This window comes from Malus domestica, chromosome 07, assembly GCF_042453785.1.
Source record: "Malus domestica chromosome 07, GDT2T_hap1".
NCBI classification, from domain to species: Eukaryota; Viridiplantae; Streptophyta; class Magnoliopsida; order Rosales; family Rosaceae; genus Malus; species Malus domestica.
In genome coordinates this window covers 26192924-26265012 of record NC_091667.1, presented here as the reverse complement: position 1 = coordinate 26265012, position 72089 = coordinate 26192924, and the positions used below count along the sequence as shown (strand labels likewise).

Genomic DNA, 72089 nt, shown 5'->3' with positions numbered 1-72089 from the left:
TTCCTTCATAGTGACTCATCCACGCTTGGCAGCTTCAGTGTAAAGAGCCAATATCTGATCAACAGTCATGAGGTATTTGCCGGTGGAATTCGTGACCTTGACAGCAGTTGAGGATGAGTACTCGAGAGCAATGCTAAGTAAGCAACCAGGCAAAGGCTCCAGGCAGTCAGTTCCAAATTGGAGGTTTGATTTCAGGTTCCGACTGACTGCTCTCTTTCTCCTTGTCCTGCAGGTGTGGACAAGGACAAAGACAAAGATAGGGAGAAAGCATGATATGGGATACTCTTGCTTTCGACCCTGATGATATGAGATACTCTTGTTCTTGGTGTGGCTTATTTGCTGAGGTATTATCGGGGGGAAATAAAGCTGAGTATTTCGAGAGGTTATGTTGAGGGTGCCTTTTCGAATGCGAGAAAGGGTTAAGCATTTTTGCAGGTTTGCCTGTCCGTTGAGGAGGGAGGTCAATGTATATAGGGATTTCCCAATAACAAGTAGTAATGATATTCCTTTACCCTTCTTGGTCACAGCAATGTAGTGGGAGCTGCCAGCTTCACGTGTTTTAATTTTGTCAGAGCACTTTGAAAAAGTGGTATGTGGTATCTGGAAAGCTGATGTTACGTGTGAAGATTACAGACAAGCTTTATCTAAGGAAATCTGGCTCTCGAAGTTCTGAGAGTTGTGCCTCTTCGGTTTTCGAACAAGCAATCCCGTCGAGGATCTGACTCTCGAGATTCGGAAAGCGGTGCTACTCCGGTTTTTGAGAAAGTAATTATGTTAGGAGTCTTTTCTCGAATGTGAGTAAAGGTTGGACGTTCTTGCCAACCTGTCTTGCCGCAAAACACGGAGGTCGACACACATAGGGACTTTCCAGTTGTCAAGCAGTGGTGCTGTTCCTTTACCCTTATGGGTAATAGTAGGGTAGCTGGAACTTCGAAATTCTCGTGCCTAAACTTTGTCAGAGATCTTTGATAAAGTTATATGTGGTACCCGAGGAGTTGATGGTGCATATGGAGAGCGGTGATTGAACAGTAAGATTCACGTGCTTTCTACTTTACCAGAAATCTTCGACAGATTGCCCGTAATTTCCGCAAAGCTGAGTGTGCATGTGACAGGTGCTGACGAGGCTGAAAAAGCAGGTGCTTCTTCGATTTCTGAGATCGGCCCTCGTGGTCTCTGAGCAGCCCAGCTTTTGAGAAAGCAAACGCCTCTTCGATTTCTGAAGCTCCGTCGAGTGCAGATTTTTATAGAGGCTGGCATTAAGTTCCACAGCACACTTGAATCTCTGATCGGATCATATTTATATATATTTTTACTTCAAATTCACTCCTCTTTTCTTAGTTAGTTCCTTATATTTTTGAGCTATTTACGTTATTTTTATGTTTATAGGATTTGTTTATGCAAAGAAAATAAAAATAGAACAAGTGAAGTTTTATGTAATAAATTCGTCAAAAGCAAATTTAAATTACAATATTGATGACCCATTGTGACGCTAAATGATAAACCAATATTTAAACTATTTATTTCATCTTTTTTTTATTTCTTTTCTTGTCTAATTTAGTTGGAAGCTTTAAGTATTTATGATACTTTTGATATATTGTGTTTGTAGGAGTAACATGATCGAATATAGTGAAAAAGTATGCAAAGATGGAATTTTTCAGTGATTCCTTTCTAAGGACATCTCACTGTTGATTAATGGCCAACTTGCTAGATGGAAATCATTGATTGCATACATCGTGTCTCATCTTAAATTAGTTTCTCAACTTTGTGGTACCAAAAGGACTTATTTTTCTGCTAAGTGGGGCGACAAAAGGGAGCAGAAAATAAAAGAAAAGACTGAATAAAAACAGCAGGATAGAAAGAGAGAGAGACGGCAGACTGTAAAGAAAAAGTGAGGAGCAAAAGGAAGTGGGGGTGGTGCGCAGAAACGGAAATAATAAAAAAAAAAGGAGGATCAGATTAATAAAAAGCGGGGAGCACAGCGCCAGGCAAGTCAGAGGGCATGTTATGTAGGAGCACGGGGAGAGAAGTGGGAGACAGCTACGGGAGGACACGGATTGGAAGGAATACAAAATTAAAAGCTGTCTGAGTAGTTGGAGGGAGTTAGGCGGGATAGAAGGGAAATAAGAGGGGGAATTGGTGGAAGGCAGAGGGCTGCCCTTTGGGCAGCGTGAAGCTGCGGAGAGAAGGGAAGGGGGAAGCTGCCCTTTGGCAGCGAGGTCAGACAGCACAGGAAAACAGAAAGAAGGAGGGCAGCTCGCAGACGTAGAGAGGACAGGAGGTCAGCATGAAAATGCAGTTCAGAGTCCAAGCAGCAGATCCTTTCTTTCGGTTTAATCTTTCCAAACTCCTATTTTATTTTTGTTTTAATAATGTGTAATTAATTTTATTTTGGCTAGAGGTTAATTCGAAACCATGAATATATTTGTAATATGAATTGATTACCTTCGGTTGTGATTTCATAAGTTGTGATTTCAATTTACTTATCCGTTCGTATAAAAACTGATTTGTGTATGTTGGTTGAGAGTGCACGCTTAATTTACATGCATGAATTTGATGCTAGAATATAAGTGAATTTCACCTAATCGTTATGAACTTATTTTCACAAGTAGTAAATGTTGCTAGTCACAATCACGTTAAGTAAATTCTTGGCAAGAGTATCATGCTTTTCATAGTTACGAATGCCTCGTCAATGCTTATAGTTTTCACAAAGTTTAATGATCTTTGATTGTATCGCTATTGTGCTTTTCACGTAGGGGACTTTTGAAGAATGTTTTGAATTGTTGTATGCGTTTTTCCGTCCAATTCAATAACTTAAGGAAAACTTGAAGATTAAAAAAGTGCTGTTCACGGTTAATCTGGAGTATTGAGATTCACAATTTATTGAAAGAACAACTGAAAATCAATTTAGGTTGCATATGTGTCATGTGTGGAGAAGAACCCTCTAGCTAGTCCGTCATTTATCCTTTCACCTTAATTTCATGTTTTTGTCAATTCTGTAATTTAATTAAGTTTAATTTACTTTTCATCAAAACCAAACACCCATCCATTATTAAATTATATTATTTAGTTAGTTTTCTTTGTTGTTAGTCTTTTAATTCAATTTCCGTCCATTTCAGTTCCTAGTGTCTATTTTGATTATTTTCATTATTTTGAGTTATCCTAAGTGTATTTCGAGTTATTAGAGTTTTTAGCCTAGTTTTGTGTCCTTGAGTCTTATTTAATATTTTTAAATTAATTTAGAATAGATTAGCAATCCCTCCTAATCCCCGGCCTAGAACGATACCCTACTTACATCCATACTACAATTGTCAAAAAGAGGGTTTAATTTGTGTGTCAAGTAATTCTCGCATCAATCTCTACCAGTAGAAGCTCATTTCTTGCACTTCTAAGATCTTGATTTGTCTGCCCTCTTCCCTCTTCAACACATTTGAAAATGTCTGGACCCTCCGACCGTCGTTTTGACCTGAACCTTGGAGAAGAGACAGCCACGCCTTCTCCAGACAACATATGGCGCCCATCCTTCATATCCCCTACTGGTCCTCTTACCGTTGGGGATTCTGTGATGAAGAATGATATGACCGCTGCAGTGGTGGCCAGGAACCTTCTCACTCCCAAAGATAACAAACTACTTTCCAAACGGTCTGATGAGTTGGCTGTTAAGGACTCTCTGGCTCTTAGTGTTCAGTGTGCAGGTTCTGTGTCTAATATGGCCCAACGCCTATTTGCTAGAACCCGCCAAGTTGAATCATTGGCTGCTGAAGTGATGAGTCTCAAACAGGAGATTAGAGGGCTCAAGCATGAGAATAAGCAGTTGCACCGGCTCGCCCATGACTATGCTACAAACATGAAGAGGAAGCTTGACCAGATGAAGGAATCTGATGGTAAGGTTTTACTTGATCATCAGCGGTTTGTGGGTTTGTTCCAAAGGCATTTATTGCCTTCGTCCTCTGGGGCTGTACCTGGTAATGAAGCTTCAAATGATGAACCTCCAATGCCTCCTCCTTTTGGGGTTTTGTCAAGTACTGAGGCTCCGGATAACCACCCTCCGGTGCTTTCTCTTTCTGGGGCTCTACCGACTGCTGAGACTTCCCCTAAGCAACCTTTGTGAAGGCTCCCTTTTGTTTGTTTATTTTGACTCATGTATATGTACATATTTGTGGCTTATCGAAAATATTAATAAATAAGCTTTGCTTCATTTCAATATATTGTGTTAAATACACCAAAGCCTTCTTCATAAAGTTCTTTGAATTTTTGCTTTTGTTGAAACCTGTATTGTTGAAGCTTTGTGAGTGAAGCATGTAGTTTGAGGTAGTGTTCCCTTAATTTCCCGAGTGAGGAAAACTTCTCGGTTGGAGACTTGAAAAATCCAAGTCACTGAGTGGTTGTGAGACTGCCGAGTATTAAGGTGCAGTAGCATATGGTGGGAGTCCCCCAAGTCTTCAGGCGAAGAGAGTTGCCGAATGAGGTGTCTCGCTTGTTACTAATTTGTCAAAGTAACGAATCCTTGTTTCGATGTCACACATTCGCATATGCCTTGTCTAAAAATATTTCCAACTTTTGTGTGTTTGATGCTGCATGCTATTGACTAGACAAGATCAAGTGCAATTAGTAGCTTTTCTCTCTTTTTCATCTTTTCTTTGGTGGAATTGCTTTTCGTTTCCACTAATCAGCCTGAGTGGATGCAAGATAACACCATTCTCTATAGCTCAGATCGCAAAGTCGTCTTCATGAAAGTTGTTCCTTATCTTGTGAACTACAACATCTCCAAATTTGAGATCCATCGGAGTAGTACAACTCCAGAAATTCAGGTATGATGAGTAACTGTTCATCAATTTTCTGTTAACCCGTCAGACTTGTTGTGAGCTTCTAAACTCCATTTTTTCTTGTTTATCTCAACATACTTTCTTCATCGAAGTTGTTCCTTAACTTGTGAACTACAACATATCCAAATTTGAGGTCCCTCGGAGCAGTATAACTCCAGAAATCCAGGTATGATGAGTGACTGTTTATCATTTGTCTGTCAACCCGTCAGATTTGTTGTGAGCTTTGAAACTCTATTTTCTCTTGCTCAGATCAGCATGCTTTCTTCATTGAAGTTGTTCCTCAGCTTGTGAACTACAACATATCCAAATTTGAGATCCCTCGGAGCTGTATAACTCAAGAAATTTAGGTATGATGAATGACTGGTTATTATTTTTCTGTCAACCCGTCAGATTTGTTGTGAGCTTCGAAACTCCATTTTCTATTGTTCAGATCAGCATGCTTTCTTCATTGAAGTTGTGCCTCATCGTCTCTTTCATAACATATCAAAAATTCAGAATGAACTAATGGTTAAATATTTCCAGATCTTCGAAACATCATAGCAGCTTCGAAATCTGCAAGAATCCGACTGTCATGTTTGGAGCTTCAACACTTTAATTTCCGTCGCTCAAACAGAAATGGTTCCTTCTTGAAAGTTGTTCATATGCTCAAAAACTATAGGGTGTCCAAAATTCAGCTCCATTAGAGAAGAGCAGATGTTGCAGAAATTTGATAGATGAAAGGAGGCGGAAGAGGGAGAGAGAGAAAAAGTCTCTTGGGTTGGATTTCTATTTTGGGGCAGATTCCAAGTTTTGTAGCACCTTCATTATTGATGAATTGCTTGTACTTTTGTCCATTATGAAACTTGGGACTTTGGCTTCTTGTTGGATCTATTATAATATGTTTGGGAACATATATAAGTGAATAAATAAGAAGGAAAATTTTGGGCCCTTGTGGGTGTAAAACAAAAAATGTTTATGTTTACCCAAGTGTTTTTGTACAAGTTCAAGGGCATCTTGGGTTTTGTGAACAAAATTTGTTTATTTGGAGCAAGGTTTTGTGTTGAAGCTTTGTAGGTGAAGCTTTGGAGGTGAAGCTTTGATGGTGAAGCTTTGTAGATGAAGCTTTCTGGGTGAAGCTATGTAGGTGAAGCTTTCTAGGTGAAGCTTTTTTAGGTGAAGCTTTGTAGGTGAAGCTTTTTTAAGTGAAGCTTTTCGGGTGAAGTTTTTTGGGTGAAGCTTTGTGGGTGAAGCTTTTTAGGTGAAGCTTTGTGGGTGAAGCTTTTTTAGGTGAAGCTGTTTGGGTGAAGCTTTTTGGAGGTGAAGTTTTTTTTTTTTGGGTGAAGCTTTTTTAGGTGAAGCTTTTTGGGTGAAGCTTTGATGGTGAAGCTTTGTAGATAAAGCTTTGTAGATAAAGCTTTCGAGGTGAAGCTTTGATGGTGAAGCTTTGTAGGTGAAAGTATGTAGAGGGAGCTTTCTAGGTGAAGCTTTTTTAGGTGAAGCTATGTAGGTGAAGCTTTTTTTAAGTGAAGCTTTTCGGGTGAAGTTTTTTGGGTGAAGCTTTGTGGGTGAAGCTTTTTAGGTGAAGCTTTGTGGGTGAAGCTTTTTTAGGTGAAGCTGTTTGGGTGAAGCTTTTTGGAGGTGAAGTTTTTTTTTTTTTTTTTTTTTTTTTTTTTTTTTTTTGGGTGAAGCTTTTTTAGGTGAAGCTTTTTGGGTGAAACTTTTTGGATGAAGCTTTTTGGGTGAAGTTTTGGAGGTGAAGCTTTTTGGGTGAAGCTTTGTGGGTGAAGCTTTTTGGGTGAAGCTTTGTGGGTGAAGCTTTTTTAGGTGAAGCTGTTTGGGTGAAGCTTTTTGGAGGTGAAGTTTTTTTTTGGGTGAAGCTTTTTTAGGTGAAGCTTTTTGGGTGAAACTTTTTGGATGAAGCTTTTTGGGTGAAGTTTTGGAGGTGAAGCTTTTCGGGTGAAGCTTTTTGGATGAAGCTGTTTTTTTTTTTTTTTTTTTTTTTTTGGCGCTTGACACGGTCTTCATTTGCTTGTTTTGTAGTGACTGTGGAAGACGGATTGCTTTCTGATTGAGAAGGGTTCCGGCATCGCTTTGCACCATCTTCATGTGGGTAATATAGGAACTTCCTTATGTTTTGATCATGCATGTAGTGATAGAATTTGTTTCTTCTTATTGTAGATGTCAGAGCTTGGAAGTTCTAGTGATGAGGGCTCTTCTAGCTTTAGCTCTAAGTCTGAGTCTGCAATGTCGGAGTCTTCAGGGTCTTTGTTAGAGTCATGTACTAGAGAAACATTGGATGATCTTCCCAACCGTCAAACTTTAGCTATTGCTAGTTCTTCCTCCATGGCGTTGGGTGAGGGGGTTTCTCCTGATATGTCTTTGCCTCGGCGGAGGCATGGTTATAAGCCTGCGCCATCACCTCAGAGTAAGTCTTCCAAGTATTGGCATTGATCATGTATTTAAAGAAACAATCACGTAGGCCTGCCGTGAAGGCTTTGAGGGCAGTCTTGTCGTCTACCTTGGCACACCGGGAGTATTCATGGCTGAAGCGGCCAGCATACATACGTAATGACTCGTCTGGCCTCTGGCGGATAGTGTACAGGTCATCTGCAGAGTGCAAGCGATCGGTTTGGAAAATGTGTTGGGAAACAAATAGTTTCCTCAATTCCTCAAATGAGTCTACCGTCTCAGGTGTAAGACGACAATACCAATTTAGAGCTCCGCCAGAGAGGGTGGAGGGGAAGAGAAGACATCGCTCTTCGTCGGTGTGCATCCGGTATGCCATGGTGGACTCAAAGAGGTTAAGGTGCTCAATCGGGTCCTCTTTTCCAGTATAAAGTTGCAAGCCAAGCTTTTGCTTTGTCTTTGCTTGAATGGGGGTGTTGAGGATCCTCCTTGTAAGAGGGCTAGGCCTGGGTTGGTTCCAGTCAGGTATTTCAGCCTGACGTTCAGCCTTCAACTTGTTTACTTCCTCAAGAAGTTGTAGGACAAGGGGGTCTTGAGCGGAGTTATGTGTCACTGAAGCTTTCTTTCGTAAATCTCCATCTCCTCTTGGAATTAGGAAGGTTTGATCAAGGGCATGTGATTTTTCCCTGGACTCGCTGTACTGGCTTCCAGGGTATGTCTGTCGGAACACCTCTGAGTCCCCTGTACCCTCATGTCTCTCTAGGACTTGTTGCACCTTCCCCAAGTTGGTGGCCGGCTCGGGCCGTGGCAGGGGACCGAGTCTCTCAGAAATCCTTGGGTCATTGATCTTTGAGCTTATATGGATGGAATTCTCTCGACGTTGCTTCAGGAAATCCCGACAATCGCGAAAGACGGCTTTCGATCCTTCTGCCCCTTCAGCAAAGAGGTGTCTCCCTCCGCTTCTCATGGTTTGGGTCGAAGCAACTGGGTTAAGAGAAGCCTCATGTTGATTATCAAATCGAGGGGTAATTTGTTCCCTATCAGGGATATCTATGTCGAATGCATGTGACCCTCCATGTTGGAGGGCACCCAGTTGATGGTTGACTTCCACGGGGGCAACAAGCTCGCGTGTCTGAGCTTGCCTAGCTTCGTGAAGTGTCTCGAAGAGCTTCTCATATTGCTCCTGGAGGACCTCATTCCTCATTGCTATCTTGTTGTTCTGAGCTTCCAACTCATCGATTTTAGCTTGAAGAAGAACTTGTTTTCCTTCCTTCTTTCGTTGTTTCGCACTATGTGCAGGGGGGTGTCATTCTGTGTGCTGTGGCTTCCTTCGCTTCCCATGTTGGAGAGGGATGCCTGATCAAAAGAAAGTGTACGAATGATAGAAACCAGCTTGACACAGCTGAAGAGAGTAGGAAAAAGTGTCGTTTCCCACAGACGGCGCCAAATGTTGATGCACAAAATCAGCGAAGACTTTGGTACAACAGAAAGTGTCAGGTTTTGTGACCTTCGCTTGGTTGCTTCGGTCACTAGTGAGGATAAGTACGTAAATGAATAGAGACAGAGAAGCAAACACAGGATGTACGTGGTTCACCCAGATTGGCTACGTCCACGGAGTAGAGGAGTTCTTATTAGTAGTGAAGGGCTTACACAAGTACAAGGGATCAAGCTCTCAATTTAGTGAGTTCTTGTGAATGATTTAACACAAATGGCATTAGCCAATATTGTGGGGGAATGACCCCTATTTATAGAAAAACTTGTAGCTTTGTCACATTGACATGTGTCATGTTATGATTGGTTCTTGATGTCGACACGTGCTGCGCTCTGATTGGCTTCTAATCTTGACACGTGTCGAGTAGTGATTGGCCTCCTGGTCGGAGGGGAACTCTTCTGGGTCCTTGACAGTATAGCGTTGGCCGGTGCTCGGTAGTTTCGGGATTGGTCAAGTATGGTACAAACATAGTATATTCTTAAACTCATCATAAATTTATTACAGCTCTCATACTAAAATAATTTAGGGTTTGATCATTCTCTAATTAACTTAGGGTTTGATCATTCTCTAACCATGTACATGCCTGCAACTTGGATTGCTGGTACTAAGACCGCATCACCATTTTCCTTGACCCTGTAGAGTGGCTCCCCAACTTTAAAATTAGCAGTAATTCTCGCTTCGTATTTAGGCGACGATTTGACAACGAAAACCTTGTCGTGCTTGGTGACATGCAAATGTTTATGTCGTGCTTGCGTCAACGTTGGTGAACATACGACGAGAATCGCTAGCAGCAATGCCAGGAACTTGGTAGACATGTTCTTGATCATCAGGCCTCCATTGGAAGCTAGTTGAAGAAATTGTTATTAATTTTCGAAAGGATGTTAATGTGACTTAAAATAGGGTGGTTATTTATATAGAGTGTGGTTAGGTCATAGTAATGGTCAACTGGCTTAAACAGATGGTAGAAACGGAAGTAGAATGGTAATTTAGGGTTATTTTTCTGCTGGATGACGTAGTTCCTAAAAACGGTGGGCTGCCCTCTAGTCAACGCCTGGAGTTGGTTCATTAGAAAAATCTATCCCAGTTAGAAATTGGTTGGATTTATTTATTTCTATGTTCACTAGTTTTAGTGATGAAACGAACTTTGTTTTGAGGCTATCTAGTATCTAGATCCCAAATTTGGTTAGTAACCCTCTCTTTTCGTTAATGAGTGACCACAATGTCCTAACTAATTGGTTTAATTGTGTATATAGGTATAGCAAATCTCACCTTCCGAGTAGGATGGTATCATGTGTTAAAATAATACTAGCCTAAAACCACACACTTTGTGCGTGAGAGCAATTTTTTTGCTTCTTGTTTTTTTTTTTTTTTTGGTAATGGGTTTGTCAATAGAGATATAGGCGGGTGAGATAATTTAATGACATGTGCGTGAGGGACAAGAAAAAAAGCAGTACAATAATTTTTTGCAAAATTACCTTAATGCCCGTGATTTATCTTTTATGATATTTTTATTAAATTGTGAATGATGGTCAAATCGTCTTTCTAATATCTTTTGATTGATAAAGCGGGTTTGCTAATAGAGAGTATATATGATAAATGAGATTAATAGTTATGAGATTAAACTTGTTTAACAGTTAAGCAATAATTTTAGGCTTGTTCAGTAATCATTTGATTTTTTTTGTCTTTACCTTTTGTTTGAGATGTGGGAAAAGTATATTGGAGAAGGGAGGTGGGACAAACAAGAGTTGTTGAAAGAGAGAGAGAGAAGAAAATAAAGATGAATGAATGAAAACAAAATCTTAAAAGTTAAAATAACTTGAAATAGTTTTTTGTTTTTAGTTTTAAGTTGTTGAGAATGAATCACAAACTGATGGAGGAGGAACCTTATACGGGTTTATAAGTAAGTTGAATTACTCTTCATATTATCAATTGATTTTATGGTGGATCTCAACCTACTTCAGCGTAACAGTAAGGTTGTTCCACATGTGAAGCCCAACGACCCTATGTGCTTCATGTTACCGAATTGTGTTATTTACGTGTTAGACATGAAAATTCGCCATACATGAAGGGGCATATTGAGAATGAATCCCATATTAATGGGATGATGGACCTTACATGGTCTTATAAGTAAGTTGATTTACTCCCTATATTTACAATTAGTTTAATAGTGAAACCTTGTATGACCATTTAGTACTACAGTCTAGTAGTATTCTTCTTCACTTGTAAGTGAAAAAGTCTTAGGTTCGATTCTCGTCAAATGCGAAGTTGAAACACATTATTGTTAGCTTATTATGAGGCTAAGCTCATCCTTCATCCTCATTCCCCTTAGTGTAATAATATCATTTGTTAAAAAAAAAATGTGAAACCTCAACTTCCTTTATGGTACCATAGTTAGGCTGTCCTACGTGTGAAGCCCAATGGCCACACGTTCTTCATGTCATTCCATTTATGTTGTCCATATGCTAGGCATGAAAATATGCTACATATGAGGGGCCTGTTGAGAATGAAACCCACATTGATGGAATGATGAACCTCGTATGAGCTTATAAGTAAATTGAACTATTCATATTGTTAATTAATTTTATGATGGAACCTTAACTTCTTTCATTATCATGTATTCATTTTCCTTATACATTTTTTCAAGGGTTTTTATCACAAATGGTTCCTGAAATTGACCCACCACATCAAGATGGTCCATGGAATTGAAAATCAATCAATGTAGTCCTTGAAAATTAGTGTCGCAAATCAATGTGGTCCTTCCGTTACAATTCTGTCAAAATTTCTGTTATGTGCTGATGTGACACATAACTGGTCCCACAAGTCTAATTAAATATTACTATATGAATTAAAATGTTTAAATAATAAATTTTTTTAAGTTTTATATGATTAAAAATGAAAAAAAAAAAAACAAGAAGATGAACAGTTCTTCTTCTTCTTCGCCTCCCACAGGAGCAACTACCCCAGTCCCTACCTCGGTTCCAGCTTGACTAGACCTGCACCTACAAGGGAACGTTTAATGTGCGACAGGGTGGGGTGGGCTGTCGAGGTTGCTCGGGTGGGAGCCTGGGATGGGAAGAAGATGATGAACAGTACATCTTCTTCTTCTTCTTTTTTCCTTTTTTTTTTTTTAAGTTTCTAATTATATAAAACTAAAAATTGTTTTTTATTCTTTAAACATTTATAATCCAACGAAATGGGCAAAGGAACAATAAGTTTCTGAAAGAGGAGGAACAAGACCCACACTCTTTGTGTGCGGTGCGGCTGTCGCAGCTTCCATCTCCAAAAGAGCCGTTGCTCCGCCTGCGCCTACCCTGCTACCTGTCCTAGAAAATATAATTGGAGTGAGAAGGCGCTGCGCCGAAAGACTACCGAAATTGGGCGGATGAGGTACCTGAGGAATGTGTTGAGGAGGTACCTGGGGTGGTTGCTCCGGTGGGAGGCGAAGAAGAAGATGAACGGTTCATCTTCTTGTTTTTTTTTTTTTCATTTTTAATTACATAAAACTTAAAAAAATTATTATTTAAACATTTTAATTCATATAGTAATATTTGATTAGACTTGTGGGACCAGTTATGTGCTACATCAGCACATAACTAAAATTTTGACGGAATTGTAATGGAATGACCACATTGATTTGCGACACTAATTTTCAAGGACTACATTGATTGATTTTTAATTTCATAGACCATCTTGATGTGGTGGGTCAATTTCAAGGACCATTTGTGATAAAAAAAAAAAAAAAAAAAAAAAAAAAACCCTTTTTTCAATATGTCTAGGATCATAATTGCTCTGTTATTCAATAAAAACAAAAAACAAAAAAATAAAAAACCAAATGCATAGCAAACGGGCCCTTAACTCCTGCTTTTACCCTTAATAGGTTATTGGACTTAAAAGGAAGAGATACTAATGGCCCAAAGAATACCGAAATGCTTGGTAGTATTTCTGCTGAAATGAACACTGAGCTATCTGATGTTGTTTTGTCTAGTTTTTGGGTCTTTGGATACATGATAAGTTGCCTCACCATGCCATTATTTGTTGGTTTCAAGGTTCTTGCTTCTCATTCCGTTGTTCACATGCATCCAGCTAGATGTCTTTGGGTATTTAATGTTTTTCCTGTTTTAATTTTGGAAAAAAATTCTGAATATTGCTGTTGTTAACTAATTGGATTTTTTTCGCCCAAAAAAGAAAACTAGTAGAGTGTTGAGTGTATCACGCAGATCTTGACTGGGGAAGTAAGTTGGTAACACTTTTCAGCTAGTATGTAAGGATGATAGGTTTGGCAGTAATTGAATTCTCATAGAGAAAAAGTGAAGTTACTTTTAAACGGGCAGTATGTCTGAGCGGGCATGCACACCTGCAAGCTTTACCTGTTCATTTTGTAGAGCATAAAATACATTTTTATGCAATACTCCATCAAAGGTACAAAGACTTCTCCCCAACTCTCCTTCAAGGTCTTTTGAAAGTCTTCTTTCCAGGGAAGTCTGGGGATGACTTAGAAGCAGACAAGAACCTGAGGGCCATGAAGAAGCGAAGCACTTTGAAACTCCTTTCGGAACTTTTCTTTGTTGGAGTTATAGAAGATGGTGGTATTTTCGTGAATATCATTAGGGATCTTGCCAGTGGAGAACACTTAAAGGATCGGGATACTACTCAGACAAATTTGACTCTTCTTGCTAGTTTTGCTCGTCAGGGAAGAATGTTTCTTGGCCTTCCTCTCGCTGGGCCAGAAATTCATGAAGAAAGTGTCTCATCATACGAGAAGCTGCGGAAATGGAGCATGAAAATGCTAAAATCCTTAATGCTAAAGGAGAGCTCAGTGATGAAAGTGTCTCATCATACGAGAAGCTGAGAAATCTTATGAACATTTGTACCGCAATGTCTCATCGTAAGTTGCTTTACTATTTCACTGCAATTATTTGTGATATCTCATATCTGTTATCATGCCCATGACCAGGTCTGTTGGGTCTGGCAATGTTGTGATTTAAGTCTTCTTCCACTTTCTAGTCGTCTATGTTACATTGGATCCAGGATCCTTCTTTTAAACCTTGCATAGCTTAATTGCTCAAACTACTCTATTGAACATGTAATGATTGTTGTTATCCCAATTTTCATAGGATTGTCATTTAGAATACATCTCAGACTAATAATGCAATTCCAAATGTTGTAACGTTCCTACATAACATTGTATTATTGATCCATAATGTCATGGCGGTGTAGGTAAGCCTCTCTTCCTATGAAAGTGCAGGCTCAGCTTCCAAAGCATCCTCCTTTCTTTATTCCCAGTATTTTCACCACCGATGCTGCTGCAGCTTTTGCTTTTGAGCCCAACGTTCTGAAAATCTTGGCTTTAATCTGACCTCTTGGCGGAGGCAGCCTCATCACTGGCCTCTCTCGGCGGCAATCAGCTTCCATGGATTTGAATTGTACTGGAGCAACTGAAGCCATAAAAAAAATACAGAGCTAAAAACCAGAGAAGGATGATAAAGTTCAAATTTTCAGAGAAAGGGAAGAATTTGATGGAGGAGGAAACTTGGTGGGCTGCATATATTTATACACATTGGGAATTCTTGGGTGGGAATCATGGGATGGCTTGGAATCGTCAGAGGGGTTCACATAGTGTGAACGTGATTTTTAAATGCAGAAAATAATGAGTAGAAAATTTGTGATGTGGGTTGGTGAAGTGTGTGTACGAGGAGAGACCCACACCAGACAGCTTGGTTTTATTTTTATTTTTAATGTAAAGTCTATGTGTTATTATCTTAACATGTGTGGGATAATGATTTGAAAGACTATATGGACTTGGTACAAGTAACAATTAACAAGCAAACAAAGGCCATTCAAAAGAGTCGCCAAGAATTCACTTGATTTGGTGGATAAAATTTTCAGACTGCTGGAAACCTATGGTCTAAACACTAAATGTCACAATACAATTGGTTAGACATTTATTTTTTCAAGTTTCTGATTAATTATATTATTACATTTAATGTATGAGACTGTGTCATTGGCACACTAAAAAAACTCTTCATTTGGTGAAGTAACATTGCATCTTAATATGATAATGTTAAGCAAATCAAAATTTTAAACCAAATGTGCAAACTAAATGAGGTGTCATCAATAGTAAATAAGAAGTTAATCGACATTTAATTAATAATTCAATTATCAACAACACATCATTTGATTTAAAATTTAATCTCCTTAGCATTACTCTTCTTAAGATGTAAACAGTTATTTCTCGTTTTCTGCCAATTTGAGTTTAATACATGTGCAAAAATAACTTATTCATATGAAATTGATTTTAGCATAATTTGTTTCTTCCGTTACATATGTTTATTTGTGATTTTTGGATTGAATAAATCAAATAAACAAAAATAACGAACGGTGCGCAAAATATGAAAATAATGTGTGGAAATCATTTTGATATAATTTAAATAAATAAATATATTTACATATGTGTCAAATTGTAATTTATCTATAGTAAAATGAAACTTATCCAACTTCATTTATATAACATACCCATAATTACGAAGGGACACCATGTAACATTTTTCTTCTTTTTTTTTTGGTCAAATAATAGATTTGTTAGATTAAATGTTTAAATTAGGAAGCCGACGGAGTTCGAACCATCCTGTGATGCAAAGATGCACTTCTCTCCACCACTGTGGTAATAGATCATTTGGTAACCCTTTTCTGGAAGAGTTTAATATTTTTCGAAGTAATATAAAAAGGGATGCTAGTACAAGTCTCTCTAGAAGATAAGGTCTACTTGTTCATGCTTAAGAGCCTTCTTCTGAAAGCTTAGATGGTCCAACTTCATGCATAGTACAAACTGAATTCTTTGCCATGTCATAATCCCAACCACTCCGTGTCCAATACCCCACAAGATATGAAAGCTTTCTGTTTAATTGGGGAAAAGAATTTGAATGGTCTTTGGTCCTCAGAGAGACAAATGTTGGGACCGGATGGCATTTTAGTCTTCTGATTAAGTCGCTTGATAGTGCTAGAGAAAATTTAGGAAAAATTAGTATCCGGTCCCTAATTCTTACTGTTTATTGACTAAGACCTTATTAGTTCTCACATTTTGATTCAAGTCCCTAGCATTAATGTGATAATAAATTTACATGTTTATTATATAAATTTTTAATATAAAAATTAGTAATTAATTTAGGGTTTAATACTCACACCTCTATTAAACTTCTAATTAATTTTCAATTCAAACATTTCCAAAATAATAAAAAATTAAATTAAATTAAGTTTGTACCTATTAGTTTTTTTTATATATATAAAAAGATTCTCAAATTTTTAATCTTAAATGTACCCATTCATATAATTTTTCAATTTTTTTAATCTTAAATGTACCTATTCTCAAATATATCAATTTGTTATATGTAAAATGTACCCTTTTTTTAATATAAAATCCTTTCAAATTTTTTAATCCATGTTTAAACTTATATGGGTACATTCTTTTTCGTTGATTTGAGAATGTATCCATGTTTTGGTACAATAACTTTTTTTGTTAATTTTGGTTAATGTACCCATACATATATGTACACACACACACACACACAATATAATAGAGAGTATAATTTATATTTTATTATTTTTAATCCCATAAATTATGGGTTTTATTTAAAATCTCATTAATATAAACAATTACAAATTTCAATTTTTAATTTTCAATTTAAAGAATATAGTAACTTACATTATTACATTAAGGTCAGGGACCTCAATCAAAAACTAAAAACTAACAAGGTTTCAATCAAAGAATATTGATAGCTAGGGACCGCATCCTAAGTGTCCCGGAAATTTATAACAACGGAAATTAAAATGCCATAACTTCTCACGTTGATTCTTAACAATAAAAACTGATAGAAGTGATCATTGAATTTGTCAGCCGTTAATCATTTTGATCATTCCATGAAAATTTTATCCCAATATTGTTGACCCTAAAAACTACCAAGCCTACGTGGCACGCAGGCCGAGTAATCTATAAGCTAACTACGTCCTTCGGTGAATGCGGGGCATGCCAACTCGTCGGCCGAGCTCGGCCGAGGAGTAAAATTTGTTGATGTTGCGTTGGGTGCGCGGCTGACTTCTGTGTCTTACGATTGCGACCGAGGAAGGAACACGTCTCGGTCACTTGGGTCCTCGAACCTGAAGACAAGGCTACTATCCTTACGAAGTTCACGAATCAGCGTCGTTGGATTCGGTCACAGTGATGGTATTCGTCAGAGTAAACTCACGCCGAATCGACACCAAAGTGTAAGGGCACAGATACTCAAAGCGGATATAAGTCTTAATAGTGAACGTGGTTCGGGCGTCTGAATGTCGAACTCTAAATCTCACCAGAGAGTATCCAATCATAAAACAACTCGGCGTGCAAAGCGTCGAGCTCTGTAAGCTGTAACACCTTACTTCGCCGAGAAGGCTAATGAGATGACCTCGACCAATAAAGATTCGGAAATCCTTCTCGACCGAGACTTGGATAGGTAACCAACCGTCATCGCCGCAGTGCTGTTGATGCCAACGGAAGATGCTGCGAGATCGGCTGATTCTACGGTGACAGAGCTATCTATGCCAACTGAAGATATCACCGGTTGCTTTCACAGTGCTGTTGATGCCAAAGGAAGATGTGTCAGGGAAAAGAGAAAATAAAAATCTCAAGTTGTTGAGAGAGTTTGCGCAGGGCAGTTGTGTGTTGAATTGCAGAAGTTTCTCGGATATTGCATATGACTTTGTATTTATAGTGGCTGTAAACCCATTGAATGATGTGTTTTTTCCCAACCAAAACTCCATCTCCCGAGTTATATGCGCAGATACATCCACACAATTCTGTAAAGAGTTTCAATTTAATTATAATTCTTTCCTCAACCCATCATCTGGTTGTTCATCTCTTCCAACGTATACGTCTTTATCTATTTCATGATGAGGCCATGTACTTGATGAGATGTATTTTATCTCAAACGGAACTCTAGGTTGATAACAAGAAGCCACGTGTGTGGAGCCAAAAATATTCACTAGGCGACACATGGACTTTTGGACAAAAGAGGACAAAAATACCCTCGAGGCATACCGGGTTTCTACACGCGAGCAGTAGAGAATCATTTTTTCAACCAAGTCAAAAGTGCCCAAAATAGGTATCAACTTAAAACCTAATTTATTCATATATTTCCCATTTCATTATTTAGCTAATCAATTAGCTAAATAATATACTTATTCCTTTCATATTTCATAAAATCATAATAATTGACTAATTAAGGGATTAATTACCTAATCAATCCCTTAATTGTCAATTTGAAATATCCACTCAAACCTAAAAACACAAGAGGGCCGGCTATCCCATTGAAAAACCTAATCCATTACCTTTTTTTCTACCTTTTCCCACCATTTCTTCCTTTTTATTAGCCAATTATACAAAAAACCACCAAAACATTCATTTTATGTTTAATAGCCAAATAAATTGGCTAATTAAACCTAAAAACCCTAGCCACCTCCTATCCCTATAAATATACTCCCATTCTCACCAAAAAGCTAATTCCAACACTTTGGCAAAAATCCCAAAATTCTCTAAACACTCTTTCTCTCTAAATTCTAACTTTGGCATCGGAGGTTCTTCGGCCAAAGCCCCCCCCATTCATCGTGGGCGCGTGAGGCTCTTGGCCTTAACCTAAGGTGTTAATTGTTTTGTAGGTGCAAAATCGTCCAAGATCGAGGAGGAAGAAATTTGCATCCACAAATTGGTGCTTTCATTGAGAGTTGAAATCCATACTCGTAGAAGACTCTCGCACAAAAAAGGTTTTTTCTTTATTTTCTAGTCCATTTGAATATTTTTCATACGTTCTTATTATTAGAATTTTTTACTTGCAAAGGTTCTTTGATAAAACGTATAAGCAAAATATAATGGCTAGAAATTTAGAAAATTCCACAAGTGAAAATTCTAATGTTCAAGAAATGGGATTGCGGAGATCCATGAGGCTAAATGCGACAATAAGGGGAGCGGCATCATCATCACGAGCTTCCACCATGGGAACCACCGTGGTGGCTACTTCGGTAGCTACCCGCGGCGAGGTCCATGGTGCCTTCACCACGGCCACCATGGGAACCACCGCGGTGGCTACTTCGGTAGCCACTCGTGGCGAGGTCCATAGAGCCTTCACCACGACCCGGAGATCCGTAAGGCAAAATGCGACAATAAGGGGAGCGGCATCATCACCACGAGCTTCCACCATGGGAACCACCGTGGTGGCTACCTCGGTAGCCACCCACGGCGAGGTCCATGATGCCTTCACAACGGCCACCATGGGAACCACCACGATGGCTACTTCGGTAGCCACTCGTGGCGAGGTCCATGGAGCCTTCACCACGGCCCGAGCCGTGCCATCCAAGGCTCACGGTACCAAGACCACGATCCAAGCCGTGCCATCCAAGTTCACGTGGACCAAAGCCCAAGCCTCGCATTCACATGCACCGCGCATTGAGCAGCCTGCTCCTGTGATCCAGCCTGCTCCCGTCGAGCAACCCACTCCCGTGGCCCAGCCTGCTCCTGCCAAGCAGCCCACTCCCGTGGCCCAGCCTGCTCCTGCCAAGCAGCCTACTTCCGTGGCCCAGCTTGCTCCCGCCAAGCAACCTGCTCCTGCCAAGCAGCCCACTCCCGTGGCCCAGCCTGCTCCTGCCAAGCAGCCTGCTCTCGTGACCCAGCCTGCTCCCGACGAGCAACCCACTCCCGTGGTCCAGCCTGCTTCTTTTGAGCAGCCCACTCTCACGGCCCAGCCTGCTCCCGTGGCTTTCCAAGCAGCCCAAGTCGGCCCAAGACTATCTCAACCATCCGGACCTACCATCGAGCCGGGGGCATTCTCACCACATTTTTTCGCGGATTTGACATTTCCCAACTCAAATCTCGCGCCCGGAGTCTACCACCTTTCCACTGCCCAAGGAGGCGCATTCATTCCAAGCTCTTCCAATCCAAATGGCAAACAACACTTGTCTCGACAAGTCATAGAGTTGACGAGCGCCCTTACACAACAGACAACTTTGGTGAATCAACTTTTGCAACGCATCGGGATCCAACGTGCCCCGGACGAGGTATCCCGAAGTAGGACAAGGGCAGACGAACCTTTCCAGCAGCGTCCCGGTAAGTAGCCATTCGACCAGCCACGAGCCGAACGTTCAGGCAGTGTACATTCCCGATTGGGCCCCCGAGATAGCATATACTCCCGTCTTAGCGCGTGGAGGAGCGTGTACTCTCGACTAGGCCCACAGATGAGCATACATTCATGGTTGGGGTCACACTCCGATAGTCAACATGAGCAACCTTCCGGACAAAGTGTTCATTCGCGGCTAAGCCCACAAGGAGCATCATCCACCTCACATCAGAGTAGGCAGCACGACGGACGGAGAGAAGCAGTCACTCAATCCAGCTCAAGTTCAACCAGCAGCCTGCGAAGAACTCGCTCGCCTGCTAGAAACGCACCACATGCACTGCATCTGCGGCGTAGACGAGCCAAACACATGGAAGAGCAGCTTAGACCAGCAAGTCATGGCTGGGGGCAGCCGAGAGCTCCGCTACCCCAACAAAGGCAAATTCAGGAAGAAGTAGAGAGACTCTTGACCAAGCGATTGCATGATTTCCAACGCAACGAGGTCACCGACGAGGCATTACGACGGAACATGACCAACATAAGCAGGTCACCCTTCACGGACGAGATCGAGCAGGCAGAGCCTCCACGAGAGTTCAGCATGCCACATTTCACATATTTCAAAGGGGATGAAGACCCGGAGAGACACTTAAAGCGCTACCGAAGCGCAATGATCCTTTATCGAAACAACGATGAGCTTATGTGCAAGATATTCGCCACCACTCTACAAGGCGAGGCGCAAGATTGGTTCTACACCCTGCCGCCACAATCCATCCGGAATTTCTACGAACTTTCTTTGGTTTTCACCAAAGAATATTCATCTTATCGCTCAATCAAAAAGAAATCTGATCATTTGTTCAACGTCAAGAAGAACCCAAAGGAGTCACTTCGCGACTATGTGAGGAGGTTCAAAGTAGAGAAGGCAAAAATAGTCGGATGCAACGACTCGATAGCTAGAGCAGCCTTCCAAAAAGGACTTCCAGCAGACCACCCGCTATTCGGAAAATTGATCATGAAAGAAAATCTAACTCTGGCAGACTCTTTTGCTTTGGCAGAGAAGTATGCACTTTGGGATGAGGCTCGCCAATGCACATTCAAGGACTTGAAGAAGTACCCGACATCACCTCCCTAGAAGCAGCGGATGACTTATTCACATGTTTGACGTTATCTAAAGTAGCAATAAGCTCTACCATCATGCGAGAAGAGATGGGGGCCCGACTACCTGTATTCCACAGTTACCTGTATTCTACAGTTCAAAAGCTCTCATCGATGTTATTAAAAATTCAAAAGCTAACTTTGGCGATAGTTGTTGCAACCCAGAAGCACATGTTTTACTTTCAAACGCATGCAATCATCCTAATGACGTACTATTCTGCCCAATCCAGACGCGCGACGATAAAGGCGTAGACCATGGCGGATGTAAAGTTTTCTGACGAACGCAACACTGGAAGGACACACTCGAAAGCAAGTTTTGTCCACGTCACCCTAAAAGATTCTACATAGGAGCAACATGTACCGTCAGTTGAGTACCATTTCTTGTTGCGCATCACACGGCCCTAGCCGACCCTTGCTCAATGATTCAACTCTAGAGTGGCCCAATACCGGCAGTTGAGCATCTCCTGTTGCGTATGACATGGCCCCATCTCCACAGCTCCCTACTGCGTCTTCACGCTGAGCCTAGGTGACGCAACAGAGCGGCCCAACGATGCCTCAAAAGTAGCCGAGCACACTCTAGCTGCGCCTACTCCACCCGATGGAGACTTCTGGCATTTGCATGTCGACGACGCAGAAAAGCCTTCATCACTGCCGGCAGAGAAGGCTCCAAAAAGATGGATCCCATCTGGGAAGGTCCGTACAAGATCAGCAGAGTAGGGGGCAAGAGTAATTACACCCTCACCACCATGAAGCGGCAAAAAGATTGAAAAGAAATGGATGGCCTACAATCTGAAGAAGTACCATGTGTGACCTCCCGCTACATCAAAACCCGAAGACTCAATAAGCTCAACGGGCACCACCTCACAAGCTGAGGACTATCCAGTTGTTATGCAGTTCCTACTTTATAGCTAAAGTTCTCGTTCGTTTCACTCGTTTTTCAATGAGGAATTTAGAAGTAATCACAACTTGGCTTGGCTGCATGCTTACAACAACTAATCACTCCTGCACTTCAAAAGAAGACTGCGCCCTTCTTAGGGACTCATCGCAGGAATTGCGCCCCCCGAGGGACCAACCATGCTCTCCAGTGCGAGAGGGTAAACCAATTCTCCGACACCCATATGGGTCAGCTCTTCAAGACGGGAGGATAAACTTTACACTTCGAATATCCAGACGTGGATGAGCCTGGCTGCCCTAGTATAACTAGATGCACGATGGCTTGCGCCGGGATTCCTAGAAATAGCCGCAATGGTCTTTTTCAAGGCTTAGCTAACTGAAGGATTTTGGGTCTCTTGGCCTAATCCGTGGGGAACCGGGCCCTAGAGACGGAGAGGGCACATTACGCAGTACATCCAATGGACGGCTGCCCTGGAATCCTAAAGCTGCTACCGAGTGCACTAAGGTAGCCTACGGATTCCAGAAGACTGCCTACGGCTTGCCCTTCGAGCAGTGAAGCCGCACTAGACTTATACAACCGCACATTCTTGTGAAAGGTTAAACAAGCTAGCGCGCATATACGAAGTTTTATCCACTGCCGACATGCTACGTAGTCGATAAGCTTCACCTCTGCCAAGCGCGGAACAACCTACACCAAGTCCTAAAGTGTTGTGATACTTGCTACGCAACCTACGGAATTGAAGAAAGTCAAGGTTAACAGCCTAGTGGTTACGCGGACTTGTCTGCTTCTGTAAGTAAGGCATCCGGCTGCCAACCCTATGGCTAACAACTTTGCAAAGTTCTACACCAACACCTACGGTTGCATAAGCTACGCGAGTTTGTCTGCTTATAAAAAAGTAGCATGCCTGCCACTGGTCTATCAAGTCTAAAGGTTAGGGCATGAACAAAAGAAGTGAAGATGAAGAAAAACGAAGGAAAACATGTTTATAAACAACTAGCAAAGGCCGAATGAGTTCAAGCAAAACAAAAGCTACAAGGAAAAACAAAGAAAATCCTAAAGGCTACCTAAAATACTACACTACAGCAGCTTGGACATCCTACGACTACTTGGTCGCCACACCTTCAACAGCCGTAACGCTCTTAGCAGCGGCATCATCCGACGCTTCACCCCTGGCTGCCCCAGTCTGGGCACTAACTTCTCCAACTACTTCACCAATGGAAGCCTTAAAAGTAAAAGCAAGCAAGTCTTCCGGAGAAATAGAGAAGGCTCTTAAAACCTCAAGCACATCCTTCTCACCCTTCAGTTGCTTATTCTTCTTAAGCAGACTAACACGGACGCGCTGCAGCTTATCCACTCTCTTCTTAGCATAAGTAGCGAAACGAAGCTCAGAAATTGCAAGCTTAAGATCTTGAATCTGAGGCAAATCAATCTCAGCAGCAAAGGGAGCAGGCTTTGGCGCCATTTTAGCAGCAGAGTCCACCTTACCACTCTTCATAATAGAAAGTCTCTAAATGTGAACCGGACTTGGCTCCCAAAGAACGTCCTGGTACAGACTTCGGCACTGGGGGCATGATAAAACCTTTACGCTGAGTAATCTTATCCACAATTGTACTAGCCATTCTCAACATGGAAGACGCCACATGCTCAGATCTAGCAGCCTTACATTTCTTCCCATTGGAAAATCATGTCAATCACATACCTCTCGGTAGCAAGCGGACCCTCATGAGCAGCAGAAGAAGTCTTCAGTTTTTTCTTAACTGGCATCTCATGAGCAGGCGGGGAAGATCTCTTCTTTCCATCTTCATTCATAGTAAGCTCCACAACAGCGATCAGACGAGCCAATGCATCCGCCTTGATCTTCTTTACCTCCTCTTTCTGGAGCAGCCCACATTTCTTTCGGCAAAGAGGACTAAGCAGCCAACGACATTCATGGTACTCAGCAGGGGAGCTCAACCCAGCATTCCAACAGGCAGGAGGCCTGCATGCCCAACATTCCAGCAGCCCATGAGACCCGCAATCTCCTTATTTCTCTCAATCACCAGCCTGGCCCGAGTCAGGTCCAAGAGCCCAAAGGACATGAGCCATGCGGCTCGCCTAGCACTACGCCCCAGCGCCACAATCCGCGACCCTAGTTGCACAAGCTGCCTTTTGGCTCAAGCCAAGCCAAGCTGCCCAAGCAGTGGTCCCTGCCACAACATCTCCTCGGCCCATGCCGAGCCAACTCCTGGCCCCTGCCAGCCGATGTGCCGCACCACCCCGACGGCTGCCCCGCAATAGCACTATCCAAGAATAAGGCAAGAAAAATTAAATTTTTCTTATATCGGTGCGGCACGAAGAAGACGAAGAAAGCAACGAAAGACGGTCCTTTGCACGGGCAAGATGTAGAAGATTGCTAGAGGAGGGGGAACAAATATCCTCTAAGCTATCTCTCTCTTGTAGGGTAGAATAAATCGCTCTCCAAAGTTGATTTAATAACCCACTTAAGGTGGACTTAAATAGGCTTTGAGAGAAATTTATTTCCCTTTCCTAGAAGGATCTAATTTCCTATTAAAGAGAGAATCAACATCAAAATAGGAAGCAGTCTTAAGTTTCCTAAAGCAAGAAGATCTCTACACCTGCTGCCCTTTTTTGCGAGCAGCCCAACAGGTGTGGGGGCATTTGTGGAGCCAAAAATATTCACTAGGCGACACGTGGACTTTTGGACAAAAGAGGACAAAAATACCCTCGAGGCATACCGGGTTTCCTACACGCGAGCAGTAGAGAATCATTTTTTCAACCAAGTCAAAAGTGCCCAAAATAGGTATCAACTTAAAACCTAATTTATTCATATATTTCCCATTTCATTATTTAGCTAATCAATTAGCTAAATAATATACTTATTCCTTTCATATTTCATAAAATCATAATAATTGACTAATTAAGGGATTAATTACCTAATCAATCCCTTAATTGTCAATTTGAAATATCCACTCAAACCTAAAAACACAAGAGGGCCGGCTATCCCATTGAAAAACCTAATCCATTACCTTTTTTTCTACCTTTTCCCACCATTTCTTCCTTTTTATTAGCCAATTATACAAAAAACCACCAAAACATTCATTTTATGTTTAATAGCCAAATAAATTGGCTAATTAAACCTAAAAACCCTAGCCACCTCCTATCCCTATAAATATACTCCCATTCTCACCAAAAAGCTAATTCCAACACTTTGGCAAAAATCCCAAAATTCTCTAAACACTCTTTCTCTCTAAATTCTAACTTTGGCATCGGAGGTTCTTCGGCCAAAGCCCCCCCCATTCATCGTGGGCGCGTGAGGCTCTTGGCCTTAACCTAAGGTGTTAATTGTTTTGTAGGTGCAAAATCGTCCAAGATCGAGGAGGAAGAAATTTGCATCCACAACGTGGGCTTGTCACTTCCTCAGATGTTGCATGCATGCCTAACTCCATCAATTCAAATGGAAAATCACAAACCAACTTAGTTTGACTGTGAATCAATCAAGTCATCACATGCTGCATGCTTTTTAAATCAAATGTGATTAATTCAATCCTTTATCCAAGCAAAAAGGCATGACTTCATAGGCTTTCACAATTCTCACACCGTATTAATCCCATTTAATCTATCCTGATCTCCTCAGACTCAAAAGATCTCTCTCAAGATAATTACCATGATTAAAATTAATAGTAATATCAAGAAAAATCTGTTTAGTCTTGGAGTCATCTAATGGTTTCAACGCAACAAGCCGATAGTGTAAAATCGGGTCCACGCAATTTTGTACAAGAAAATCAAGACGATTTAGAACCATGCGGCCTTGATTGGACGGGCCGATGGTGTAAATTTGAGCCCAAACAAATATTCTTGTTAAATTATCATGTGAACGACCACGTGATCACCTTTTTAAGGTATTTTTGTCAAACCAACCCCTCAACTTAATGATGATATTGACAAATTTTTCATATAATGAAATATGAGAAGTTTATGCCAATCTCATGAACCATTTTTATCGATTTTCATTATCAAGAACCAAAATAAAGAGTTATGTCAACTTCATATACTATTTTGGCTAAAAATCCATTTAGAAAACAAATCTCTCCCGCGTATAAACTAATGTACTACTCACTTTTCTACCTTCCCAAAACTAAGGGCTGGTTTGATATTGATGTGCTTTGAAAAAAAAAAGTTGCTTCTGCTATACTGTGAGAATAAGCAGCAGAGTGTTTAGTAAACTTTTTTGTAAAAGTGCTTTTGGAAAAAAAAAAAACAATATGATAGTTTTTGGTAAAATTTTATGTAAAACAGTTGTAACTGTATGAAATAATCAAAAAGAGTATAATATTATATTATTATTATGATATTTTATTTAATATTACTATTTTTATGTGAGGATTTTGTGTGGCCGTGGGGTCCACACCCCATTTCCCTTATCCCCGTGTCTTCCTTTCCCTCCCCCAATTCTATTCTTCCCCTCCTTGCACTGAGTTTGATACTCATCTTCCCCATTCCCAAATTTCCTTTTTCATTCTTGCCCATCTCTTTTCTCCGTATGTTTCTCATCTCTCTCTCTGACCACATAGCAACCATAGCAGTGGATCCACCACCACGCAACTTCAATTCCAAGTGCCGGAGTGTCGTTTTAATGTCAGATGTAGCACCGAATGGGTTTTAGATATGGTGTTCGCCAACAACAACCCATTCTTCAACAACTCCAGTTTCAAACCCATTATGGCACAAAATCATCTCGAACCATGTAACTTGAAGCCAGTTATCGCTGATGGATGATGTGCAAGCGAGGAAAACCCAGATGCCCACACCACACCACAGAAGGCAAGAATCAGGACAAAATCAGTCCTTTCCCTTCTGCCCATTTCCCCCCTCTCTCAGATTTCCCAGTCCCCAAATACCAAAACAAACCCACCTCTTGGATCTCATCGCCCCTCCCTCCTCTACATATCCGGCGAAATAAGAATATCAACTATGCAGATTCGATTTTCAACCCAGCAAGAAGGAGAAACGGAGGAGGGTATTTTTGAGAATGTGAAAGTTTCATTAAATTATACTGTTCACCGCCTCTTGAAAGAAAGAAAAACCTGGTTTTGAGAAGCAGCATTTTGCCACTTTTCAACTTAAAATGACAGTGACTTTGAAAATAAACAGAGTTACCAAATACAAATTTTACTTCAGCTTTTTTTCATCCCAATTTTTTTTTAATCACCTCAATGACAAACCAGACCTAAATATCAAAAAGTTTTAACTTCCATTGAAACTTTTAAGGTCAACATTTAACTATGAAGGGTTTCTCGACGAAAACTTGCCTTATCTAAAATATGGGCGGTTTGGAAGTTTGCTTAAGGTATTAAAGTGCTTTATTTGTTCATTTCTATTAATTGTCATGCGCATATTGTCTCACCACTAGAAACAATGCAACAAAAGTTGGGCAAAGTCGACCATTTCTAGGAGTATAAGAGTGAATTTTTAGTGTGTATGAAACATTAGAAGAGGGGAGTACGCCATATATTTATACAATTGGAGAATTTTTTTTTTTTCAAGTGTTCCTCCATTTGTGTAATAACATGTAGCATTATATCTTGTGTTCCAGCCATACTAAAAAATATCTCCATTACTAAACAATGCAGATAAGTGAATTTTTTTTAATAATTTGGTTCGGAGGCTTAAGTTTACTTGATTATTTAAACTTGTGATTAAATCTTACATCATAATTTTATACTTTTACCGTACAAAATTACACATGTGAGTCGTGACATATTATACACACAAAAGAAGATACGAGCGCTAAGTCATAAACATATCAATGTCTTGAAACAATAAAACAATTCTGTCAACTTTATTATGATAATTGTAGTATATTCTTAAACTCATCATAAATTTATTACAGCTCTCATACTAAAATAATTTAGGGTTGGATCATTCTCTAATCCGGTACATGCCTACGACTTGGATTGCAGGTACTAAGACCTCATCACCATTTTCCTTGGCCCTGTAGGGTGGCTCCCCAACTTTAAAATTAGCAGTAATTCTCGCTTCGTATTTAGGCGGCGATTTGACAACGAAAACCTTGTCATGCTTGGTGACATGCAAATGTTTATGTCGTGCCTGCGTCAACGTTGGCGAACATACGACGAGAATTGCTAGCAGCAATGCCAGGAACTTGGTCGACATGTTCTTGATCATCAAGGCCTCCATTGGAAGCTAGTTGGAGAAATTGTTGTTAATTTTCGAAAGGATGTTAATGTGACTTAAAATTGGGTGGTTATTTATATAGGGTATGGTTAGGTCATAGTAACGGTCAACTGGCTTAAATGGACGGTAGAAATGGAAGTAGATTGGTAATTTAGGGTTATTTTTCTGTTGGAGGACGTAATTCCTAAAAACGGTGGGCTGCCCTCTAGTCAACGCCTGGAGTTGGTTAATTAGAAGAATCGATCCCAGTTAGAAATTGGTTGGATTTATTTATTTCTATGTTCACTAGTTTTAGTGATGAAACCAACTTTGTTTAGAGGCTATCCAGTATCTAGATCCCAAATTTGGTTTGTAATCCTCTCTTTTCATTAATGAGTGACCACATTGTCTTAACTAATTGGTTTAATTGTGTATATAAGTATAGCAAATCTCACCTCCAGAGTAGGATGGTATCATGTGTTAAAATAATACTAGCCTAAAACCACACACTTTGTGTGTGAGAGCAGTTTTTTTTGCTTTTTTTTTCTTTTTCGGTAGGGGGTTTGTCGATAGAGATATAGGCGGGTGAGATATTTTAATGACATGTGCTTGAGGGACGGAAAAAAAGCAGTACAATAATTTTTTGTAAAATTACCTTAATGCTCGTGATTGATCTTTTATGATATTTTTATTAAGGGGTGTGATATCCACACACCCCTTTTTACTTCTCCCACATCTTTTTGGTTTTCAGCCGTCGGATCGGATGAATTGAAGAAGATCAGCGGACAGAAATTAACAAGGGTGTGTGAGAAATAAAAAAATGATGTGTGGATAGCACACCCCTTTATTAAATTGTGAATGATAGTCAAATCGTCTTTTCAATATCTTTTGATTGAGAAAACTGGTTTGCTAATAGACAGTATATATGACAATGAGATTAATAATTATGAGATTAAACTTTTTAACAGTTAAATAATAATTTTAGGCATGTTCAGTAATCATTTCTTTTTCTTTTTTTTTTGTTTTTACCTTTTGTTTGAGATGTGGGAAAAGTAGATTGGAGAAGGGAGGTGGGACAAAGAAGAGTTGTTGAAAGAAAGAGAAGAAAATAAAGAAGAATGAATGCAAACAAAATCTTAAAAGTTAAAATAACTTGAAATAGTTTTTTGTTTTTAGTTTTAAGTTGTTGAGAATGAATCACAAACTGATGGAGGAGGAATTTTATATGAGTTTATAAGTAAATTGGGTTACTCTTCATGTTGCCAATTGATTTTATGGTGGATCTCAACCTACTTCAGCTTAACAGTAAGGTTGTCCCACATGTGAAGCTCAATGACCATCTGTGCTCCATGTTACCGAATTGTGTTATTTACGTGTTTGGCATGAAAATTCGCCATACATGAGGGGGGCGTATTGAGAATGAATCCCATATTAATAGGAGGATGGACCTTGTGTGGTCTTATAAGTAAGTTGATTTACACCCTATATTTACAATCGGTTTAATGGTGAAACCTTATATGACTATTTAGTCCTATGGTCTAGTAGTATTCTTCTTCACTTGTAAGTGAAAAGATCTTAGGTTCGATTCTCGCCAAATGTGAAGTTGAACCACATTATTGCTAGCTCATTATGAGGTTAAGCCCATCCCCCATCCCCATTTTCCTTAATGTAATAATATCGTTTGTTAAAAAAAAGAAAGTGAAACCTCAACTTTCTTTATGATATCATAGTCAGGTTGTCCTACGTGTGAAGCCCATTAGCCACACGTTCTTCATGTCATTCCATTTATGTTGTCCATGTGCTAGGTATGAAAATACGCTAAGTATGAGGGGCCTGTTAAGAATGAAACCCACATTGATGGGAGGATGAACCTTGCACGAGCTTATAAGTAAATTGAACTGTTCATATTGTTAATTCATTTTATGATGGAATCTCAACTTCTTTCATTATCATGTATTCATTTTCCTTATACATTTTTTCAACATGTCTAGGATCATAATTGCTCTGTTATTCAATAAAAACGAAAGACAAAAAATAAAAAACCAAATGAATAACAAACGGGCCCTTAACTCTTGCTTTTACCCTAAGGGGGTGTTTGTTTTCCCTCACTAAAGTTCACTGGACTGGACTGGACTAAGGGTTAGTCCAATCCCGTGTTTGTTTCCCATAGGGCTTAGAGTTAATGAGACTAGCTCTCACTCGTCCCGACTAAAACAGGGCCTAGTCGGTCTTTGCTAAGCCCCCCAAAAACCATGGGATTGCTAATCCCGTCTCCAGAACTTGCATAGGACGATCGCATGCAGCAAGTCTTGTGAACTACAAATCTGCAAGAATGCTTCTGGGCGACTCCGTTTGTCAACCCATGTCTAGATCTAAAACACAGCCCTACCTACTGCCTAAATCTCAACACCAAAATTCAAAAACATATATGCAAAACGATAACAACAACAATCCCAATAGCAAAATTCTTCCTTATTCCCGAATATTCCCAGAAAATTTCCAAATTTTTTTCCTTTGCCCCAGAAAAATTCAGAAAGAATGGATAGAGAAGGGGAGAGAGTAGCTTTGGGACAAAGAGAAATGGAGAGACAGAGAGGGAGGGGAGAGTAGCACGGGGGACGATTTGCAAGAAAAATGATTTGAAGGATGTTGTCTTGCAGGAAAGAAGAAGGAGAAAAGAAGTGATGGGGAACGAAACTAAAGAGGAAGAAAATGGAAGAACTCTCCAGAGAGAGCAGTGGAGTGTCTGGCTGTGTACTTTGGAAATAAAAAAGAAAAAGCTTGATTTAGTAATAAAATATTATTGAATTAATAATAAAATATTATTAGATGTGTATTATATAATATAATATTATAGTTATTAATTATCCTGTTTTTTAGTCCGACGCTACACCAAACGCTTCACTAAGCTAGTCCAGCTTAGTCTAGTCTAAGTCAGTCCAGCTTAGTCCCTGAAGTTAGTCCAGTCCGAGACAATCCGGTGCAACAAACGCACCCTAATAGGTTATTGGACTGAAAAGGAAGAGATACCAATGGCGCAAAGAATAGCACCTTGGATGGGTTATTTAAGTGGGCTGCCTGTCTAACCGCAAGGTCCACAACCCATTTTTCTCAAGCGGGTCTAAAACGGGCAAAATCCGTGCTCCGAGTCCGACCCTAGAAACCCACCTTTACCAGTCGGTTATTTCCAATTGGATCATCGTCTCGTTTCGTCGCAACTCACAGCTCCATTGCTCTCTAACCATTGGGCTCGGCCCTCTCTCTCTCTCTCTCCCCTCCCCTCTGAACTCACTGTAATTCCTTTCTTTCTCTGCAATCTTCATCACGTCGGGCGTAATCTCGATCAGGTAACCCTATTCCTCTCTCTCTCTCCCTCGCCCACGCACACACAGAGATATACGTGTGTATGCATATGGTGGTTTTTTCGCAAGTGAGATCTCGGTAGGGAATGCAGTCGCCGTAAACGACGTCGTAGACTTAAGTAATCTTCGCCTGTGAATCAAATTCGTGTTACTTTGATAGGGTTCGTGATCATTTGGGTTAGAATTTTTGGAATCAAAGCTAAAAGTTTATTTGAATTTAATTGGAGCTTATATTAGATGATAATGCTTTGCCCTAAATCAAATAGTAAGTTATTATTTGATGATTTTTTGGGGTGTTTGTAGTTTCTTCTTCTTTTGCATGCCAATTGGACTTTTTTTTTTTTTTTTTTGGTCAATAGTGGTATCTTGTTACTAAGTTTCTAAGAGGACCGTCAGGGTAAACACCCCATTAGTTTCGTTTCGTTTCGTTTCGTTTTCGGGTTTTAAGGGAAAGGGAGGTTGTGGGTGCATTCACCAGTCTAAATTGTGTAATTGCAAGTCGCATAATTAGAAAAGAAGTTACGTTGTTGATATGAAAGTTTTGCACGCATGGGGTTAGTATGCTTGGAAGTTTAATATATCAATTCTGTGATGTGGCTTTGTTTGATTATGTTAGTTTTTTCGAGGTTTGTGTTTTTCAGTTTTACATCGTCTTTTGTTTGTGTGGATTGGGTGTTAATTTAAGCCTGAAATGCCTTGTAACTCTTGTTATATAGGTTTCTGTGAGTCGAGACGAGTACGGAGATGGATCACCATGAGGAGGAATGCCGTGCTGGCAATGAACCTCATGGGAAGCAAGATGATGAGGTAAGTCGCTGCATCTGTCACTTTTAGAGATCGTTAGTTTCATTGCCCCTTTTTAATATTCTTTCTTTATTCCTGAGTCTTGGAACATGTAGTGAGATGGAACTTTTTGGGAACTAATTAGTCACAAGCTTTGGATATAAGCTTTGAAACCACTATATTTAATTTGTTATATTTATTCCTCATTGAGCTAAGGATGGACAATTTTTACAATAATATTGTAGAGGAAAATTTGAAAATTAAATTAATAGTTGTGTTACTTGTGTTGTAAATTGGATGTCTTTCAGAAGTGATTTTGGTAAGGTAGTTATTGATTCTTTTTTGCAGGAAGCTGCTGCTCGGCTTGAGGAAATCAGGAAGTCTATTGAGGGAAAGATGGCTCTTCGTCAAAGCAATCTGAACCCCGAGCGGCCTGGTAAGACTACAAGTGAATGATGAAATAATTATTAAGTTCTTATAATGAGTGAAAATGTATGAGGGAAGAAGACTCATGTAATCTTGCAAAGTTGCCATTCCTAATGAAATAAATTGCAAACAAAGGGATGATGGCTGGCACTTTTTGTAAGGTTGTTCTATGCTGCTACTATTATACTAAAAAGATTTAATCCTATTCTTTTTTTTTCAAATACTTGAGGTCCTCCACATGAGTGCTGCTTAGTTCAGTATGAAGTCATACCACATTAGATGTCTAATAATCTATAATTTACTTGTAATTTCTCAAAACTAGTGTGTTGGTGTAATATTATAATGCTGATACACTTTCATCTACCTTATAATTCCTGACACTTTGTTGACGCTTCCATGTTACATTTTGGCATTTTGGGGAAGCTTCTTGCTTCATTTAAGGTTATTAGTGTTTTTTGTTAAAAAGGCTAATGAACATTAAACTGAAGGGGATTGAGGATCATTTCGCCCTTTAAAGGTGTGTTTTTTTTTTTTTTTTTTTTTTTTGCCCCTGCCTGTTTTGGGTAGGTTTGCTTTTGACTGTTATACAACAACAACAACAACAACAAAGCCTTTTCCCACTTAGTGGGGTCGGCTATATGAATCCTAGAACGCCATTGCGCTCGGTTTTGTGTCATGTCCTCCGTTAGATCCAAGTACTCTAAGTCTTTTCTTAGTCTCTTCCAAAGTTTTCCTAGGTCTTCCTCTACCCCTTCGGCCCTGAACCTCTGTCCCGTAGTCACATCTTCGAACCGGAGCGTCAGTCGGCCTTCTTTGCACATGTCCAAATCACCGGAGCCGATTTTCTCTCATCTTTCCTACAATTTCGGCTACTCCTACTTTACCTCGGATATCCTCATTCCCAATCTTATCCTTTCTCGTGTGCCCACACATCCCACAAAGCATCCTCATCTCCGCTACACCCATTTTGTGTATGTGTTGATGCTTCACCGCCCAACATTCTGTGCCATACAACATCGCTGGCCTTATTGCCGTCCTATAAAATTTTCCCTTGAGCTTCAGTGGCCTACGACGGTCACACAACACGCCGGATGCACTCTTACACTTCATCCATCCAGCTCGTATTCTATGGTTGAGATCTCCATCTCATTCTCCGTTCTCTTGCAAGATAGATCCTAGGTAGCGAAAACGGTCGCTTTTTGTGATCTTCGCTAGATTGCTCCGGTCATTAATGTGGATAAGTATATAAATGGATAGAGATAGGAAAGCAAACACAAGATGTACGTGGTTCACCCAGATTGGCTACGTCCACGGAATAGAAGAGTTCTCATTAATTGTGAAGGGTTTACACAAGTACATAGGTTCAAGCTCTCCTTTAGTGAGTACAAGTGAATGATTTAGTACAAATGACATTAGGAAATATTGTGGGAGAATGATCTCGTAATCACGAAACTTCTAAGTATCGGAGTGTGGTGTCGTCTTGACTTGCCTTATCTGTCTCATAGGTAGATGTGGCATCTTCTCTGGAAGTACTCTTCCTCCATCCAGGGGTGGTATCTTTAACTGGTGGAGATGCACAAGGTAATGTATCAATTTCACTTGAAGCTTACTTGTAGTTTCAAGCTTGGTCAAGCGCGATACAAACCATGTAGTAGGAGTCCCCCAAGTCGCCGAGCTAGGGGGTCTGCTGAAAGAGGTGACAGACAAGGTAAGCAATCAGAGCTCCGACCGATTGTTCACCTTCTCCCCATCTTGCAGCAGCATGAAGGATAAAGAGAAGAAAAATGAGAAGAGATGATATGAGATACTTTTGCTTTTGAAGAAGTAACTTTCCACAGGCTTATTCTTGAACTGAGCTGGAGGGTTTTCTGGTTTCCTCCAGAGTATAAGGCCGACTGAAGAATTTGAGGGTCAAAACAAGTCCATCAAATCTAGAGTACGTTCCACCCTGCTGATATGGGATACTTTTGCTTTTGATAGAGTAATGGATGTATCGGCACGTGTGCTGTTACGCTTGTCTCCACATGCTTCCTTGTATCCTTCGCACTTGCCCTATCTGTTCCTCAAGCAGATGCGGAATCTTCCCTGGAAACATAAGATGTTGAAGATGAGTACTCGAGAGCAATGCCAGGTAAGTAATCAGGTAAGGGGTTCCAGGCAGTCAGTTCCTGGCTGGAAGCTTGATTCCAAGTGCTAACTGATTGCTCTCTTTCTCCTTGTCTTGCAGGTAAAAACAAGGCCAAAGGAAAAGACAGGGAAAAAGCATGATATGGGATACTCTTGCTTTTAACCCTGATGATATGAGATATTCTTGCTCTAGTATAGCTTGTTTGCAGAGGTATTATCGGGGGGAAAGAAAGCTGAATATTTCGAAAGGCTTCGTTGGGAGTGCCCTCTCAGATATGATGAAGGGTTGAGCATTTTTGCAGGTCTGCCTGTCCGTTGAGGATGGAGGTCGACATATATAGGAGTCTCCCTAACAACAAGTAGTAATGCTATTCATTTACCCTGCTTGGTCATAGCACGGTAGTGGGAGCTGCCAGTTTCACATGTTTTAACTCTGTCAGAGCACTTTGAAAAAGTGGTCTGTGGTATCTGGCTCTCGAGATTCGGAGAGCGATGCCTCTTCGATTTTTGAGAAAGCAATCATGCTGGGGGTCTGGCTCTCGAGATTCGGAGAGCAGTGTCTCTTCGATTTTTGCGGAAGTAATCATGTTGGGAGTCTGGCTCTCGAGATTCGGAGGGCGGTGCCTCTTCGATTTTGGAGCAAGCAATCCTGTTGGGAGTGTTGTCTCGAATGTGAGTAAAGGTTGGGCATGTTTGCTAGTCTACCTTGCCCCGAAGCACAAAGGTTGACACACAGGAACTTTCCAATTATCTAGCAATGGTACTGTTCCTTTACCCTCTCTTCGCTTTTGAGAAAGTAGTCATGTTGGGAGTCTGGCTCTCGAGATTCGGAGGACGGTGCCTCTTCGATTTTGGAGCAAGCAATCTTATTGGGAGTGTTTTCTCGAATGTGAGTAAAGGTTGGGCATGTTTGCTAGTCTACCTTGCCACGAAGCACAGAGGTTGACACACAGGGACTTTCCAATTATCCAGCAGTGATACTGTTCCTTTACCCTTGTGGGTAATAATATGGTAGCTAGACCTTCAAAATTTATGGGTCTAAACTTTGTTAGTGCTGTTTCTTTGCTATTCTTTTACCCTTCTTGGTCAGAGCGATGTAGTGGGAGCTGCAAGCTTCACGTGCTCAACTTTGGCAGAGAACTTTGGCAAAGTTATCTGTGGTACCCATGAGCTATTGTTGCGTGTGGGAAGTGGGTGATTGAACAGTAAGATTCATGAGTTTTCTACTTCCCCAGAAGTCTTCGACAGAATGCCCATAATTTCCGCAAAGCTGAGTGTGCGTGTGACAGGTGCTGACAAGGCTGGAAAAGTAGGTGCCTCTTCGATTTCTGAGATCGGCCCTCGTGGTCTCTGGGGAGCCCAGCTTTTGAGAAAGCGAGCGCCTCTTCGATTGATTTGGAGAACGATGCCTTATCGATTTTTGAGAAAGCAATCATGCTGGGGCTCTGGCTCTCGAAGATTCGGGGAGCAGTGTCTCTTCGATTTTTGAGAAAGTAATCATGTTGGGAGTCTGGCTCTCGAGATTCGGAGGGCGGTGCCTCTTCGATTTTGGAGCAAGCAATCTTGTTGGGAGTGTTTTCTCGAATGTGAGTAAAGGTTGGGCATGTTTGCTAGTCTACCTTGCCACGAAGCACAGAGGTTGACACACAGGGACTTTCCAATTATCCAGCAATGGTACTGTTCCTTTACCCTCTCTTCGATTTTTAAGAAAGTAGTCATGTTGGGAGTCTGGCTCTCGAGATTCGGAGGACGGTGCCTCTTCGATTTTGGAGCAAGCAATCTTATTGGGAGTGTTTTCTCGAATGTGAGTAAAGGTTGGGCATGTTTGCTAGTCTACCTTGCCACGAAGCACAGAGGTTGACACACAGGGACTTTCCAATTATCCAGCAGTGATACTGTTCCTTTACCCTTGTGGGTAATAATATGGTAGCTAGACCTTCAAAATTTATGGGTCTAAACTTTGTTAGTGCTGTTTCTTTGCTATTCTTTTACCCTTCTTGGTCAGAGCGATGTAGTGGGAGCTGCAAGCTTCACGTGCTCAACTTTGGCAGAGAACTTTGGCAAAGTTATCTGTGGTACCCATGAGCTATTGTTGCGTGTGGGAAGTGGGTGATTGAACAGTAAGATTCATGAGTTTTCTACTTCCCCAGAAGTCTTCGACAGAATGCCCATAATTTCCGCAAAGCTGAGTGTGCGTGTGACAGGTGCTGACAAGGCTGGAAAAGTAGGTGCCTCTTCGATTTCTGAGATCGGCCCTCGTGGTCTCTGGGGAGCCCAGCTTTTGAGAAAGCGAGCGCCTCTTCGATTTCTGAGATCGACCTTCGTGGTCTTAGAGCAGCTCAACTTTTGAGAAAGCAAACGCCTCTTCGATTTCTGAGATCAACCCTCGTGATCTCTAAGCAGCCCAGCTTTTGAGAAAGCAAACGCCTCTTCGATTTCTGAGCAGGCGCCTCTTCGATTTCTGAAGCTCCGTCGAGTGCAGATTTTTATAGGGGCTGGCATTAAGTTCCAAAGCACACTTGAATCTCCACCAGTAGAAGCTTCATTCTTGCACTTCTAAGATCTTGATTTGTCCGACCTCTTCTCTCTTCAACACCTTTGAAAATGTCTGGCCCCTCCGACCGTCGTTTTGACTTGAACCTTGTTGAAGAGGCAGCCCCGCCTTCTCCAGACAACATATGGCGCCCATCCTTCGTCTCCCCTACTGGTCCTCTTACCGTTGGGGATTCCGTGATGAAGAATGATATGACCGCTGCGGTGGTGGCCAGGAACCTTCTCACCCCCAAAGATAACAGACTACTTTCCAAACGGTCTGATGAGTTAGCTGTTAAGGATTCGCTGGCTCTCAGTGTTCAGTGTGCAGGTTCTGTGTCTAATATGGCCCAACGCCTATTTGCTCGAACCCGCCAAGTTGAATCATTGGCGGCTGAAGTGATGAGTCTCAAACAGGAGATTAGAGGGCTCAAGCATGAGAATAAACAGTTGCACCGGCTCGCACATGACTATGCTACAAACATGAAGAGGAAGCTTGACCAGATGAAGGAAACTGATGGTCAGGTTTTACTTGATCATAAGAGATTTGTGGGTTTGTTCCAAAGGCATTTATTGCCTTCGTCTTCTGGGGCTGTACCGCGTAATGAAGCTCCGAATGATCAACCTCTGATGCCTCCTCCTTCTAGGGTTCTGTCCAGTACTGAGGCTCCAAATGATCCCCCTCCGGTGCCTTCTCTTTCTGGGGCTCTACCGACTGCTGAGACTTCTCCTAAGCAACCTTTGTGAAGGCTCCCTCTTGTGTGTTTATTTTGACTCATGTATATGTACATATTTGTAGCTTATCGGGGATATCAATAAATAAGCTTTCCTTCATTTCAACGTATTGTGTTAAATACACCGAAGCCTTCTTCGCTAAGTTCTTTGAATTTTCTTTTGTTGAAGCTTGTATGTTGAAGCTTTCTGAGTGGAGCATGTAGGTTGGGGTAGTGTTCCCTTAATTTCCCGAGTGAGGAAAACTTCTCGGTTGGAGACTTGAAAAATCCAAGTCACTGAGTGGGATCGGCTATATGAATCTTAGAACGCCATTGTGCTCGATCCTGAGTCATGTCCTTCGTTAGATCCAAGTACTCTAAGTCTTTTCTTAGAGTCTCTTCCAAAGTTTTCCTAGGTCTTCCTCTACCCCTTCGGCCTTGAACCTCTGTCCCATAGTCGCATCTTCTAATCGGAGCGTCAGTAGGCCTTCTTTGCACATGTCCAAACCACCGTAACCGATTTTCTCTCATCTTTCCTTCAATTTCGACTACTCCTATTTTACCCCGGATATCCTCATTCCTAATAAATTTACTATAGAAATTTTTATAATTAGATAAGTTCATTGCGAAGATATTTTATACTTCAGGGTTTCATGTCTTTCTTTTTGCAGATTTTCTTGTTGACATGTTTGTTTTACGCTTTTTCAATATAATCACCTGGCTAACCAAAAACACAATATTGATAGCAAAGTTGACATGTATGATTGCTACATGATACTGGAGAATAACAAAATTTATTTTGACTTCCAGACACAGGATTCCTTAGGACACTGGATTCTAGCATTAAGCGCAACACAGCGGTTATTAAAAAACTGAAGCAGATAAATGAAGAGCAGCGGGAAGGGTTGATGGATGACTTGAGAGTTGTCAACCTGAGCAAATTTGTCAGTGAAGCTGTTACTGCTATTTGTGATGCCAAGCTTAGATCGTCAGACATACAAGCAGCAGTCCAGGTTGCTTTTATGATTTTAATTGATATTTCAGAAGCATTTATATATATATATATATATATATATTTTCCTTTTACTCTTTTTATATTTCTTTTGAAGTTTTACTTAATCAAGTTCTTTGGGTCATCTATCCATGATTTTACTTTCAACATATTAGTCTGGATTTCCTCCGGTGAATGAATTAGAAAATATTTGGCTAATGCTTTTGCACAGTGAGTTTGCTTAAAAATTTAAGAAACAATATGATTATCTTCAGATCCTAACATTTCTAGAATTACACGAACTTCCAGTCATGTAGTGTTGTACTCGCAGGTTCCAAAATGCTGATCTCTATTTTCTTATCTTATTTAAGAATAGACGACAGCACTTGCTGATTGACAAGGTGTATAATATCGAAATGCTTGGTACTATTTCTGCTGAAATGGACACTGAGCTATCTGATGTTGTTTTGTCTAGTTTTTGGGTCTTTGGATAGATGATAAGTTGCCTCACCATGCCGTTATTTGTATTGGTTTCAAGGTTCTTGCTTCTCATTCCGTTGTTCACATGCATCCAGTTAGATGTCTTTGGGTATTTAATGTTTTTCCTGTTTTAATTTTGGAAAAAAATTCTGAATATTGCTGTTAACTATTTGGATTTTTTTCGCCCAAAAAAGAAAACTAGTAGAGTGTATCACGCAGGTCTTTACTGGGGAAGTAAGTTGGTAACACTTTTCAGCTAGTATGTAAGGATGATAGGTTTGGCAGTAATTGAATTCTCATAGAGAAAAAATGAAGTTACTTTTAAATGGGCAGTATGTCTGAGCGGGCATGCACACCTGCAAGCTTTACCTGTTCATTTTGTAGAGCATAAAATACATTTTTGAATGCAATACTTCTGACACTCCTCTATTATTCGAAGATCTGCTCTCTGCTCCATCAAAGGTACAAAGACTTCTCCCCAACTCTGCTTCAAGGTCTTTTGAAAGTCTTCTTTCCAGGGAAGTCTGGGGATGACTTAGAAGCAGACAAGAACCTGAGGGCCATGAAGAAGCGAAGCACTTTGAAACTCGTTTTGGAACTTTTCTTTGTTGGAGTTATAGAAGATGGTGGTATTTTCGTGAATATCATAAAGGATCTTGCCAGTGGAGAACACTTAAAGGATCGGGATACTACTCAGACAAATTTGACTCTTCTTGCTAGTTTTGCTCGTCAGGGAAGAATGTTTCTTGGCCTTCCACTCGCTGGGCCAGAAATTCATGAAGAGGTACGAATTCTCTTTGGCTTTGTTCATTATTTAGTACATTCCATATATTTCAATATTGTTCTACTTGCCTTATTTGGCATTCCATTGAAGTTGTTTTATAGTATCATACAGGCAGAAGGCGTGACTGACTGTAATTACGAGTCACTTATATTTATCCTGAATTTTTGGAACAGTTTTTTAAGGGCCTTAATATCACGACAGATCAAAAGAAATTCTTCAGGAAGGCATTTCAAACATATTATGCTGCTGCTGCAGAACTGCTGCAATCCGAGCATACTGTAAGAGTTTCCTTCCTGACCTAAGATAGCTCTCTCTCTCTCTCTCTCTCTCTCTCTCTCTCTCTCATAGTGGAATACTGGTTGCAACTTATAAATAATGAATTTTCTTGATACTTTAAGTCACTTCGCCAAATGGAGCATGAAAATGCTAAAATCCTTAATGCTAAAGGAGAGCTCAGTGATGAAAGTGTCTCATCATATGAGAAGCTGCGGAAATCTTATGAACATTTGTACCGCAATGTCTCATCGTAAGTTGCTTTACTATTTCACTGCAATTATTTGTGATATCTCATATCTGTTATCATGCCCATGACCAGGTCTGTTGGGTCTGGCAATGTTGTGATTTAAGTCTTCTTCCACTTTCTAGTCGTCTATGTTACATTGGATCCAGGATCCTTCTTTTAAACCTTGCATAGCTTAATTGCTCAAACTACTCTATTGAACATGTAATGATTGTTGTTATCCCAATTTTCATAGGATTGTCATTTTGCAAAAACCTGCATAGTTCTCCAACGTAAATAATACAATAACATAGGATGAAATAAACCAGATGTAACCGAATTATTAATTAACTAGTTTGGCATACTAGTCTTGTGGTTCTGACATGGGAATTTTACTGTCCCTCCGGAATTGTAGATAATGGTCTAAGACATGAAATGTTAGCATGGGCAGAAAAGATTCTAGCTGGAGATTGCAAGTATGAGGGAGATGATGTAACTTCACTTTCACTTACTGGAAAGTAACTAACTTTGTTAAACCACTCTAAAGTATGCATTAGCTAGGTGCATAATATTTGTACTTGATAATCCCCTACGCCTAACAAAAGAAAAAAAAAACAGAAAAAGTAGTAGGAGCAAACTATTACTAGAGAGAATATCTAGGAAATTTAACAGCAGCATGACTATACCCATAGCTGCAAATGAAAGCATCTGATTTCAACATCTGTACTGTACTTCCAGATGCTCCAGCTTTCTTTAATTTGAAGTCACACTAGCCACTAATTACTAAAATTCTTGATTGATTATTCTTCTCTATTAGTTTCCAGATAACTTACGTTAGAAACTATTTTACCACAGCTTAGCAGAAGCACTTGATATGCAGCCCCCAGTAATGCCAGAGGATGGTCACACAACAAGGGTTACTAGTGGGGAGGATGCTTCATCTCCTGTTGCTGGAAAGGATTCTTCGGCACTCGAAGCCATATGGGATGATGAAGATACAAGGGCTTTCTATGAATGCTTACCAGATCTTAGGTTTGTTTAAGTCGAATGATTTTTTTCAGTTACTTGTCAAATGGGCAAAAGAATGTCTTTTATGTATTTCATTTGTGTCGGTCATTATAAGTCTCTTAGTTAGATGCTGTTTCTTATACCACAGAGGTTGACCTGAAATGTATGTTTATGTTATTTCTAGAGCATTTGTTCCGGCAGTATTATTAGGAGAAGCAGAGTCTAAAAGCAGTGATCAATCTGCAAAGACCCAGGAACAACCAACTGTAAGGAATAAAATCTCATCATTTATCACCAACTTTTGCTATTTGTAATCAAATTTGTTCCATATTCACTAATCTTGGTCCTTCAGAGCTAGATCTATTTTACTGTGATCGTTCTCCTCATTTATCTCCTGTTTTCACTTGAGTATCGTAGCATTGTGTGGCTTAATCTGTGGACAGTATATATGATGGGTACTTTGCCTTCTTTGAAAGAATAAGATTTGTGTTTTCTCTGGCAAAAGTTTATACTTGTATTTATATACTCAGATGAACATTTTTTATCTTCATTGTTAAGGAACCCGCACTTGAATCAGACCAAACTCAACAAATTACAGAAGATACTGGAGAGGCTTCTGCAGATGTTGGTGCTTTACAAGAGGCCAAAAGCACAGAGAAAGGAAAGGACAAGGAAGAAAAAGATAAAGACAAGATCAAAGATCCAGACAAAGAGAAAGTTGACAGAAAAGGAGAGAACGACAAAGAGAAGCTCAAAAGTATTGAAGGGACAAATTTGGATGCTTTACTGCAGAGGCTTCCTGGTTGCGTGAGCCGTGATCTTATTGATCAGTTGACTGTAATTGTACCTCTGTCTGAGCTTTACTACTGTTATTTCCCACTCCCACTCCCACTCCTCTCTCTCTCTCTCTCTCTCTCTCTCTCTCTCTCTCTCTCTCTCTCTCTCTCTCTCTTACACACACACACATTTGGCTATCTAACCATATGATTCACATTGAAGATGTTATTATATATTTTTAGGTGGAGTTTTGTTATTTAAATTCAAAAGCAAATCGGAAAAAGCTTGTGAGGGCATTATTTAATGTCCCTAGAACATCATTGGAGCTACTAGCTTACTACTCGCGTTTGGTTGCCACACTCTCGACTTGTATGAAGGACGTCTCATCCATGCTCCTAGCGATGGTGGAAGAAGAGTTCAACTTCTTAATTAATAAAAAGGTCGGGTTTTACATGTGATGTATTTTGTTGAATAGGAGTGGCTGGTTCTTCTACAACAAAGTTCACTTGTGTCGCTTTCATTTGAGTTCATGATTTTCATATTAAATTTTAATTTTGTGCAGGACCAAATGAACATTGAAACGAAGATTAGGAACATTAGATTTATTGGAGAACTCTGCAAGTTTAAGATTGCACCAGCTGGTCTTGTCTTTAGTTGTTTGAAGGTAATATGCACATAACAGAATTGATGTATAGGTTCTGGTAAAGTTGTGCATTATTGATAAGGAAAATGCTAGGGAGACCACATTTTGTAAACCACATGTGAACCACCTCTCTAATAGAGTTGGGATCTACTTGTATTAGTGGGCCTTGCCTCTATTAGAGAGTTTATTTGTAGTTTTCAAAATATGGTTTATCTAGCATTTGCCCAATTGATAATATCTTCAGTACATTGTGTTTATTATCGGCCGTAATATGTCTCACTCTGAGCTGCACTTATGCTTGGAGAAAGGTTCTTCTTACCTTTTCCTTTCTTTTAATAGGTCTTTGTAGGGGTTGCTGAAAATATTTTTAGATGCTTTGGCTACAGATTCAATGTGTATTTACTATTTTGTAAATTTGTATCAAATTTTTTTGTACCTTTTGATTGCAGGAGAATATATGAAATGCACGTCTTTGCAGTCAACCTTTTTTGCTCTCATTTTATTTACTTCTTTATTTAACTGCAACTTCTGTGTGGTAAATCATAATTTAGAAGATGGGTTGAAGCAGTCTATGGTATCAGTGAGATTTAAGTTTATATCATTGTGGCATTTAGTTTGTGAGCTGTTTACTTAGCAGTTGTTCTTTTGCTGCCAGGCTTGTTTGGATGATTTCAGTCATCATAACATTGATGTTGCTTGCAATCTTCTTGAGACTTGTGGGCGTTTTCTGTATCGGTCTCCTGAAACTACTGTGCGGATGGCTAACATGTTGGAAATATTAATGCGATTGAAGAACGTAAAAAATTTAGACCCTCGGCACAGCACCCTTGTTGAAAATGCTTACTACCTATGCAAACCACCTGAGAGATCTGCACGGGTCACTAAAGTCCGTCCTCCATTGCATCAGGTGTAAATCGTTTTATTGGTTCAACTCCTCATAATTTATTTTGATATATCCAGCATTTGAATTAACCTTTCATTCATTTATTTCTTTTGCAGTATATAAGAAAGTTGCTATTCTCAGATCTTGATAAGTCTACCATAGAGCATGTGCTCAGGCAACTGCGTAAATTACCATGGGGTGAATGTGAGCCGTATCTTTTAAAATGCTTTCTGAAGGTTCACAAAGGGAAGTATGGTCAGATCCACTTGATTGCTTCTCTCACCGCTGGTTTGAGCCGCTATCATGATGAATTTGCTGTATCTGTTGTTGACGAGGTGCTCTCTTTCATTCCAAAAATCTTTTTGTAGCATTTTAGTTTCCATGCTAAATATGATCCTTTCATAATATGACTGGCCCCCTTTGCTGTGTGGTAGTATCTCTTTTAGATTTGTCTAACTTCCCAGATGCACAAAGTGTGGGGTAGGTTTAGGGAAAGAGGAAGTCTATCTTCTCTTGCTATTAATTAGAATGAAGAAAAACATTGACTAATTGTTCATTCATTTAAAGTCAAGGACATTCTAACTTACTCATTTGTTCTTTTTCTGTATTTATTGATTGGTGCTCGCTGTGACAAATTCAATCTAGTATTAAATTATATGCTGCAACTGACTCAGAAACCTTGAGGCTCAATATACTTTCTCATGATTTGCCTGCCTCATACTTTAGTCAAACAGTAGTCTTGATGCTAGTACCATAATCATCCTAGGGAAAGGATAGGAAAGATGAGGGAGGGGACATGCGACTTTTTAGCAGTCTAAATAGTTTGCGCACATACCATCCATGTTATAGACTTATAGTTCATAATTGGTTTTCAACTTAAAAAATATATACATATATTGTTTTGGGAACCAGTAGAAAAAAAATTAAATATACATTGACATCTCTGAGATATGAAGTGTGCATGTGTGTGTGCAAGTTCAGACATTTCTGATTTTGTCACCAGAGATTTCTCAAAGTTATATCTTCACTTTCAGGTTCTAGAGGAGATACGGCTTGGCCTAGAATTAAATGAGTATGGGATGCAACAAAGACGGATTGCTCATATGCGATTTTTAGGAGAGCTATACAACTATGAGCATGTAGATTCTTCTGTTATTTTTGAAACTCTGTACTTGGTTCTTGCCTTTGGCCATGGCACACCAGAGGTATGTAATTTTTCGTGCATTTCCGTACACCACGATATAGTACTTGAGGAACATTGCCATAGTCAGTGCTAGGCAAACTTATCTTGGTAACTATATACTAAATTAGGTTAAATGCATATTTTAGAATATTATAGTACTATTGGACATTTCTCCAATCTTAATATTTTTATTTTAAAGGAAAACTTTGCGGACTAAAATTGAAATCTCTAAGAATGTATATTCCACAATTAATTGTCACCAGAGTTTATTCATGATTCTAGGGTTTATATTTTTTTATAAATACGTATTTGTTTCTCTCTTATTTTTATAAGAAGGCATAAAGATATTGATGGTTTTATCATTTATTAGTATTATTATGAATCAGAAGTTATTTAAGTTATCTAAATACATGAACACGATGATCTTCTTACTTTGGCCATACTTTCTTTTTCTGTGTTACCAGCAAGATGTACTGGATCCACCAGAAGATTGTTTCCGCATGAGGATGGTTATTACTCTTCTTGAAACCTGCGGGCACTACTTTGACCGAGGCTCTTCCAAGAGGAAACTTGATCGATTCTTGATGAACTTTCAGAGATATATACTAAGTAAAGGTGTACTACCGCTTGATGTGGAATTTGACTTACAGGTCAGTCATGCTGCTCATATTCTGTACCCCACCCCCACAGCTTTTTCTGTGTTTCTTGCTAATGAAAAGCTAGAATCATATAAGATTCTCTTTAGTAATCTGACCTTTATCTAATTTTCGTCTCTTACGTACTGTTCTGTACCTTTATGTGAAATATGCTATTCCAAGAATCTATCTTACCTATAATTCATATGAGATAAATATTACTCTCTATCATTCTACATGGGAAAGCTTATGTAGTAAACCATGTCCAGGACTTATTTGCCGATCTACGCCCCAACATGGCTCGGTACTCTTCCATTGAAGAAGTTAATGCAGCTCTTGTAGAACTTGAGGAGCGTGATCGTACCGTCTCCATTGAGAAGCACTCTGACACTGAAAAGCCTTCAAGGAGGAACACCTCCGACGAAATGTCAGCGAATGGAAAGAGTATTGTAAATGGAACTGGGGAAAATGGTGTAGTTCATGGAAACCTTGGAGATAGTGACAGTGATTCGGGAAGTGGCACCATTGATCGAGATAGACATAATGAAGAAGGATTGGGTGAAGAGAATCATGATGGTGGATCTGACAGTGATGAGGATGATGGTGATGGTGGTGGACCGGCATCCGATGAGGACGATGAAGTCCATGTCAGACAGAAGGTTGCAGAGGTGGACCCTCAAGAAGCAGAAAAGTTTGAGCTGGATCTCAAGGCTGTTATGCAGGTAAGATTATATCACTGTAGTATATGCTCTTGCTGATGCATGACCACAATAGATTCATATTTTATTGTATCGCATATGGTTGTGAACACATTCTGAATGCAATCACGGTCACTAAAATCTTGCTTTCCTATTGTCCGTGGTCTGGAAATGATTTTGTACGTGATGTTATGATGGTGTTATATTTGCGTGCAGTTTTTAACCCGTTAAAAATTTTCTGAATGCAGGAAAGCATGGAGCAACGTAGGCTAGAGCTGAGAGGCCGACCAACATTAAACATGATGATACCGATGAATGTGTTTGAGGGGTCCACCAAGGACCATCATGGACGAGGGGTTGGAGGGGAAAGTGGAGATGAGGCGTTGGATGAAGAGTCTGGAGGAAGCAAGGAGGTCCAGGTGAAAGTTCTTGTCAAGCGTGGTAACAAGCAACAAACAAAGCAGATGTACATCCCTCGGGATTGCTCACTTATCCAGAGTACGAAACAGAAAGAAGCAGAAGAGCTTGAAGAGAAACAAGACATCAAGAGGTTGGTTTTGGAATACAATGACAGAGAAGAGGAGGAGCTTAATGGATTGGGGAACCAAACTCTGAACCATATGCAGAGTGGTGGTCATAGACTTGCCGGCCGTGGCAGCACTTGGGAAGGAGCTAGCGGTAGAGGTGGTGGAGCACGTCATAGATATCACAGTAGTTATTCCGGTGGGGGAGCTTACTACAGCAGGAAAAAGTAAAAAGTGTGATTTTGCAACGAACGCCAGAAAGTCTCTGCTGTGGGATTTCCCTCATTCTGCAGATGTGGTTCGTTCTCTGCAAACTCGTGCTTATATAAATGGAACATTAATCACAACAGACGTTCCTATCTGATGGAGAAGCCATGCCTTTTTGGGACACTCGACTCAGACCATTCCTCTTCACCGCACAAGGTCATATGTTTTGTGGTCTTGTTAGAAGATAGTTGCAGGCGTGAAGAAATAACCAATAGAAGGGAATCGAGATAGCTAACCAGGAACCGAGACAGCAGTGCACAAGAAAGGCGGTCGCGTGATACTGAGGCGCTGATCCGCAAACACACGTTGTTCGGTCGTTAATTAGATCGATTTTACGTTTAGTTTAGAACCTGAAGTATGGGTCTCCCTGCGTGTATATATGTTAATATGAAGTAAATTAAAGATCTGATGCAAACTCTGCTTGGGCTTTTTTGTGTCCTTGTGTGTGCCAATACCGATTTAAGAACTGCCTAAACAGAAATGATCAAATGGAATTTTACCAAGGCCCTTTTTAGTAGGCTTATTTATCATTTTTACTTTTATTTTTTATATTCAGATGATGTTTTACTCTAAACTACTCTAAACTTTTAGTACCATGCCACGTTGATACATTAATGGTCATTAATGTGGGAGGTCTTATAGTCTTACTATCACCATAACTGTAGTTTGTCTTTCTCTCCACCTGAAGTGACGAGTTCGATATCAAATTATTGAAATAGTATGTAAAATTTAGTCTAAATCCCCCACCCTTACAAGTTTTCGTTGTTCTTCAGATTTTCCAAAGATCCAACCCTCACCACCTTACATCCAGGTTTCAAACTACGCTTGACGACTCACCGTCTTACATCCCAAAACTGAACAGCCCAACCGAAACTGTCCCAAATTGTTCCGAATATTTGGTTCTGAAACCGAACCAAGTCTGTTTGCAATTCGGTCTGATTTTGAAATAAAACCGAACCGTGTCCGCTCCTAATTTTTAGCCCTGTGCCCTATCCAAAAAACATATGAGCAAAGTGGCCCACATGTTGCGTAAAGAGTCGTGTGGATATGCGTTTGAGGCATCTGTCATTTTCATGTTGTTAGCTGATCACTTTCTACCAGGTCAATTTGGTGTACTTTCCACCTCCAAAATCAAATATTGGTTTAACAAATTTAGTATTGATTGCATATGTTGCACTCTTTGTCTTTGTTCTAAGGTCCACTCCAGTTCACAGTTAAAACTAGTTGCATATTAGCATATCTAAGAAGTGATGGGAGATTTGTGCAGAGACCATCCAATAGATCAGTTATAATAATAAATATCAAATTCGTCATCTAAGTAAGTTGAACCTTGCATCTCACTTTCATCGGTAAAGAGAATACCATTATGCCGTAGTAGTAGTAGTCCCGTTAGCTTTAGTTGCATCTTCATTATTATGCTAATGGTCCACTCCAATACTTTTATGATTATTAATAATTATTCTTTGCTTCATTTGTTGGGCCTTCACTCTTTACTTTGCAATTCCCCCAACCCTTTCATTGTAATTTCAATCAAGTTGGCCTGGGAAGAACCCTGTAAGGAAGCATGTTAAAAATTAATGGAAAACTCAGCCCCAATTATGGGTAAACAGACCTTGTACTTCTTTTTCTTAATAAGTGGAATTTGACTCCTAATATAGATTGTTGAACCTAAATTTAAAAACTATGATTAGCCTTTTTGGAGGGGTTTTCAAGAGGTTGGTTGTACTACTTTTCTTACAATTTATGCATTCGAAGAAAACTTCCAAAATATGTAAAACACGAGAGTCATTTCTAAGTGAAAGACTATATAGGTTTGAATTTCGTAAATAACGAGTTTGATATTAATTTATTCTCTCAAATCTTCAGTATAAATAATATTATTGTAACTTTGTACATATTTAATGACATATAACTTTGTATATATTCTAAAATATATTTTCTTGTATTCGAAAGTTAAGAGTCAGATTTCTTCTTCCTTACATCGATTGTATCAAACAAAAGAATTGAGTGTCACTTAAAGACCGTGGAGATAAGGCATTGCAAGTTGGAGATGTAAATTTTTCCTTTTCAAGAAAGAAGAGGCTAGAATCTAATTCTATTCCATTGTGTGGAATTTTTGATTCCCAAAATCTTGTGCCCTAATCTTATTTCCAAAAATATTAATCTACCAAAGCTATGGGAGCACGTTATTATAAATTTTACAGCTAAGTTATGCGTGCAACAAATGGAACATGTGGTTCCCACTTTCACCTTTTAGTTCAAAATGTGATACATCAGACGTAAGAACCCACTTAACCAAGGTACTAGAAGGATTAAAACATCTATATGTGTGTAGATTATATATAGGAAATCTTTAAGGAAAAAAAATTTCATTTTTTTTATAAAAATAAAAATTAGTTATTGGGTTCACATTACATCGAACTTTAATGATCCGAACCGTCTATTTATCAAGTTGTACCTCATAGATCATTCTTGCAAACTATTAGCCAAATCAGAAATATTTAAGATATCTAATTGGATTCAAAGAAATTAACGAATACTTTGATATATAAGAAACAACGAAATTTTATCTTGATAATTAAATAAGCAAATGGTTTTGGATTGAATTGAATTTTTGTAAGGATGATCTATGAATTGAGACTTACAAAATAGACGGTTTATATCGTTGAAGTTCGATGTAAAGTGAGCCCCACATCTAATTCCCATTTTTTGAAAAAAAAAATAATTCCTTTGAATAAAGAGCCTGATGTGTGTGTGTGTGTGTGTGTATTGATACATGCGATCCACGATCATTGCAAAGGTTCTTGCTTGTTCTTGTTTTTGGTCATAGAAAGAAGAATTCTGACTTTGTTGTCTTCTGCAATGTTCTAATTATATAAAATCAAGTAAAGGATTCAAGTCAAAGATTTAGTTTGAAATATAGTTTTTTCAATTCGCAGTATATTTTATATTTTAATCAAAGATTATTTGGGTAAGATAAGAACATACGCAAAGAATTATGAGGTTTTCTTTGTTAGATGCTAAGTAGGAAACAAAAACGAAACACTTTATTATACTTTGGTAATATGCTTATTGATTATTTGGGAGGGAACTAATACAATTTTAGTGGTTATTAGCATAGCGTTTTTAGAGAATGTATTCAAAGTGTAAAGCATTTAGACATTTTCTTACTTTCGTCGCAGTTATGAACAAGAGAATGTACGAGACAAATTCATAAAAGGAGTGAACATGCAAGATACATAAATGAAAATTGCAAATAGCTAAAAACATTTAAGCTTGTATATCAGTGATCATGAACCAAAACCCAGTTAGAGTAATGGTTCAACAACTAAAATCTATGACCGTTGGTCCCTTAACCCATCAAAAAGTGAAATTATGGTCATTTTTGTCAGCTTTGTCAGAGTTTCCGCTAAAATGAGTCACATGCCACACATGTAAGGCTAAATCAAGGGACAAATATGGAAAACCAAATGAGAAAATTGTAGTAATCCCTCAGCTTTAACCAAATTGGAGCAATGATCCATGAACTTTAATCCAATTTGAGCAATAGCCTATCAACTTTAATCTAATTAGAACAATAGCCTCTTATTTTGACAGAAGTTCTAACGAAGTTCATGAAGGGATCATAGTTGCACATTTGATGAGTACCATTGTTCAAATTAGGCTAAAGGGGTCATTGCTACAATTCTTCAAATAAGTGCATTTTGAAAGAAGCATTAAAATATGTATTTCTTACAAGAATCACTTAAAGTGATTTTTCTAGATTTATTTGAATTTTTATTAAAGATTGGTTTAAAAAGTATTTTCACCAAAAACGATGTTAGTTATTTAAAAACACTTCTAAACAAGAACAAAAATGATAATACAAGTAATACAAGTGCATTTTCAAACAGTATAATTGGGTCACAAAATCACCTATTAATAGTGAAGTTAGTTGGGAAAAATAATTGCCCTACTTATTAAAGCAAGATGCTACCTTGATATTTATTCTCACAAATGTAATAAAATAATATGGAAAATGGCCGACCAAAACACCCAAACGGTACTCGCATTATTTCATGTTTCGAATTATTGGAAAATGCCTTAAACTTGAGTCCACGTTTAATAATATGTGTGAAAAAATAAATGGTAGAAAGGTAGATGGAAAAAGGAGGGGAAAGAATCCTAGTCCAAGGTAAATAGACCCATAACTCCGAGCAAAGCAGTAAGATTGAAAACTTTCGTACGAAGGAGGGGAAGCAGCCACGTCAGTTAGAACCTTAAAAAAAAACCTCATAAACTTGGAAAATGATCATTTTCCTGGTGAATCCCGTAATCGTGATTTAGTGCCGTCTTTGAGATTTTAGGAGCTTCGTGCGAAATTTGTAAAAGGGGTCATCCTTAAGATAGTTTTAAGTTATAAAAAAGTATGACAATATATTGATACTAGAAAACATTCACTTAAATTAAAACAAAACCACTTAGTACTATGGTCTAGTGGTATTCCTCTTCACTTGTAAGTGACAGGTTTTATGTTCAATTCTCACCAAAGGCGAATTTGAAGCACATTATTGTTAGCCCATTGTCAGGCTTAGCCCACTCCCCCACCCCTTTAGAGTAGATTATATCGTTTGTTAAAAAAAAAAAAATCAAAACAAACTTTAGCACTCACTAATTACATATTTACAAATGTCCTTAATAATAAGTACAAAGAGCAACAAATATAACCTTCACTAAATAATCAAAAGCTATTTTATTTTAAACAGCCAAACATGAAAAAAAAACATCAAACCTCTAACTCTAAAGTTTCACTTGAATGTATGACGTTGTTATATAATAAAATTCAGAAATTGCCGTTTTTCATGATGTTATTATTGACACTCAAAATATCTCATTGTACTCCAACTTTTTGTATTTAGAAAGAAAAAAAAAATACTCTTATAAGGAGTGCACAATGCAGTTTAAAGTGATAATAAAAGTAATTTTTTAAATATAGAACATTATTACATGATGTTAGATGTCAAAAATTTAGGGGCCCCTTCAAATTTGGGGCCCTGTACAACTGCACCTTTCGCTCCCCCTCAACGCCCCCTTGTGATTGTGCATAATATATCGTACGATTAGAAATCATTTCAAAATTTAAATTTTAAAATTAAATATAAATAGTACTTAAAGAAAACTAATCGCAATGAATGATATCACGATCACAGGATCCTTAGGATCCTAGAAAAATGATCTGGTGAGAATCATTTTCCCGTAAACTTGCCGACAAATACATGACCAGAAACCATTATTTTTTATCCACTCTTTTACCCAATTGAGACTCTTTGATTTAAATAATCATAAGGAAAAAAAATAAAGAGATTTAATGAGTATAATACTCTTCATGATCGGGGAGACCTTAAAAGTCAGACTACCTGTGGACTTTCTGTATTTTTTTGTACAATATTTTATAATATTAACGTATAAATTAACGTTAAAACGTGGCAGAGCGTTCATAGTAAGTCTTAGCTTTGTCACCTCATATTTTTGGTACAATGTTTTATAATGTTCCGCGAGAGTTAACGCCACGTTGTGAGGTGGCAGAGAATCATGGAGAGTCCCATTTTGCGAGAGTCTCCTTAGCATTTCTCTTCATCCTCAATTTACTTTGTGTTTGTTTCATGGAACTTCATGTGTATGATTGAAACAGTTAATACTATAAAATTGCTTTATAAAGATCATTTCTACAATAAATTAATTAAAATAATATCGTTTAGTTAATCAAGGGTAGCAAATAGATAAACTGTTCATATATAATGCATTTATGAATCCTTCCATTTGTTTTTGTATAGTTTGATGAGTAAATGACTTTATATTTTATTGATCTTTTATAAAAATAATTCTTATTAAAGTGATTTATAATATTAACGGATTCGATCATTAATTTGAACTTTCGTGGATCAACTACACAGTAAATTGACCAGGAACTCTTTTGCCAACCAGTAAGGAGTCAATTTAATTTAAAACAAAAATCTTTATTTTATGTAGCATTATTTAATCCCACAGTACTTGTTGCTTCTTCATTTGAAGTTAATTAATTATGAAAAATAATGCCACACGCTTTTGTTGCCCCTTCGATAAACATAGATGTTTAGTTTTATTGATTAGGAAACTTTCGGGGTTTATTGTTTTTCATTAAGGAGTCAATTTAATTTAAAACAAAAAACTTTATTTTATGTAGTATTATTTAATCCCACAGTTGTTGCTTCTTCATTTGAAGTTAACTAATTACGAAAAATAATGTCATCCACTTTTGTTGTCTTTTTTTTTTTCTTTCTCTTTTTTGTTCAAAGATATAATTTATTGAAATCATAATTGAACAGAAACGTTTACATCCTTAGCTAAGATGTTAAACAAAAATTCAGGTCTTAGAAAGCCTCACAAAAGGAACCACCGTGGTTAGCAACATACGCCACTGCATGAGCAGCGAGATTCCCATCCCACGAGACATAACAAAACTCAATCGAGTTAAATTTGGTTGCAAAGAACTAAATATCATGAAGAATAACCTCCAAAGACGCATCCACCACGCATTCCTTGTTTATCATTTGGATTAACCGCTGAGCATCTGATTGAAACATCACCCTCTCCAGACCTTCCTCCAGACACACCGTCATCGCCGCTCAAACTGCCGTTGCCTTTGCCATGATAGCAGAGTTGAAAAACAATGCTCTGATTTTTTTTTTTTAACAAACAATATTATTTATACTAGGCTAGTCATAATAATGTGGTTCAAATTCGTTTTTGGTAAGAATCGAACTTAAGCCTCTTTCACTTACTTGTGAAGCAATACTACAAGACAATAGTACTAATAAGTGGCTGAAGTTTATTGATTTTGATTAGGAAGGTTTAAGGTTGGGAGCCCAAAGACCTTGTGCTTTCTCGATCGTGGGAAAACTCAAGAATATTTCTTCTTGTTTTTTTTTTTTTTTTTTTGGGGGGGGTGGTGGGGGAACCAAGAATATTTCTCTTTCGTTCTCCAAAGAAGTTAGCAATATCTGACCCCCTTTTTCCTTAAAAAAAAATTACAAATTGGCTTTTAGTTACACTAAAGCACAAGGATCAATGATTTAATTTTATGAATTTACAAAAAATATATTTGTGCTTAATACTTTAATAATCCTCTATGATATAGGCAATCACTTATTTGTAGATTAATTAAGATTCATGTGCTCTTGATCACGCAAACTTCTACTAATTTTGAGATTGACGATTTTGAAAATGAACATGGAAATTGTGAAATATATAGCTGATTAGTAAGGATCACCACTCATCGACATGAAGTTTAGCCTGAGCTTTGTGTACCACTTCTCCGTAAGTATAAGAGCATAAAATAATTTGATTTTTGGTGCGATGTATTGGTTTAGAAGTTAATAAAGTAAAATAATTTGCAAAATCTATTTCAATAGAGCCCGAGGTAGAACACTCAATCAGTTCGAATGGCTCCATTTAATTTGCCTTATTTATGTATTTTATTTCTAATTAAATGTTCTTAAATAACCCTAATACATAAACATATCCTCTCAAGGAGTTTTGCGCACTTCTATTCAATGAAGGTATCTCTTAAGAATACTAGAGTAAAAGAATTGACTTTCTATAATTATCTACCTCTCATGTTCATTTCTCTTATTGCACAATCAATCATGTGGGCTGAGTGAAAAAAAAAAAAAAAAACCGTACGTATGAAGTCCTCCTTGTGCATTATGCTTACAAGGGTAAACGATCACCCTTGTGGAAAACTTGAAGGTTGTTTCACATCATCACCACGGTGGTATGGTGAAAAAAAAATAAAAAAAAAATCCCTAAATAAAAGAAAAGGGGAAAACAAAAGCCAACAAAAACTATAAGAATTTGTACGGAATTGGTGGAGGCAAACGTTATTCGATCTGATGATATCTAGATACTATGTAAGATATTTACCAGAAGCGGTAAGCGGTAAATCTAGTATGTCTATTTTATTAGGTCAAGATAGACAAGAAAAGCATGTCTAAATTAAAGGAATTTAAGGTAGAAGAAGGAAGGAAGCTCTTACTAGGGTTACTATAAGAGGAAGGGGTGTGATATCTACACACCCCATTTTACTTCTCACACATTTTTTTAATTTTCGACCGTCGGATCAGATGAATTGAAGAAGATCAACGAATAGAAATTATCAAAGGGTGTGTGAGAAGTAAAATGAGGTGTGTGGATAGCACACCCCTAAGAGGAAATGTACCTACGCGTGGCATACGTGGTGGGTACGAATGATATATTGATTGATTCCCTCGTGATTTCGTCTGTCAACCATTTCCTTTCCATATCAAGAAACCTACGGCCCAGAATTGGTTGGAGTTGATTGTTAGTTGGCTTTATTATTTTAGTTAAAGACACTGACGAATGACAACTGACAACTGACAACCGATAGGAGGAGTTTTATCTTCTGCATTCATATCTTGAAAACTTCAGTGTACGTGTGTGGTTGGTTTCGCTCAAAATTGTGTGTTTCATATGATTATTTATTACGAATGACAGTTGACCAATATAACAGAATTGAAAAAGATGTATGGTGGGCGAAATAATCATTGAGATGTTTTTGTTGTTTATTATTTTGTTTTTCTTTTAATCTAAGGTTTCTTAAGACTATATAGTTATTGTAATATTCATTTATATTATGAATCTTATCAATGAAAATTATAGAAGAGTGATTGTTTATGATTATTTATGTTATGTTTCCGTCATGGGTCATTAGCCCACACTAGTAGGAAAAACAGCATGCGCGACAAAACATATTTCGTCGCAAAAGAGGTACTTGTGCAACGAAAAAGAACTATCGTCACGCAAAAAAGGCAGGAAAGGAAAAAAAATTGCGCGACGTAGAAATTAGTCGCACATGAACACTTCGCGTGACGAAAAACCATTGGCGTCGCGTAAAGTCAGTAAGAAAAACACGGGAAAATTTTTTTGGTGCGGAAAACATGAGCGATGAAGCAGGGGACCTTTGCGTGACAAAGAGTTCGTCGCGCAAGTTACTGTCAGTTTTTGGTCAAACCTTTCAGTGCATGTGAATATGAGGAATCAATACTGTATTTATTGCAGATGTTTGTGTGACAAAGACATTCGTCGCGCAAAGGCCCTAACCTTTATATAAGTATGCGCTTTTGCTCTTCTTATTCTTCACAATTCTTTTGCTTGTGCTGGGATGAATGATAAAGACCGTGATTAGAGCATGCCCACCAACCCGTATGATTTGAGGCAACATGTGGAGTTCGCGCATGCGATAGGTGTAGCCATGGAGAATAATTGTCCTACTGCGGATTGGCGCTCTTGGAAATATGTGCCCGAGAATGCAAAAGTACAGACATTGATTTCTATGGCAAACTAACAACTGTCGTGCAATTGCTTTACAAAGACTGATACTAAGTGATCATGTTTAAGTGTCAATGGTTTGATACAAACCCAAATAGGTAAGGAAGTGTTAAAATCGACCATGGCTTACTATCTGTGAACACTAACAGAACTTGGTACGACCATGGCTTACATTTTGGCAAACATGACAAAACAAATTGTGTATCTAGATGACCCTAAAGCTGGGAGAGGTTGGAAAGTTGTTCAGAAGATGGATCAGAGGAACGTGTATGCTATACCAGAATAAGACCCTATTGACAACGATGTCGACAATGTCGCTGACCAACGCTTAGAATCTTCAATGGAAAATAATGCGGAAACACTTTGAGATACAAATCTTATCTAAAAATTGTTTCAAATATGAGGAGTGGCTTCAATCGAAATACTGATTCAGTCAATTACAATTGACCTCGATAATCTTCCGCGATACGATGGTGCAGTGGGTCTAAACGACGACGGTGACGTACCTATCGAGGAAGACGACTGGAAAACACAGCCCCATCGTAGGTTCAGCCCCTCCGCTCCCTGTCTGTTCTACGATGAACTGATCTGCTGCACATCAGAAGGTTAGGTGGAGGGAACGAGGGTGGATTCGACGGATGAGGGAGGTTGGAGGAGAAGGCTGCAATGGGGAAGAGAATGAATACCATGATTATGAAGCTTGGATTTTGATGATTTCAAAAATTGATCTTTGGCTGTTTTGATTAATAATCTTTACAGTTAATGATTTTGAAAAAAAATAAATGGGGAAGAGAACAACTGGATGTGAGTCTCCAAAGAAGAGAGGACTAGAAGCGGTCTCCGGAGAAGAGAGGGATTCAAGGTGAGGTCGCCCGGAGAAGAGAGGGACTGGAGGTGGGTCTCCGGAGAAAAGCGGAGTGTGTTTGGTCACATGTTTAAAAGAAGAGTCGCGTGTTTGGTTACAAGAATAGCAGAGCGCTTGGAGAAACTTTAAAGGACAGGTGTTGTAAAATGGTTCCTCCACATAAGAAGTCAGTGAAATTAGGTACTCACTGTTGAGTACCCAAGTATTATCCTTGGGAAAATATTAAATAGACATGTGTTATAATGTTATTAGGCCACCTGTTATATTGTCATTTTTTTTAATCTTCTGACCTCACCTTTTTTTGTGGTTTGTTAACCAATTTCTCTCTTTTTTATTATTATTACATTATTTATAAATATTGTCTTAATTTTTTAAAAATAATGTAAATATTGTTTAATGCTTATTTTACGATAAAAGATTTTTAAAAAAAATTCATCTAGACTCCTACCTAAATCTTGCCTAGGCGCCTAGCTGCTAGGCTCCAGTCCGCTGCCTGACTAGCGCCTAACGGTTTTTAGAATCTAATCCTAACCAATTTAAGTTCTTAAATGACTTTGATATTACCACTTATAACTGCTTTGGTGAAGAGACTGTTTTCTGTTATGAATATTGACTAAAAACTTTGCACTCTCCAATGTGAAAGCAACCGCTTCGATTGAACCTTACACTCTTTTGAATTTCGCCCCTCCCCTCGGCAAATCCTGACTTCGCCACTGTCTCTCACTAAATCTCTATCATCCTCCCTCTCGGCCTCTCACCCTCTCACCCTCTCGCCCCCTAGCACTCTCTCTTCCTCCTCCGACACACCCTCATCGCCACACACCCATCTCCGGTGCTCCACAGTCCCATACCCATGCCCACAATCCGGTCCATCCATCTTCGCTGCTAAGAAGGTAAAGATTTCAAAATTTTTTAATTTATTTCGATTTTCATTTGGGGAATATGGGGTTCCAGTTTATATAGCATTAGGTTAGAGAATTAAGGGATCAATTTTAGGGGGATTTGGGTTTAGGTGTTGGGGGTTGGATTTTTGGGGATTAGGGTTTACAATTTTTCAAATTTTAGGGGATTGGGTGGTGCTAACAATCCCACCCAATCCGTATAATTTTGTTACATGGGCGAAGTTACTTACTGCATAATTTTGTTACTTAATTTATGAACTGTGCGTTGAGAATTTAGGGATTAATTAGTTGATTTTTATTGTTGGATTTATTACGGTTAACAATGCTGACATGTTGTGTTCCTTTATCAAACTAATCTTGCTGGACTTTGCTAGTTAATTAAGGTTTTTTTTTTTTGCCGAATTGAGTTTGATTCCAAAACAAAACCATGCTTTTTCGAATTCCCATTTGCATATAGGTAAGTGGGGAAATGCATATGGAGTCGTTTTCTTTTTGTTTCATGCATATAGGTGAAGATACTTTTATGGTTTAATTGTCAATTTTATGCTTGATTTCAGATACTAGGGTTTACTTTTGGTGTTTCTTAGCCAATTAAGGAATTTATATTAGTTGAATTCAGTTCCTTACTATATGTTTGGACTAGAGGAAAGTGAGACTGACCCACCATCTAAGAATTTAGCTTTTACTTCAGTTTGGAGATCCTATTAGAGCTCAATCTGTATTATTTGAAACTACTATGATATACCAGTATCATTAGCTACAAGGATCCTCAGAAACGTTGATAATAAATAATGTAGAGGCAAATGTTACAAGCATTTAGGATGATCATTACATGTGTATATTTAAACTTAAGGGGTCGAATGGCAGACAACGCTATCATAATTTTGTGGTTGCCAATATTTCCCCTCCTTTTAGGCTTCTCGGACTCAGAGAGACAATGGAGCCTTTGGCTCTAATCATACACAAACATATAACCTTTAGGCAATAAATAATATAGATAGCATTACCATTAGGCAGTAAATAATATTGTTTGGATGTTTTCTTGAACATTGATCTCTATTAAGTGAAATGATAGTGTGACTTTCTCAAAAGTTAGAATTTTCATCTGACTTCTCATGACACAATAATATAAATTTAGCATTAAACTATAATAAAAAAAAAATTCTTTTCAAAAGGTCCTTAGCATTCCTCTTTTTCTGAAAGTGCAGTTTCTCCACATATGAGAAACAGAGACATAGTTTCTTTTCTTTTTTTTTTTAATCTCAATTGAAAGGAGGGGGAAAACTAGTGAAGGATATGTTTGTGTTTATGTTTTGAGGCCTACATAAGGCACCTGCTGTCCAAGCCAATTGGCTCTAAGTACCATATCTATTTTTGTTTTCTTTTTGTTTAATTGAATGGGGAAATGCATATAGGTAAGTGGACTAGTTTTCTCCTTTAATGAAATGCATATGGGTCAAGATACTTTTATGGTTTAATTGTCGCTTTTATGCTTGATTTCAGATTTAGGGATTAATTTAGTTCATGTTTAACGGTATATATATGGTTCAAATGCATGATTTAGTTATGCGTGGGGTTGGTGTGAGTGCTATGCCACATAATTAGGCATGTGATGGGATTTATGTATACTTAATGCTTTTTTTTTTTTTACAATTGTGTAGATGTCAAACCTTATTAGAAGTTGTAAGGCAGTGACGATTGCACCCTGTTCAATTCCCCCGCCTCCTACATCAGTTGCCACTGCACCAGCAAAAATGGACCATAGGCTAGTTGATTCGGTTGGTCCCCAGGTCAGCCTCATTAGTGGCGCTACCTGTTAGTGCCAGGTGTGGTCACCACCGCCTTTGCATGCCCGACACGACATCGGCATCCACTAATGATGCCTCAGGGTCACAACAAGGTAAAGTTAAATAACGCCCTGCACGTGGATAATTGTTTTTTTTCTATAGTGCCTTGCTAATTTCTCCATATAGATTGTTCTACGTGATATTGGATTGCCTAATGATGCTAGGAAGGTGGTCATTAGTTCTTTGTAGAGAACAACATGTCTCTTAAAATGTTTGTTCAATTTTTATGCTTAATTATGAGTTTTACTAGTTTAATTTTGTTCAAAATTTGAGCTGGAGCTGCTTTAAGTTTGATCTTTAGTTAGTTAGTTAATTAGGTAAGTAGAAGGAACATGTGTATAATTTAGTTTTCTCTGCATGTCCTTTATATAAAGGATTCTCATCTAAATGATCATGGTAGGCGTTAGGCAGTTAGTCTTCAAGTGTTGAAGTAATTCATAATAGAATTTCAATTTGCTGCTTAAATTCTCAAGTTCTACTATGTAATATTTCACTTGAAATCCACTACTGAAGCATTCAACTATTGTTATTGTTGTTGGATATCATATATTATTCATTACAATGTCTAGGGTTTGGGAATTGTTATAACTTTAAGGTGAAAGCCAACAAGATCAATCGGGGGAAGAAAACTCTTCTCCACCATTCAGGTTCGAAGCCCTTCTCATATAGGATGGAAGCGCGGCAGCATGTAATAATAAAGCTTTTCGTATTCAATTTTTAATATGTCAGTAATATTAATTTTTTTTTGTACTAACATTTTTCTTATTTTGTTCTATTCAAGGGGATTCAAAATTCTGGGAGATCAATGTCTTTGGAGACGTTTATGTTCGACCTGGGGATGAGTTGGCCAAGTCCCTTCATGTAAGTATTATTCAATTGTAATTACTATCTTACACATTCAAGTATCATGGTTATTATTTGAATGTTATTATTAATATTTCATGTTTTATTACACAAACGGCAATGATTTAGAATAGGCAGTTGGTTCTTTAGGAGGCCGGCTTCCAGCTTCCTCCCGAGACTCCACTCAAGTATATGGATCCCCCCGAGGATGCGGGGTTTTAGATCGTTACAATCGGGGTTCTTTATTACATTTTAATTGCAATTTAATTTTATTATTTTATTACAAAATTAAAAACAGAAAAAAAAAATGAATTTAAAAAAAAAAAAATTTCTTTTTGCGTGACGAATATATTCGTCTCACTAACAAGGTTTCGTCTTGCAAGAACAACATATCGTCTCATGTATGTATCCGGCATTTTGTGCGACAAATACATTTGTTCCTAAAAATTTTGTGCAACGAAGGCCAAACCGTTGCGTAGTGTTCTTGCGACCAATGCTATTGTTTGTCGCGCAAAGTCTTTCTTCACGATCTTTGCGTGACGAATTTCGCGCAGACGTTTGTGCGACGGAAATACACCTTGCGCGATCAACTTATGTTTGTCGCGCTAAGGGTTAAACGTAGTAGTGCCATTTCATAAAGGATAGTGTTATTCACATTCATTTTAATCTTTTATACATTCTTATTAAATTTTTATCATTGATATTCTTGAATTCAATCAATCTAATGATTAAAACTTGAAAAAAGTGTGAAAAGTAAATGAATGTGTGAATATAACACTATCACACAAGTCACATGCAACCTGTTCAACGACTTGCGCCAGTTACGAGGACTTTCGTGAAATACATGCATGTTAATCGTCCATGTATAATGAGGTTATTATTGAATAAGGGCACTCTAATTAAAAGTTATCTTTTGATTGAGTTATCTTTAGTGAAAGTTGTATGGACGGAGCATGTCAATTTCTAAGATGTAGACATTACGATCAAGTCTCAAGTATCCGATGCATGTAAATGAAATTTAAATCTTCTGCATTCATTTTGTGTGGTCTCTCTGAAGTTTATATCATAGGTTGACACGTGTTATGTTTATGACAACAGGGTTATACGGAGGGTTATGTTAACGAACACGTGTTAATCAATGATGAGGTCACACAAAAAATGAGTGTAGAAAATTTGAACTCTATAAATGATGGTTAGGAAGATAGGTAAAAGATTTATCTTGAAGAACTTATATATTGACAATTATTATCATATGTGGTGACAAGTTTCTTAATATGGAACCTAAAAAAATGATAAATTATTATAATATAAAGTTTATTATGGTATATAAATGATCCAAATGGGAAATAAAAAATTATTACAATGTAATGTATATGAACGTAATCCATGTATGTAGGTACTTACCTTGAAATTACTTGGTCTTCTAGTTCTTAACGTCCAATTATCTCGAAATTACTTGATCTTTTAGTTCTTAACGTCATTTAAAAGTTGCTACTCAATACTACGGTATGTTGGTATTCCTCTTTAATTGAAAGTGAGAAGGCTTTCGAATCATGTGGATATCGAATTCGATACCAAATTAGGTTGCCCATTGTGTAGCTTAGCTAAACTTCCCTTCCCCTTTGTGTAAAAATATTGACGTATTAAAAAAAAAAAAAACCACGTCCATTTAAAAGTTTCTCAAAAAGAATAATTTTTCTTAATCCCCATGGTATTATTTTTGGATGGAGCTATCTACACACCTCATTTTACCTTACAAACACTCTTTCCAATTTTCAACCGTCAAAACAAATGAATTAAAAAAGATCAAATGACAGATATTAACACAAGCTTCTTATTCTTCTTTTATTAATGGGACACCAAGAGGATATCTCCATTTGTCGCGAGGTCAGATTTTTCAAATAACGGGGTCATGATTTCAACCATAAAAACTTGTTTGGATCCTTCGATGAGCACCTATAGGAAAATTTTGAGTTTTGCCAACCTATGCGGAAGGCTTATGCCAACAACTACTATGATATGTAGAGGCCTTTCAAGGGTGGCTACAAGAAACTGTTGAGTAATGATGAAGATTGCCAAGGCTTGTCAACTTAGGCATTTCTTCGAGCATTTGTTGCACTCAATAAAGTTGTGCACGATACAGAGAAAAGGAAGATGATATAATGAAAGAAAGAAATAGAAGATGTAGGAGGATGAGGAGGTTCTAATTTAGTTTGTCATAACTATTTATAGAGTCAAATACACACATACAAATATACATGAAGTTTATGAAGTTATGGGATCATGAATAATCAATGACCGATGTTAGCTTGCCATTGATAACTACCGACTTCATTGTGGAAAATCACCAGTCTTAATAGTAGAATAATATTATGAAAGTAAACTTCAAAACTTGTTGATACACAAAATCAGTGAGACTTTGGAACAACGTAAAGTGTCAATTTTGTGACCTTCACATGGTTGCTCCGGTCTCCTAGTGATGATGATATGTAAAGAGATAGAGATAGGGAAGCAAACACTTGATGGACGTGGTTCACCCTAAGTTTGGCTACATCCACGGGGTAGAGAAATTCTCATTAATAGTGAAGGGGTTACACAATACTTAGGTTCAAGCATAATCATCATTAGTGGGTTCTAATGATGAGTTTAAATACAATAATGGCATTAGTCCTTAATTGTAGGAGAATGATCTTCTTTTATAGTTGAGGAAAGTCTCCGGCTTTCGTCTGCGGTTGATGTGGGACTCTAGGAGCTTTATTCTGACGTTGACACGTGTCATATTGTGATTGGCCTCCTGGGTGGAGGGAAACTCTTGTGCTTCGATAGGTGTGCCTCAACATGAACCCCTAAGTGGGTCCTTGAATGTATGAAGTTGACCGGTGCTTGGTAGTTTCGGGATTGATGAAATATGGTACAAACAAAACTAATCATTATTAGGCATACAAAGAAGTTAAAATATTCAAGCTTTATATTTTCTCAATGGCCTTTCGTAATGTGAAAATCTGGTTCCAGCGTTATTTTATGACTTCTGTATGATTGACCCCCCCCCCCTCCGGCCCCCCAAAAAAATAGATAAAAGAAATGTATGGCAACTACTTTTATTTTTAAATTAAAAAAATTGAAAACTAGTACTTGAATTTTCAAAATTTGCCTTTTTTTGTTTGTTTCAGTTTTTATTTTTTGTTAAATTGAAATAAGTTATCAAACAAGATTTCAGTTTTAGTTTTCAAAAAGATGAAAATAAAAATTGAATACTGAAAACAAAAAAATTATCAAACAACCCTTAGTTTTTTAAGAATATATTGTAAATACTAAATAAATATTCATGAAATGTTTAGACAATTATATTATCATTACTTCTTGTTGAGGCTAAATTAAACACGACCTACGTCCTCAAATTTGTGAAGGAAGACTTAACCCTAACAAGCAAATAGCAAAAATCATTTTTAAAGACATTCGATTAGGGAAATGATAAGCATGTACCTTTTTTTTTTTCTTCTACACACCTTTCTTTAGTCTTGTTCCTCATTCCTGTTTAATTTATTTAATCTCATGTTGAAAAATATAAAAAAAATGTGTAAAATGTTAAAAAATGTGTTAAACTATAAAACAAATTTGTTAATATTTAACAACAATAATTATTAATGATCTAAAGTCATATACAACTTGAGAAATGATTTAGAATAATAGTAGACTTGGAAGTTTCTGACACGACATGAAAATAACGGATTTCGGGTTAACACGATAGCTAATCCGATCATTATCGGGTGAAAAACCCCGTTAATAATAGGTTCTTAACGGGTATACACGCAAGTAACATGTGAGTAACCCGTTTCGACCCGTTAAGAAAAAAATTATTTTGATAATTTTAAAGCTTAATTACTAAAAGATTTATTATAAAATACAAAAGCCATATTAATTTATACAATATATTCTATATTAAATACATAGTTTTGTATTATTATTCTATATGAGTTAAAAAAAAAGTGTTTTAGTCATTATTCATTTTTATTATGAGAGTTCCTTATTATCATTACAAGGATAAATTTTACTTAACATGTTGTTTCCCATGGTGATTGAGGAAAATTGAAGGGTTTGATTGGAAGAAAATGTGCAAGGTTCCAATGTTCTAATGTTCCAATGTCTTTAATTTTGCAAATCTTTTGAACATTTGATATTTTGTAATGTTCTAATGTTTTTTTTAAATTTTTTATTACGCTCTTATTTTGGGTATGTAAATATATACTTAAAAGAAAAATGCGTTTTTATGTTTTGGATGTGACAATATGGTATGTATATACTTATTTAGTATTATGTTTTTTCATTTGATTATTTATTGGTTTAAAATATATTTTCCTTAATGGGTAACGAGTCGGGTCATATTACCTGTTAATATTATCGGGTCGATTTCGGGTTGGGTCATTTTACTCGTTTATTTTAACGGGTGTTACACGATACGGCCCGTTAAGATATCGGGTATGACATGTGTTTATACCATATTTAGGGCCTCATATTTAGATCTCGTATAAATACTTGGGGGACTTAAATGTAATTATGTAATAAAGGAATGGGCAAATATGTAATAAGTGAGGAGTCCTTATTCTATAAAAGGACCCCTCACCTTCACAATTAGGGGAGGCCAATCCTTAGGCCATATCCTCACCCTCTCAGAGCTTTCATCCTCACAGAGAAGCTCTCTCTCTCCCTTTTCAACTCTTACAGAGAAATACAATCAGTATGGACTTAGCCCAAACCTTGGGGTGAGATCTTGTGTTATTTACATTTCTTGCAGATTCACGGTCGGATTTACGTTGTTCCAAGACATCCGGTTTTGTGCATCAACATTTGGCGCCGTCTATGGGAAACGACACGAAAATCTATGTCGGTTCTTTTTCAATTTTTCACCTCCACCGTGAATCTGCAAAAACCCAAAAACCTCACTCTTTAGGCTTCTCCAGAAAAACTTTCGCAGACCTTCAACCACATCTTTCTCTTCTTCCAGTCAGTCAACACGGAAACCAAAGATTTCAGCTGCAAATTCACCTGCTTTTGCAGAAAACCATAAACAACTCACATATCTGACTATGGTTTCCCATCCACGACGTCCATTCATTTTCTTGATTTCGGACTCTAAACCTCTCCTAAATTACCATTCAATGCCACTCATCCTCATCCCCCTTACTCTCTCTCCATTTCCACTGTGAAATCTCTGACCTTCCGACCTTTCTCACTGCAACTCCCGCTCGCCTCTGTAGTTTTTCGAGCTCAGTTTCGCAATAATGGCGGTTCCTTCGAGCTCAATCTCTTTTCTCGTCTAGTTTCCACTACACTCAAGAGCTTCGTTCCTCAACAATGGCGGTTCCGGTTCCTTACAGCTGGGGACTCTCTAACATTTCATATTTCTCAGCGTTCTCACACTCATACGAGCTCTGGAGGCGATTGGAAGAACACGAGGCCGACATGCTGACGCAGCCTTTGAATTTATGCATCGATTGGCCTCGGTTTCAGATCTAACCGCCGTTGATCTTCATTTTGGCTACGACTACGAGGTGTTTTCTTTGAGAATGGTTGCTTGAACGGGTGGTTGGAAATCAAGTTTTAGTTTTTATAAAATTATCGGTGGACTTTGCGTTTATAGCGATGAATTGGAGTTTTAGGGCTTAGGACTCGCAAATGCAAGCAATGATTAAGCAGAGGCAGCTGCTTAGAGCCTCGGTGAGGAAGGAGAAGAGCTCGCTTTATTCCTAGAGATGAAGACGCGCGAGAAGGAACGGAACGATCTTCTTCTCAATAGCTCCGAATAGTTCGATTCACCATTAGAGGCAAAACCCGGAACTTCTCCCATTTTCAGTATTTCCTCATCAACGCTGGCACCTCCACGCAAGACTAGCGCTAATGATTTCCTCAATTCTGAGAATGACAAGAACGATTATGATTGGTTTGATGTTTCCTGTTTGGAAACTCATGCTCTGCGGATTTTGAAGATGTGAGAGCTTGGAGGTGTTTGCTAAGCTGAGAATGGTAGCATTCAAGATGTAGCAGAAGTTGAAAGGGAAAGACAGGCTATAGAAAGCGATCCTTCAAACCAGCCAGCCAGCAGAGATCAACACAACTAACCTCAGATGGGTTCTTCCATCAATCTCTTGGCAATTGCTCAACTCTTTCCGTCAAGCACTCACCAGTGATCTGATGGGAGTCTTATTCAACAATTGGGAAGCCTGCATAAAGCGATCCTTCGAACTAGACAACCAGCGGAGCTGAACACAATCATGATGTTAAAAATCGATCATTCAATCATGATGTTAGAAAAAGAAAAAGGAGGATGGGCTAAATGTGGGATGTACTAGTTGTTGAGAGAATATTTTAGAAAAAGAAAAAAAAAAGAAATGAGTAGAAAGGAGAAGTGATAGGAATAAAAGGAGAAAGCCATGTGCTTGCGGTTTCATGCATGTGAAATCATTTTCTAAGAAAGCAAAAGGAGAAGCCATGTGCTCGTGGTTTCATGCATGGGAAATCATTTTCTTATTTATGAGAAAGCAAAAGAGAAAGCAAAAGTAAGGAATAAACACCCTACCAGACTGATGTGATTTACTTTTCTTGGCAGATGTATGATGTGATTTATTTTTCTTATCTTTCGGAGACATCTGTATAAACCCCATCAAAGGGTAATATAAAAAAATAAAATTAAATTAAAAAAAAGGGCAAAGCCCAAAGCAAATGGGCTGGCATGTTGTGGAGGGCGAAGGCCCATAAGCCCGAAATAGCACCAACCAGGTCATCAAAAGTACGTCCATTACTCCACAATTATTCGGCAACTCGCCGCTATTACCACTAACCAGGTGATCAAAAGTACGCCCAGTACTCCAAAATTATTCGGCAACCTGCCACTATTACCACCAACCAGGTGATGAAATGTATAACCCGTACTCTAATATCATTTGGCAACTAGCCATTCATGCCAACAACCAGGTGAGGAAATGTACAACCCGTACTCTAAATATCATTTGGCAACTAGCCATTCATGCCACCAACCAGGTGATGAAATGTTCAACCCGTACTCTCTTTCATGCCACCAACCAAGTGACCAAAAGTACGCCCAGTACTCCAAATTATACATGAGCATTACTCATGTCATTCATACATAAACATTCATGAGCATCACTCATGACAATCATATATAAACATTCATGACCATCATTCATGTCAACATTCATGAGCATCACTCATGACAACATTCATGAGCATCACTCATGACAACATCTATGACCATCACTCATGTCAATCAACATAAACATTCATGAGCATCACTCATGTCAATCAGCTTCAAAAGCTTCATTTACAGAGCTCTAGCTTCAAAAGCTCCAACTTCGAAAGCTTCATTTACAGAGCTCTAGCTTCAAAAGCTTCACTTACAAAAGCTTCACCTACAAAGCTTCAGTGCAGGGTATACAAATACCGCTTTCGAACAACTGCCACTTCGACCTATACATGGATTCAATTTGAAGTCTCTAGCCAACAGATTCTATTAACCGAAGACTTTGGGGACTACATTATGTACCATATATTGGGCCTCAACTAGGCCTCATGAAAATACTTGGGGGACTTAGCCCATTATCTATGTACTGAGGAGCAAACTCTTATTCTATAAAAAGGACTCTCTCACTTTCATTAGAGAGCACTCATGAAAAATACTTGGGGACTTAACCCATCACTTATGTATTGAGAAGCGAGCCCTTATTTTATAAAAGGGACCCCCTCACCTTCGTTAGAGAGCACCGCCGCCAGCTGAGCAACCGCTTCGCCACGAGCATCACTCCTAACCCATTATTCATGTACTGAGGAGCGAGCCATTATTTTATAAAAGGGACTCCCTCACCTTCATTAGAGAGCATGGCCGCCAGCTGACCAACCGCCTCGCTGCGAGCATCACTCCTAACCCATCATTTATGTATTGAGGAACGAGTCCTTATTCTATAAAAGGGACTCCCTCACCATCATTATAGAGCATCAACTCTAGCCCATCATCTATGTATTGAGGAGTGAGCCCTTATTCTATAAAAGGGACTTCCTCACCTTCAACGCCACAAGCCTAGCCACCCAAGGCAACATAAGCCATGAGCCGAGCAGCCTCGCAGTATGTGCTACTTCTAGTTGAGCATCATTTCAGATTGAGCACCGCCTCATATCAAGCATCTGTTCAAGACAACATCTAGTTACTTCGGCCCACATATGGATTGAATTTCAAGTCTCCAGCCAAAAGATTTTCTTGACTGAAGACTTGGAGGACTACTGTTTATACCATATTTAGGGTCTCGTATTTAGACCTCGTATAAATACTCGGAGGACTTAAATGTAATTATGTAATAAATGAAGGGAAAATATGTAATAAGTGAGGAGTCCTTATTCTATAAAAGGATCCCTCACCCTCACAATTGGGGAAGGCCAATCCTTAGGCCATATCCTCACCCTCTCAGAGCTCTCATGCTTACAGAGAAGCTCTCTCTCTCTCTCTCCCTCTTCAACTCTTATAGAGAAATACAATCAGTGTGGACGTAGCCCAAACCTTGGGATGAACCACGATACATCTTGTGTTATTTACATTTCTTGCAGATTCACGGTCAGATTTACGTTGTTCCAAGACCTCCAGTTTTGTGCATCAACAACATGAAAACGACACGAACATGAAAAACACGACACACAAATGCCAAGTCTAAATAATATGTTGCGTAAAGGTTTTGTAGGATTTATTGAGGATTGAACTTTACTTTTTGTTAGACTTTTTAGTTTTTAGTACGAGTTTTATGACAATAATAAAATTTAGGCTTTTAGTCTTCTTAAAATTGATATAAATTTTCACTATGGTCTTTGAGATTTAAAATCGATATTATTGATCTATGAGTTTGTCCATCATTAATCATTTTAGTCATTCAATGAAAATTTCTGTTAAATAAGGATAAAATGACCAAAATATTCTTAATTTTTTGTCACATCATTTTGGCTCATTGTTTATTAAACTGAGGGTATTTTTGTCATTTTGGTTCTTATTTAACAAAGTTTTTTTTACGGGATAACCAAAATGATGGACTGTGAACAAACTAAATAACCACTTTTATTGATTCAAATATTAAGGATCAAAGTGAGGAGTTAAGCCAATCTTAGAGATGATTGACTTAAATGGCTAAAATTTATGTATTTTGAGAATTTAATATAAAAAAGGGGCTTTTAGAAAATATATAAAAAAAAAAAAAAAACCTTTTACTACTATTTCGTTTTCTTGATCGACTATTTTTTTATTTGCCAAATTTTCTTGACCGACTTATCCTTTCAACTTTTTTTTCCTTATTTTTTTCCTCCCTTAAAGTCTGAACAAGTTATGTTTGCATCATGATGAGTGCACCTTCTTGATATTTTTCTCGTTTAACTTGAAAGAATCAAACCATGACCTTACTCTAGTATCAAACCTTACTGAAATTGACAAGAACATCTATTGCATGATACTTGTGCGGCCGTAAAAATATAATGTTAATGAACTCATGAAGTATACTCCATTTGACCAGGTACTAAATGCACATTGGTCTATGCATTATGCTGTAAATAAAACATGACTAGAGATATAAACCAACATTGTTTTGGGATATAAAACAAAAGCCAACCGCTTTCTTGTCATGTTTTCTTGGTTGATAATTGTGAGGAGGGGGTGGAGCTACCTTAGCTAGTTAGGATATTACCAAACCCAACCGTTGGATTTATTGAACCTCTCTCTTTACATGGGACCATCATATAAAAACAAATAAATAATACAAGAAGGTGGTCCTTCAAATAAAGGATACACATATAGTATTTCATTATTTTTGGCATCAAACTCTGATACCTCCTCCATCTTTGGGGTATACCTTTCTTACAACGTAATCTAATAATTTTACTAATTTTGGACTCGTTTTTTTTTTTTTTTTTTACTTCTTTTTATATTTTGCACATCATAGATATTTTTGGCTGCTAATTTTGTTTTGTTTGACTGCTTAATGACACAATGTTCTAAGTTCAAGCATTTCTTTGATTTTCTTAATCTATAATTTTACTGGGGCTTTGTCGTAGTGCGCCAAGTCGGACGAATAAATTATTATTCTTGTTTTGGAATTGTATTATATTTGAATTAAAATAAATTAAGGTTAATAATGGAAATTAAGTAGCTGTTATTTCATCTTCTACTCTGTTTATATTGGACACAAAAGTCCCATAATTCCAATAAACTTTTTGGTGCGTGACGATGAAGGCGGTGAGCGAAAACGACATGACAGGACCATTTGCAATACAAATTTTTTTAATGTTGTTCCAAATTTTATACGAGGCAGTGAGATGGATGGATTTCCAATTTAAGCACTAATAAGTCAATTTGATATTCCTGTCCTGTGCGTATGCCCCTTTTGGGAAAGAAGAAAAAACAACCACCAATCTTTATTTCCCCAATCGGCTGTCTGGCGTGGCGTATGTTTAATGATTGTGTGGTGCTTATCTCTCTTGATATTTCAAAGATGCGGATATGCGGCTCACTACTAAGTAGTAACGATGTAAATAAATTCGTTAACTTATATGTTTTATCAAATACACAATATAATGTGTGTAGAATTTTGTCACAAAATATCCTGTACAATTAATAGAATCATTTATTATGTTTTGTAGTTTATTTTTATTGTTTTGTCGATTTTCGTGAGAAGATTTTACATTGTTGTATACACAGTACAGTATGGTTATATTGGAGCTCGCTTGAAAATTTTGCAAGTTACTTTTAAAAGAATCGATTCTCCAAAAAATATCATATGTTCATATGCACGAAGTGAAATATAGGATTATATACCGTAGTGTTGTCTAGCTAAATGTGGGTAGCTAAACAGATG

General features: G+C 38.4%; 1 protein-coding gene and 2 long non-coding RNA genes across 4 annotated transcripts; all 3 read left to right on the top strand.

Moving 5' to 3' along the window:
• The first annotated feature begins 4578 nt into the window (after window positions 1-4578).
• LOC139197442 (uncharacterized) lies at window positions 4579-5498 on the top strand. The gene is made up of 4 exons (XR_011582865.1): window positions 4579-4808; window positions 4916-4989; window positions 5073-5170; window positions 5346-5498. It is a non-coding gene; the product is annotated as an uncharacterized lncRNA (long non-coding RNA).
• Window positions 5499-31245: 25747 nt separating this feature from the next.
• On the top strand, window positions 31246-47874 carry LOC103439539 (regulator of nonsense transcripts UPF2-like). 2 transcript variants are annotated; one of them, XM_029105843.2, is made up of 18 exons: window positions 31246-31403; window positions 32135-32225; window positions 32550-32637; window positions 38810-39012; window positions 39910-40254; window positions 40428-40532; window positions 40653-40780; window positions 41609-41785; window positions 41946-42027; window positions 42320-42598; window positions 42781-42978; window positions 43101-43202; window positions 43837-44088; window positions 44181-44399; window positions 45099-45269; window positions 45712-45897; window positions 46152-46604; window positions 46829-47874. In XM_029105843.2, exons 2-18 carry the CDS (start codon window positions 32163-32165, stop codon window positions 47333-47335), a joined length of 3558 nt encoding a protein of 1185 aa, XP_028961676.1. In that variant the 5' UTR covers window positions 31246-31403; window positions 32135-32162; the 3' UTR covers window positions 47336-47874. The 2 variants fall into 2 exon arrangements, with proteins under 2 accessions (XP_028961676.1, XP_028961675.1); XM_029105842.2 differs by having other exon boundaries at window positions 42320-42604.
• Window positions 47875-58251: 10377 nt separating this feature from the next.
• LOC139197281 (uncharacterized) lies at window positions 58252-61345 on the top strand. The gene is made up of 4 exons (XR_011582518.1): window positions 58252-58495; window positions 60166-60404; window positions 60921-61039; window positions 61133-61345. It is a non-coding gene; the product is annotated as an uncharacterized lncRNA (long non-coding RNA).
• Window positions 61346-72089: the final 10744 nt, after the last annotated feature.

Coding starts and splice junctions, on each gene's coding strand:
- LOC103439539 (XM_029105842.2), top strand. CDS start 32,163: ATGGATCACCATGAGGAGGAATGCCGTGCTGGCAATGAACCTCATGGG. Junction 40,781..41,608: donor TTGTACCGCAATGTCTCATC/GTAAGTTGCTTT, acceptor ATTTTACCACAG/CTTAGCAGAAGCACTTGATA. Junction 44,089..44,180: donor TCCGTCCTCCATTGCATCAG/GTGTAAATCGTT, acceptor TTTCTTTTGCAG/TATATAAGAAAGTTGCTATT.